Below are 72,089 nucleotides of genomic sequence, written 5' to 3' on the forward strand. Positions count from 1 at the left end.
TTTACTCTTCCCTGGCGACCTTCGAAGAACAAGATTTCCCCAGTTGTGTTGACCAGGTCGGCAACCTCACCAACGTTATCCTTAATGCTGCAGAACATTCGGTTCCTCGGACTTCCTCTTTACCACGTTGTGTCCCAGTCCCTTGGTGGACTGACGCATGCCGCGATTCAATTTGTGCAAAGAGACGTGCTCTCCGCGTTTTTAACCGTTCTTTTACGATGGCAAATTGCATTCATTATAAACAGATGTGTGCAAAGTGTCATCGTGTTCTTCGGGATGGCAAACGAGCTAGTTGGATTTCATTCACTTGTTCTTTTAACAGTTCCACCTCTTCCTCTGTCGTGTGGCCAACGTCCGACGGCTCTCTTGGGCCAAGATCCATTCCCCCATTTCCAGTCTCACAGTAGCAGACGATGTTACTGTGGACCCTACTGCTATCTCCAACACAGTGGACCTCCATTATGCGGGAGTTTCGAGCTCTTCCCATTATCACTCTGCCTCTCTCCATCGGACACGTGCGGAGGAGGCTCGGTCGATACCCTTCTCTTCTTCGAATCGTGAGTGCTACAATGCCGCCTTTACTATGAGAGGGCTCGATCATGCTCTCAATTCATCCCGATCCTCCAACCCAGGGCCGGACGCCATCCACATTCAGATGTTGGAGCATCTTTCTCTTGCGGACAAGTACTTTCCGCTTAACACGTACAAGTGCATCTGGGCAGAAGGCAAATTTCCCGGATGCTGGCGTGAAACCACCATCGTACCCATACCTAACGCCGGTAAGGACAAAAACCTTCCTTCTAGCTTCCACCTCATCTCTATTACAAGCTGCGTTTGCAAGGTGATGGAACGTATCATTCATGCGCGGCTGGTATGCTGGCACGAGTCTCGCAATTTACTGACGAATCCACAGTGTGGATTTCGAGCGCGGCCTTCTGCAGTTGATGATCTCGTTACTTTGTCCACCCACGTCACGAATGGTTTTCTGTGGTAATCCCAGACTGTGGCCGTGTTTTTCGATTTGGAGAAATCCTACGTCACCTGCTGGAGAACTAGTGTCCTCCGTACTCTTTACACGTGGGGCTTCCGTGACCACCTGCCTTGTTTCTTTAAGGTATTTTTAAAAGATCAGGTTTTCAAGGTGCGTATGGGTTCTATCTTGACGAACATCTTTATCCAGGAAAATGGTGTGCCTCAGGGTTCCGTCCTGAGTGTCGTCCTCTTTGCTAAGACCATTATTCATATCATGGCCTGCCTCCCAACAGCCATCTCCGGCTCCCTTTTTGTTGACGATTTTGCCATCTACTGCATTGTTCACAGATCTGTCTCACTGAGCGGCGTCTTCAGCGGTGTCTTGATCGTCTTTACTCCTGGAGCATCGTCAATGGCTTTCGCTTTTCCGCTGACAAAAGCGTCTATATGAATTTCTGGCTATGCAAGTGGTTTCTCCCACCATCTTTAAATCTTGGGCCTGTTGACCTTCCGTTCGTTGAAACTTTGAAATTCCAGGGTCTCATGCCCGGTATGGAACACTCTTGATTCTCCCATGTATCTTACCTGGCAGCCTGCTGTACCCGGTTCCTCAATGGCCTACGTGTCCTTAATGGTACTTCCTGGGGTGCCGATCGAACCACCCTCCTCCGTTTGTACCGGTCCCTTGTCCTTTCGAAACGAAACTATGGTTGCTTTATTTATGCGTTTGCACGCCCATCCCTCTTCCGATGTCTCAACACTATCCACCATCGTGGCATCTGTTTGACCACAGGCGCCTTTTACACCAGCCCGGTTGAGAGTCTGTGTGCTGAAACTTCTGAACGAACACTGTCCCACCACCGTGACTTTCTCCTCAGCAGGTATGCATGCTATTTGTCTGCCATGCGTGGCCACCCATCCTATGCCTCCTTCTTTGATGATTCCTTTGATCGTCAGTATGGAGCTCGTCCCTCTTCTCTGTTACTTCCTGGAGTCCGCTTTCGCCACTTGCTACGGTGGCTTACTTCACGCTACCTGAAACTTTCCCAGTGGGTGTGAACCCTTCACCACCTTGGCTTTGTGAAGCGGACCTTGTTAACCTTGCCCTTCATTCGCTTCCTAAGGACAGTACTCTATCCTCGGTCTATCGCCAATCCATGGAACTCCGCGATAGTACCTTTGTATACACTGATGGCTCTCGGACTGACCGTGGGGTCAGCTGTGCCTTCGTCATGTGCACCTGTGTCTTTCGATATCGGCTTCCGGCACCCTCCTCAGTATTTACAGCCAAGCTCTTCGCCTTGTATCTGGCTACGGAGTACATCCGATGACGCAGCCTTTTCAATTGTGTCCTCTGCTCAGACTCACCCAGTGCCGCTCAAAATCTGTGTGTGCTACACACCGACCATCCCTTAGTGCAGCGGGGCCAGGAAAACTGTAAACTGCTCGCTCTTGGTGGAACCAGTGAGATGTTTCTGTGGGTTCCTGGTAGTGTCGGTCTGCCAGGAAACGAGGCTGCTGACGCAGCTGTCAAAGCTGCAGTCCTCGTACCTCAGCCCGTGAGTACCTATATTCCCTCCGATGATCTCTGTGTTGTCGTCTGTCAGGAGGTGATGCCCCTTTGGCATCGCCAATGGTCCTCCCTCCACGGGACTAAGCTCAGGCTTATTAAGCCTCTCCCAGCGGCTTGGCCGACCTCCTATCGGCCCTCTTGCCGGGAGGAGGTTATTCAAACTCGGCTGCGGATTGGGCACTGCCTATTTAGCCATCGTCATTTGCTAAGTGGCGCTACCCCGCACTTCGTACACATTGCACCTAAATTTTAACTGTCCACCACTTCCTGATGGAATGTCCATGTTTTAACCTTTTACGTTCCGGTTTGCTTTTGCATTCTGAGTTATCGGCCGTTTTAGCAAAATGACGCGTGGGCTGTCGGCCGCGTCTTACTTTTTATCCACCAAAGCAATATGGTGAAGGTCATTTAATTTTTGATTTTGGACCTCCGTTTCTGTATGGTGTCTTTCTTTAGCCATTTTTCCACGTGCCTGTTTTTAGCTGTCTTCCTTTACGTCAATTGGGACTGACGTACAGTCGTTTATTAACTCCGCTGTCTTCGTGTTCTATAGTTTTGACTTGGGCGCATATGACCTCAGTTGTTTTGGCACCCTAAAGCAAAACAAAACAAAAAAAAATCTCATTCATTGGAGCTGGCACCTGTTGATAAACTTAATTTCTTAAGGTCCCCCGTAGGCAGAAGTCAAAAGGTGTAAGGTCTGGAGACCGTGGTGGGTACTCAATAGCTCCTCTTGGAATTATCTGTCGTCCAGGTAGATTTTCATCCAAGTAGGCCCTGACATCTCTGTGCTAGTGAGGCGGAGCGCCATCTTGTTGTAGGTAAAATCTTTCATTTCCAAACACCTCTCGGATGGCGGGTATAGTCGATGTTTTCAGTGTACAAAGATATACGTCACCAGTTACTGTGCTTTCAAAGAAGAATGGGCCAATCAGACCGTGTTTGCCTACGTGAACGTGACGAATGTCAGGACCTCAGTGCACGCAGCTGTGGCTGTTTACGATGCCGTCAAGTTTGAAATGCGCCTCGTCATACCAGATAACCGTCACTGCAAACCGTTCATCCTTGCGAAGCATGCCTTCAAATCGCATGCAGTACTTCATCCTTCGTTCCGGGTCTTTCTCGTTCATAGCGTGCAGAGATCTTGGAATGTACACTGTCCATTTTGCAGCTTTCAGAATTCGTCGTACGAGTGATCGGCTTAAACCTACAGTACTACCAGTACTGTATTCGAATGTCGTGGGTTACGTTTTCCTACTCATCTGCATTCACTTACATGTTTCTACATGTAGAGGAAGCTGCCATTCATCACACCAATTAGAAATTTTGTCTACAAGACCATACGGTCATCAGATTTTTCTATGTTTTCATATTTATAGTATGTGAATTTCAGATCTCAAACATCAGTCCCCAAAACAGTTCCATGCAACTCTCAAAAATTCTCGAGAAAGTCGACTTTGAAGTTTCTCGACCATCTGCGTTATGCTAAAGTAAAAATTTTTGAAATTTGTGGTAAGGACTTATGGTACCAAACTGCTGAGGTCATCGGTTCCTAAGCTTACACCCTATTTAATCTAACTTAAACTAACTTACGTCAAGGACGACACACACACCCATGCCCGAGGAAGGACTCGAACCTCCGACGGGGAAGCCGTGCGGACCGTGACGAGATGCCTCAGACCAAGCGGCTCCTAAAATAAGGTAGAGTTTTCGACAAACTGAATGGCTATGTGGTAAAGTGCTGAGTTGCCATGTGCGAGCCGAGGTTCGATTTTTGTTGGAATCAAAGTTTTAAAAATAGGTGCATGTTCTACGAGTATTTCAGTGAAACGTAAGGTACATAAAGCAGGAAAAAATTAAGTTGTAAATTTTTTAAGTCCAAACAATCTTCTATAGGAAGTCGGAAATTTTAAAAATTTGTTTGTAATAGAAATTGGATTTTTGTGTGCGATAAGTAATTAGAAATAAGAGAACGTGCATTTTTCATAATAATGTCAATTAGATATATTAATTAGCGAATATTTGATGAATTTTATATTTAATTGACTTAGGTATTCGATCTGATGGAAAAAAGCGAACATAATAATGACCGAAATGAGAATCGATCCAGCGATTAGCAGTGTCGAGCACTACCGACTTTTTTCCCATCTTTATGTGTTCTACGATTCAAAGAAATGCTCGTAGAACAAGCATCTCTCTTTAAAAATTTGATTCGGCCAGGAATCGAGCCCATGCCTCTCACTTGGCAAGGACACACTGTACGACACAGCCACATTGTTTGTCGAAAACTCTACTTTATTTTAGAATATTAAAGACGCTCGGAAAAGTTCTAAGTCGGGTTTCTCGAGAATTTTTGAGAGTTGCATGGAACTGCTTCCGTCGATTCATATTTGAGTTCTGATTATCAGGTCCCACAAACTTAAAAAAATACAAAAATCCAATAGCTATTTGGTCCACTTGTAAGTCGTCTTGTATCCTCCTACAGTCACTCAATGGCGACACCTTCCCACACACCATAGCGCCCGTCCGTCAGATCATTTACATATAGATAGAGAGAGAGTGAGTGTAAGAGTGGTCCTATCACACATCCCTGGCCACACCTTCTATCTGAATAAACTCGCCATCGAGGATAACGTACTGGGTTCTATTACACAAAGAGTCTTCGAACCACTCACATATCTGGGAACCTAATACGTATCCTCGGACCTTCCTTAACCGTTTGCAGTTGTGCCCCGTGTCAAACAGTTTCCGGGAATAGAGGAAGCTAGAATATTCCTGTTCATCTTCAACCGTGGTTCGCAGGACATCATGTGAGAAAAGAGCAGGCTGAGTTTCGCACTTGCGATGCTTTCAAATTACGTGCTGATTTGTGAACAGAAGCTCTCCTGTCTCACGCAAATTTATTATATTCGAATTCAGAGTATGTTCAAGAATTCTGTAGCAAATCGATGTAAGGGTTTTAGTCTGTAACTCTGCGGGTTCTTTCTTTGACTCTTTTTATACACAGGAGTCACCAACGGCTTTTTTCTCCAGTTGCTTTGGACTTTGCGCTGGTCGAGAGATTCGCGATAAATGCAAGCTAAGTAAGGGGCCAATGCCGTACACTATGCTCTGGAAGAGCGTATTGGGATTCTATTCTTATTGTGATTCTTCAGTTTCTCCCTGCGTATTTTTTGCTCGAACAGTCCACGGGTAGACTGCCGATCCATAGTGTCCAACGGGCACAATATTTCGGCGATCAGACATGTCGCCATCGTCAGGTGCGCTGACGAACTGTTCTCCTGGTGGCGGGCGGTCGTCTTAAATCCCCTCCCCTCGCGAGGCGTTCTCTCCGCGGTCCGCGCCCACGCGACAGCGGTCGGTGAGGCGCTGGCGTCGGCGTCTGTGGTGGTGTCGGTGTAATTGCCTCGTCCGCCCTAGTCGCACGTTTGGTACCTTTGCTGATCGTCTTTTTAATTACACTCAATGCTGGTTCCCGTGCCCTGCTGAAGTTGTAGCCTCAATCTCTGTTGATGAGTCCGTTCCTGGTACGAATTTCGATAGCCTCTGTAACGACGCTGTCCCAGTATTTAAATATCAGTGTCAAGACCCTGGTATGCTGGTAGTCCATTTCGCGATTTTCGGACAAACGGTGCTCTGCGATCACCGACTTGTTGGGGAACCCAAGTCGAGTGTGCCTTTGATGTTCTCGGCAACGATCTTCGATGGTGCGCACTGTCTGTCCAATATTAGTCTTCCCACATTGACACGGAATCTGGTATATGCCGGCCTTCCGCAAACCGAGATAGTCTCTGACAGTTCCCAATAACGTTCGAGTTTTATTTGGTGCGCAAAAGACAACTCCTACTTGGTATTTCCTCAATATTCGTCCTATTTTCCCCGGTAGTGCACCAGTATACGGTATATATTCAGTGGTTATCTCTTTCTCCGTGACTTCTTCCGTCTCAACAAGCTGTACTGTAGAGGTGGGGCGGAGCGCGCGTTTGACCTGCCGTTCCGAGTACCCGTTTTACCAGAATACAGTCCTGAGGTGTACCAGCTCTTGGGGCAGACTCTCTGCGTCAGAGATGGCACGCGCCCTGTGCACCAGTGTTTTTAGCACCCCATTCCTCTGCGCAGAGTGGTGGTAGCTACTGGCTTGCAAATACAGGCCGGTGTGCGTTTTCTACTTGTATACCCCGTGGCCCAGGATGCCATCCACTCTTCTTTTGACCATGACGTCCAAGAATGCTAATCTTCCTTCTGCTTCGGTCTCCATAGTGAAATTGATGTTCGGATGTATGGAGTTCAGGTGTGTAAGGAAGTCTAGGAGCTTGTCCCTTCCACGGGGCCAGATAACGAACGTCTCACCCACATAACGTAAAAAAGAAGTAGGTTTCCATTTGGATTACGCCAAAGCTTCCTCCTCCAAGTACTCCATATAGAAATTCGCGACCACAGGTGAGAGTGGGCTCCCCATTGCTACTCCTTCTGTTTGTTCATAGTATTCACCATTAAAGAGAAAATACGTGGAGGTCAGAACGTGCTTGAAAAGGTCGGCCGTCTTCTCGTCAAATTTCAGTGCAATAAGCTCAACTGACTCGAAGAGGCATCCTGGTGAATAATGAAACAACGTAAAAACTCCCCAGGATATCTCAGTCTTTCAGCTTAAGGTTGTCGAGATGTTTTACGAAATCCACAGAATTACAGACGTGATGAGGGCATTTACCCACATAAGGGGTTAGTAATTCTACCAGGTATTTGGCCAGCAAATATGTAGTTTCCCTAATGTTGCTGACAGTTGGGCGTAACGACACCCCTTCTTTGTGGACTTTAGGGGGTCCATAAAGTCTTGGCGGTACAGATCCTTGAGGTGTCAATTTCTTGGCAACACCCTCTGCTGAATCTGCGTCCTCAAGGAAAGCTGTAGTCTTGTTCTCCACCTTCTTCGTGGGGTCAGCGTTGATCTTCCTGTAAGATTCGTCATTTAGTAGGCCATGCATCTTCTCAATGTAGTCCTTATGGGAAAGAACAATTGTAGCATTGCCTTTGTCAGCCGGTAAAGACAACAATCTCAGGGCCCTGTCTCAGGTCTCGAATGGCTGCCCTCTCCCTGCTACTGATATTAGACTTGATCGGTTTAGTTCTCGTCAGAGCACGGCAGGTTTCCCGAGGTACTTCTTCAGCTGCTTCAGGTGGTAGTCGCGCAGCAACCTGTTCAACTGCAGTGACGATGTCCGCTACTGGAGTGAACCTAGGTGTGGGAGCAAAATTAAGTCCCTTCTCCAAACCAGAAACTGCATCCCCAGTCATCTCAATGTCCGTGAGATTGATGACCGTCTTGCGTGGAGCCTACAGCGATGGTTTGTCAGAGAGACGAGAGAATTTAGATATCTGACGTCCCGAGGTCTTCTTATGTGCAGAATCGGCGGTCACCGAGGTAACACCATTAATCCAGTCCCAGGTCCCGGAATTAAAATGATTGGCTAGTTGTAGATGTAGTTTAAGTAGTTGCTGGTAGTTGTACTCAAGGCTGCGTCTGGTAAAGAGCACCCTCTCACGAACCAAGACGAGGCTACCGCGCTTCATAATTCGCTTAGCTGCTGCAGAGTGGATGTGATGCGTGACCTTAGCAAAGTTTGGCACAACCTGATCGGCACGACATCTCTTCAGAAAAGCAAGAGAACTCAGAAAACGGCTCATCCGGTGGCGCAGCTTGTCGAATTTCTTCATGCCGCGACACATCTCCTCCTGCTAGAGGTATGTGATGTTATTCTTCAGTTTCTCCCGGCGTATTTCTTGCTCGAACAGTCCACGGGTGTACTGCCGGTCCATAGTGTCCAACAGACACGGTATTTCGGCGATCAGACATGTCGCCATCGTGAGGTGCGCTGACGAATTGAGCTCCTGGGGGCGGGCGGCCGTCCTAAATCGCCTCCCCTCGCGAGGATTTAAGACGCTGCCCGCCCCCAGGAGCTCAAAAAAATGGCTCTGAGCACTGTGGGACTTAGCTTCTGAGGTCATCAGTCCCCTAGAACTTAGAACTACTTAAACCTAACTAACCTAAGGACATCACACACATCCATGCCCGAGGCAGGATTCGAACCTGCGATCGTAGCGGTCGCGCGATTCCAGACTGTAGCGCCTAGAACCGCTCGGCCACTCCGCCCGGCCCCAGGAGCTCAGTTCGTCAGCGAATCTGACTATGGCGACGTGTCTGATCGCCGAAATATCGTGCCCGTTGGACACTATGAACCGGCAGTACACCCGCGGACTGTTCAATCTATTCCTGTTGTTGCTCACTGAGTCATCGACTCATTTGCTGCTCTGTGTCTCGGCTGTCTACTGTTACATTTCACTAATGTAGGCGGTGACTCTCATCATTTACATAGTGTTGCCACTGTACCTTGCTCTGGCGGCTGTTGTTTGCCACTATTCGAGGCACAAGCAGTACACCACTGACACGATTCTTTATAAACTTAGTATCTGTACTATGTCGGAAATGGAGTGTTCCATGCGTGACACACTTACGATCTCACTGACATTTCACGTCTTGCGTTCGCTGCCACTGTCATGATTAGTACAGGGTCTTGCGACATCTAAGTTATGGAGTGACAGAACTAAAGTTTCTGCAACAGTTTACGTATTTATAGCGGACATGCTCGCAAATGTAAATTATTACTTGAAGCAGGAAATATTACTATGACTCTTCAACAACGTATGGGCTGAAACCTACTATCCGGTTTCGTGGAGGGAGGAGGCTGTGATACCTCTTCTGGAACCAGGGAAGGACATGTTATCTCCAGATAGCTACAGGAGTGTTGTGATCGCATGGCGTATAGGACAGACCCTTGATTAGATGATAAACCGACGCCTAGTGTGGAATCTCGAAATCCAGGGATTAATCAGCCGTTTCTAGTTTGGGTTTTGGAAATACCGGTTCACCCTTCACATTCTCCTCCAACTACAACTGGCGGTGCAAGAGTTGTTCGTAAGCAAACAGCAGTATTTTGGTATCTTTTTCTGTCCGAATATCGCATATGATACCACTTGGAGACATAATGTAGTCCGTCAAAATGCGGATTTCGTGGTCGCATCATCTGATGTAAAATTTTAGGGACTTTCATCCCGCAATACTGCTTCTAGTACAGCATTGACTTTTTAACTTCTCTCTCTAGAAAACTTGCGTGAGCAGTAGCGGCAGCTATTTTTTCTGCTGACGACGTGTATAGAAATTTCGAATAGAAACTTAAAACTGCAGCTCGACGTAGCTAGAGCACCGATCACCTTTTATATATTTAGGTAACAAATTTTTATTAATACTCGTAGCTTAGTTACGTTGCCGACGACAAAGTTATCGCTAAGGGTAAAGAAGATACTCATAATGATGCCAAAAATTATAGATTGCTTTACTTTTTAATGACGATTCTGATATTACCTTACCACTGGGACTCATGGCAAATTTAGAAGTCGTATTCGGTCAGTCGGACAAGTGAAACAGCTTCCAGATAGAACGTCATGTTGTCAGAGCAAACTCGAGACGTTCGCCCCAGGATTGTGTTTTGTTACAAATCCCCGTGGTGGATGAAGTGGTCCGGGCGTAATGTGGCACCATAAATCGAATGAGAAAGAAACGGTTTGTGGTTGTTCGGCGCGGTGTAACGACCCGCAGCACGGCACGCAGGAGTGCTGGCGCCAGAGGCCACGCCCAGACGCGAAAAAAGGAAAGGCGCCGCCGACACGATCGATGCTCCGGCGCCAGCCGGCCTCACGCTTTTGAAACAACTCCAGATATGACGCCGGTCGACTCGATTAATCGCTGACATTGTAATGCGCGAGACGCGTCGAGACGGGCGGCCGCGAGGCGTCGCGGAAGGGCTGCGGAGTGCGCCGCCTCTTACCACAGCTCTCCAGCCGAGATCAGTTTCCGTCAGTCGCTAAGTGCTTATTTGTTCGGAGATGTACGAGGTAGTAACAAGGTTTTAATTATCATCTTGGAAAGATCGATCAGTGATCATGGAACTTGGGACAGTGTTAGACCTTCTCTCTACATTCACCCTTCAGGGCGACCCATATTTTCCGACAGTGGATAACTTACAATTAAGTTCCATTATAGAAGTCTGCATTTTGCTGTCCAGGGAAACGAACCACTTCGAAAAGCACCTCCCCTGGGAATTTTTGGAATGAAACAGTTTCTTCATCTGAAGAATGAGGAACAAGTCACTGGATGCCTGGCGAGGAGTGTACGAGCGACGGGACAAAATTTTATAGCCCAAAGAGACAACAGGTGATAAGAACTGACAGCTATTTCTTCTGAAGACGATTTGAATATAAATTCTGCATAAAAAAACTAAAAATTGCACTTTGTCCTGTACAGAATGAATTGTGGTGTTTTTATGGAGCACAAACATTCTTCTGGGCATTTTCCAAGAAGGTGATAGGGTCTTCGTCTTTTTCGGCGGTGATCTTTTCCGCTGCCTGGGTTGCTCCTTTCTCACGGGGACATAGTGACACAGTGCCATCGTGAATAGGCCTGACGTAGCTGTAACATTCCCACTGCTGCCTTCGTTCGGCTGGCTGTTTGAATATGTGTTCGCAGTCGCGGATCTGAGCTTTTGGTGACCTTTGTGATATTGAAAATGTCGTGGAAGAAGTTGCGTCTCGCGCATTACAATGTCAGCGATTAAATGTGTCGACCGGCGTCATATCTGGATCTGATTTGCGACTTTTCCACTGCGGCCATGATTTCCCTACACAGGGCTTATACTACCGAGTCATTAACTTCTCTCGGGATACCTGGTTCTTCACAGAAGGATGGTGTAACACTTCGTTCTCAGCTATCCATACATGTTTAACCACATTGTATGACGCACTGTAACCCTAAAGTTTCATACAATCAGCATGGATTGTCCTTGTGTTTACTTTTCTCTGAATACAGGAAACGAATTACTGCACGTGGTACAGTACTGTGGAGCGGGGACTTTGGTGTATACCAGAAATGTAGATATACAGGGTGGTCCATTGATAGTGACCGGGCCAAATATCTCACGAAATAAGCATCAAACGAAAAAAACTACGAAGAACGAGACATGAATGTTTTAGTTGGACCACTTTTTTTCGCTTTGTGATAGATCGCGCTGCAATAGCCACAAACGTATAAGTACGTGGTATCGCGTAACATTCCGCCAGTGCGGACGGTATTTGCTTCGTGATACATTGCCCGTGTTAAAATGGACAGTTTAGCAATTACGGAAAAGATCGATATCGTGTTGATGTATGGCTATTATGATCAAAATGCCCAACGGGGGTGTGTTATGTATGCTGCTCGGTATCCTGGACGACATCATCCAAGTGTCCGGACCGTTCGCCGGATAGATACGTTATTTAAAGAAACGGGAAGTGTTCAGTCACATGTGAAACGTCAACCACAACCTGCAACAAACGATGATGCCCAAGTAGGTGTTTTAGCTACTGTCGCGGCTAATCCACACATCAGAAGCAGACAAATTACGTGAGAATCGGGAATCTCAAATTGCACCCGTACCATATTTATATGCACCAAGAATTGCGTGGCGACGAATTTGAACGTCGTGTACAGTTCTGCCACTGGGCACAGGAGAAATTACGGGACAATGACTGATTGTTTGCACGCGTTCTATTTAGCGACGAAGCGTCATTCACCAACAGCGGTAACGTAAACCGGCATAATATGCACTATTGGGCAATGGAAAATCCACGATGGCTGCGACAAGTGGAACATCAGCGACGTTGGCGGGTTAATGTATGGTGAGTCATTATGGGAGGAAGGATAATAGGCCCCCACTTTATCGATGCCAATCTAAATGGTGAAATGTATGCTGATTTACTACGTAATGTTCTACCGATGTTACTATGTTTCACTGCATGACAGAATGGCGATGTACTTCCAACATGATGGATGCCCGGCACATAGCTCGCGTGCGGTTGAAGCGGTATTGAATAGCATATTTCATGACAGGTGGATTGGCCGTCGAAGCACTATACCATGGCCCTCCCGCTCACCGGATCTGACGTCCCCGGATTTCTTTCTGTGGGGAAAGTTGAAGGATGTTTACTATCGTGATCCACCGACAACACCGGACAACATGCGTCAGCGCATTGTCAATGCATGTTCGAACATTACGGAAGGCGTACTACTCGCTGTTGAGAGGAATGTTGTTACACATATTGCCAAATGCATTGAGGTTGACGGACATCATTTTGAGCATTTATTGCATTAATGTGGCATTTACAGGTAATCACGCTGTAACAGCATGCGTTCTCAGAGATGATAAGTTCACAAACATATCACACTGGAATAACCTAAATAAAATGTTCAAATGTACCTGCGTTTTGTATTTTAAGTTAAAAAACCTACCTGTTACCAACTGTCCGTTTAAAATTGTGAGCCATATGTTTGTGGCTATTACAGCGCCATCTATCACAAAGCGAAAAAAGTGGTCCAACTAAAACATTCATATTTCTTTACGTACTACACGAATATTTAATAAAAAATGTGGGTTCCTGTTTTTAAAAACGCAGTTGATATCCGTTTGATCTATGGCAGCGCCATCTTGCGGGCCAACCACAGCGCCGTCTGGTTCCCCCTACAAGCTAGACAAGTTTCGTTCTTTGTAGTTTTTTCGTTTGACGCTTATTTCGTGAGATATTTGGCCCGGTCACGATCAATGGACCACCCCGTATACCTCAAAAGATTAATTACCTAACTCCATTTTCTCGAGGTTATATTTAAAATTCTACGACTATCTGTTGTAGTTGGTTTAAAGATCCACCAAGTGTTGTCTCACACCTCCTGCGTCTCTTCCCCCATTGATACGGCTCAATAATGAGTGAACATCCTGTAGGAGAGCGTCACATTGTTCAGCTCTGACACCCATACAGGTCTCATCTCGCTCGTTTCCCTGTATTCACACGTGACAGGTACGAAAGAGAACGTCAACTACTTGCTGCGCCGCTGTAGAAACAGAGTACTGTTCTGTATAATCTGCAAGGTTTTCTTCTGTTGGGAACATCTGCTGGAGAGCTTGAAGAGCAGATGACAGCGTAATTTCTCGTTCTTTTCTCACCAGCTGCAGTACCTCGTAACTTAGTGTTTCAGGGAAACTAATTTTCAGTTTTCTCAGCTATGACAGCCATGTAAGCTTCTGATAAAATGTGAAGCCAAGAAACCTTACCACTTGTTCACAATTTAAAATTACCTCCCTCAATTTGTGTTCAGAAAAATTAAAAGTACTGGGGTAAAGGTTCTAAACACCACCTACACAAATATTTGGTTGGAAATGTAAAGTCAGATTTTAGTGTTCATTCCTCTGGTCTTCTGACAGTCGTCTACGACTGATGTGTACTTACTGAAAGACTGGAAGGTGAAGTCAGAATCGAAAAGTAGTCCTCAAATAAAGAGTATCTGATAGAACTCCTTACTGTAAACGTAACGCTATTGATAGATATGAAAGGCAGCATAACTTTAAACGCTACCTTGAAAGACACAGTTCTCTTTTATAAAAAGAAATCTAACAGGATATTTCCGAAACCGATATCGAAAATAGATCATAAAAAATAAAGGATGATGAGGCTGTAAGCTTCATGCTTGGAGGTTTACCTGAATATTGTGCCAGCGTTTTATTCCCTCTCAGGACCTAAAATAATAAGCATTAGTTTTTGCTTGTGTAAGAAAATCTGTTGCGTAGCTATCTAAAGCAACTTGCTTTCCCTTCGATATAAGTTTTGTGGTATTATACGTGAACACTGAGAAGGAAGATAGTAAGAAAGTTTGGGTGTAACGTCAATTCACCATTAAGGTCATTAGAGACGGAGCTCTAGTGCTAGTTGGACAGGGATGGGTAAATAAATCATCTGTGTCGTTTCCTTTACAGCGCTCAATGCCATTTGCCATAAACAGTTCAGGGTAACCATGGAAAACCTTCAGCTGATTTGTCCGACGGCGTATGAACCCTGACCCTCCGGAGTGCGAGTACTGCGTTTTAACCATTACGTCACCTAAATTGTGTTCATTCTGCATAGGCTTCTTAACGTTTTTTATACGCTTTTTTGGCCACTTCCAGTCACCGCAATGGAAACCGCCGTGATCATGATTCACATCAGCCTAACGACGTTAATGCCATTTATTCACAGTCTTCTGCCTCATGTGCTTCTACAGCTCGTCGTGTGAATCAAATTTTGCCAAACACTTCCTCTCGCATTCAGCGCAATGCGGGGAAACTTTTTGTGACTTTGAACATTAGTGAACGTTCTGTTCGCATGCAGCTGGACACTGGTGCATCTGTTTCTTGACTGAACAGATCAACGTATGACTTGCTTGGTTGCCCCCGCTTCGTCGTTCACATTCCACGCTGACTGCATGTGTATTTTCATGTGCTCGACTCTAGTGATGCTCCGAACATTTTTGACATGGACGCATTTGAACTTTTTGGCCTCGAAATTCAGTAAAATGTACTTTGCATCAATGCTAGCGAACATGCAGACAGTGTTGCCGCACTAAGTGATGACTTTGCTGAACTCTTTTCTGATGGCCTGGGTTGCGCCACAGACTTCGCAGCGCATGTTGTAGTTAAAGACAATGCCATGCCTATATTCCAGCGCGCACGCCCGGTACCGCACGCATTGCTTGACACCGTAGCTGCTGAACTTACGCATTTCCAAGGCAGTGGGGTCATTGAACCTGTTTCTGCTTCGCCATGGGCTTCGCCTATAGTGTGTGTGAAAAAACCAAACGATCGTCTCCGTATTTGTGCTGACTTTAAGTCTACAGTAAATCCCCAGACAGTGGTCGCTACGATTCCCCTACCGCGTCCTGAAGACATTTTTGATAAGCTTGGTGCGGGAAGATTCTTTTCCACGATTGACTTGCGAGATACATAGTTTCAAATTTCGCTCTACGAACAATCGCAGCGCTATTTTGTGATCAACACCCACCTTGGCTTGTTCAAGTTTCGCTGCCTTCCGTTCGGTGGTGCTTCGGCTCCTGCTATTTTTCAGTATTACTTGCAGCACTTGTGTGCCACTGCCCCTAGTTGCTCAAATTATCTGGACGATATAGATGTGTCGGGTCGAACCCCTGACGAACATTTGCAGAATTTACTTGCCTTATTTACCGTACTTTTGCAGGCAAGACTGAAGTGCAATAGAGAAAAGTCCATTTTTTTTTCAAACTGAGATTCAGTATCGAGGACATATGATTAACGGACAAGGTATCCACACCTCACAATCACATCTCCGTGCGATTACAGACATGCTAGCGCCCAGGAACTTGAAAGACCTTCAGTCTGTGTTCGGCAAAATTACATATTATGTTTGGTTTATACCAAATGCTGTGCAGACTGCAGCACCTTTGCATCGCCTTTGGCGTAAGAACGTTCCTTTTGTTTGGTCTTAGGAATGTGACGCTGCTTTCCACAAGTTCAAAACTGCTGTGTGGAATGATCGCTGTTTGATTCCGTTCGATCTCTCCAAACCATTTGTTTTGGCTGTCGATGCATCTTCCCACGCCCCGCATTAATTCTGTCGATCGCCCGATTGCTTTTGCGTCTAAATTGCTCAATTCTGCCAAACAAAACTATTCTCAAGTCGAGAAAGAAGCTTTAGCTATTGTATATGGAGTGACAAAGTTTCATTATTTTTTGTACGGTCGCAAATTCTATTTGATCACCGACCATAAGCCTTTGACGTCGTTGTTTCACCCGTCAAAGCCGGTGCCAGCCCATACTGCACAAAAGTTGCAACGGTGGTCTTTGTTTTTGTCCAACTACAATTATGAAATTTTGTTTCGGCCTACGGCCCAGCATGCGAATGCCAATGCTTTGTCTCGTCTACCTATCGGTCCTGACGACGAGTTTGATTCTTCCGAATTGTCATGCATGTTTATTGATTCGCAAGATAAAGTTCAAAATGGCTCTGACCACTATGGGACTTAACTTCTGAGGTAATCAGTCCCCTAGAATTTAGAGCTACTTAAACGTAACTAACATAAGGACACCACATACCTCCATGCCCGAGGCAGGATTCGAACCTGCGACCGTAGCAGCAGCGCGGTTCCAGACTGTGGCGCCTAGAACCGCTCGGCCACCCCGACCGGCCGCAAGATAAGGAATTAGCTGATGGTTTTCTGGTGGATTTTCGTCGCATTGCTTCCGCTTCTTTGCAGTTTGTTTTGCGGTATATTCTTACTCAATGGCCTCCATCTGCTACCCAGGTTAGTGATCCCCTTGTTCGGCGTTACTTTGCGCAACGTCGCAACTTGTCTGTACACCACGGTGTTATTTTGTTACGAACTGATAATGGTCAGTCTCATGTGGTTGTACCTCGTTCGTTGCAGTCGGAAATCCGTCTATTACTGCACTCTGGTCATTGGGGTATTATGTGGACGAAGCAATTAGCGCGTCGTCACTGCACTTGGGTCGGCATTGGTAAACAAATTGAGAATGTGCTTGCTAATTGTCGCTCTTGGGCGGAGCATCAATCTGCTCCCCACCAGCGCTTCTTTGCGTGGCCGACTCCTACTGCGCCTTGGCAAGCGCGTTCATATTAATTTTGCGGGTCCTTTCTGGGACACCCGTTGGTTGATAGCTATTGATGCGTACAGCAACTTTCCTTTTGTTGTAGTTATGTTTCCTTCTACATCTACCAGTACTACGCGGACTTCGACGTCTATTTTTTGCATTGAGGGCCTTCCTGAAGTTATTGTCTCCGACAATGGCCCCCAATTTGTGTCCTCCGAGTTTGAAGCGTTCTGTGCTGCTAATGGCATTCGCCACCTGACCTCAGCCCCGTTCCAACACCAGTCGAATGTCGAGGATGAACGCTTTGTGCGTACATTTAAACCGCAGATGAGCAAGCTGCGCGCCACGCGCCGGCCGGTGTGGCCGTGCGGTTCTAGGCGCTTCAGTCTGGAACCGCGTGACCGCTACGGTCGCAGGTTCGAATCCTGCCTCGGGCATGGATGTGTGTGATGTCGTTAGGTTAGTTAGGTTTAAGTAGTTCTAAGTCCTAGGGGACTGATGACCATAGATGTTAAGTCCCATAGTGCTCAGAGCCATTTGAACCATTTTTTTGCGCGCCACGCACTTTCGCGACTGCGCGCCATGGACTTTCCTTGCTTCACATCGCTCCCAGCCGCACGGCACCCGTTCCTACCACTGCTACATGGCCGCGCCCATCGGTCGCTCTTGCAGCTATTGCACACGCCGCCGCGCGCTCCCGCTGCTTCGCCTCGTTCTGGCTTGGCGCCGTATGATTTGGTGTTCTATTGCGTTTTCTCTGGCAGACAGCGCTGGGAGCAGGGGTGCATTCTTCGCCAGCTTGGCCGCGCCTTATTTGTCATTTCTGGTCCCTCCGGCACTGCCAAGCGACACCGGAAGCAGATCCGTTTGTGCCGTCCTCGGTTTTGTGCCGCTGGTTGTTTTCTGGTAGAATTGGAGGCTTCGCGGCTTCCACCGCCTCAGCCCACTACTCCTTCGACGGCGCCTCCGCCGCTAGTGCCTCCGTCGCGGTAGCTCCTGCCGCTGCCACCGTGTTCCTCCTCGGTGCCGGAGCCGATGGACGCTGAGGCTGTCGTCACGCCACCGCCGCCGACCCCACCGCCGCCGCCGCCGTCACCCATGGAGGTTGTTGCTCCGCCTTCTCATCCGAGCACACCCAGTGGCGGCGCTCGTCCTGGGCTGGTTTTGAATGGGCCTTTTCCTCGCCCCTCGCGAGCAATTCGTGGACGCGGGTGGGCAACACACCCAGGTATTTCCGCTGTCCGCCCCCTCAGTTGCGCCGCACCTGGTCCCTCCACCCGCCGTCTGAAGCCCAACTCTACGACGGTGCGCCGTTTCAGGGGGGAGGGAAGTGGTATCGACAGCTACGATGCCACAACGTAGGTGCGCTCTCGTAGGTTGGCACTAGGAGAGCGGACAAACAACGCCGACCACAGCGCCCTCGAGCCAATGCTGTGGAATTCGACGAGCGCCGCTCCACATTCAGCCCATTTGATCACGAGTAGACGACCAACCAACATTGTTTCTATTTCATAGTGGGCGACCCACTACAGATTTTTCCATTGTAACTTCTAGTAGCTGTTAGCTTTGATTCCTGTACGGCTTCGCACCTACCTGCTCATCTTGGCCAAAGCTAAATAACCATTTATGTACTCATATTTTTTTTTAGTAAACTTGTAAAATCTACAGGCAGTACCGAAGTACTTCACCTTTTCCTGCTCGTACTCACGTCCTTCATTCTCGGCCTGTTTTGCAGAAGCAGTTCACAGGAGCAGATTCAGGCACCGCCTATCCAGGAGGCATACAAAAATTGGCACCTTAATATTTACATCGCTACATTGATATTTTTCAAAAAAAATATTTTCTTACGTCTGTAAATACTGAGTCTTGTTAACAGTATATACTACTTGCCATGCAGCTTTATAACAAATACTGCTACTTGCCATGCAACTAACAGTAATTTTCATCCATTCAGATCATCTTTAAAACGCTGGCCAATGAGGTTTCTTTAATTATTGTGGACTCCCAGCTTCCTGACGTGTGCTGAGCGGAAGCTAGCTGAAAATCTTCATACCAAAATTTCGATAACTCTATTTCGGGCCCTAGACAGGAAGGTAAAAACAATGCAGTGGCCGACGGCTTTCACTTAATGACAGAGAGAAACAGCTTTTATGTAGTTCTCAATGCTAATAGACGAGAGATACTGCATGATATTAACCACAGAAACCAATGTGGGATATTTGACAAGCATATGTTACAACGGTGTGGCAAAATGTGCCGTTAATGGGCTATGGCAGAAGAAACCAATGCGGGTTGTTCTGCTAATAGCACAACATCGACTACAGTGCTCTCCTGTGCTTTTGATCACATCAGTTGGACCCTAGATAGCTGGAAATCTTTGGCATGGTCAGAGGAGTCCCAATTTCAGTTGCTAAGAGCTAATGGTAGGGTTAGAGAGCAGCACAGACTCTACAAAGCCATGGACAGAAGTTGTCAACAAGATGTTGCGCAAGCTGGTATTGGTTCCATAATGGTGATTCTGGACCAGATGAACTTATCATTGACTGGAGGTGGCTACTTTCAACTACTTGGAAACCATTTGCAGGCATTCATGGACTTAATGCTTCCCAACAACGATGTCATGTCGCTGGGTGAAAGTTATTCGCGATTGCATTCTGGACAGTTCAAAAATGGTTCAAATGGCTCTGAGCACTATGGGACTTAACATCCGAGGTCATCAGTCCCCTAGAACGTAGAACTACTTAAAACTAACGTAAGGACATCACACACATCGCTGCCAGAGGCAGGATTCGAACCTGCGACCGGAGCGGTTGTGAGGTTCCAGACTGAAGCGCCTAGAACCGCTCGACCACACCGGCCGGCCTGGACAGTTCAACTGAATGATTTGGCCACCCAGACCGGCCGACATGAATCTCATCAAAGGTTCATGGGACATAATCGAGAGGCCAGTTCATGTACAACATCTGCAAGGGCAACCCTTTCACAATTATGGTTGGCTATAAAGGCAGTATGGCTCAGTATTTCTGCAGGGGACTTCCAGTGACTTGTTGTATCCATGCCACATCGAGTTGCCATACTGTTCTGGGCAAAAGGAGGTATCACACAATATAATGGGTATCCATGTTTTGTCACCTCAGCGTAAATCTATAAGGAAATGAGTGTATAAGATGTACAGTTATCAACCTTACACAATATTCTTACTAATCATTTATGCTGCATAAACACTTTATTGCACTGCCCCAGTAGAAAAAAGCCATAAGACAATGGAGTGAAAAAAGGAAAAACAAGCCAACACTCTTGCCTTCAGGTAGATACAGTGAGAGATGTTTCTAAGTGCGTAACATACTGAACTGAACTTCTTAGTTAATTTATCTATGTGTTTGCTCCATTTTAACTAAGTTCCAAGGAATGTTACACAGTTAGTTTGTAACACTACCGCCCTACTCGGACGTAGGTTAGCTATATAAAGCCTGTACTGTAATAAGTTCACGGGCTTCACCTTATGAACAAGGATTTTAGTACAAAAGTTGACCGCGTGTACCTAATAGAAGCAAGATCGGACTTATACTCAGTCAATAACTACAGTGATGCATCAAGCAAATGTACAGTATAATTATTCTTTCGCATGGACAAGAAGTACACACAGTAGATGCTACCTATAACTAACAATTCGGTCGCCAGCCTACTTAGGCAATTAGTGAGTTTTTCCTTGTACAAGTGGGTGCATGTACAAGCATAGTAACACGTAGTAATGATGCGTTATATGGCAAAGTTTGGAACCCTAAAAATCCACTGAACTAAAGTTTTTCTCTTTTTGATACTAATTTGGACGAGCTACATTTTCACAACACCACACAGTAATGATTACTACGAACTGCATTTTGTATGTTGAGCAGACTGAAATCGGGCATAGATTGCCCTAGCGTCGACACTCTTAAAAGTACACACACAATATCACTTTGAATAATGGAAAAACACTAATATATTTAGGATTAATATAGAATTTAGCTTTACTGGTCAAATTTGATCAGTACACATCAAGGTTTGAACGAATGAACAAGAGAAAAAGGGGGAGGCCCTGAAACTGTTATAGTCGTTATTCTGAAACTATCTAGTACTGAAGGCAAATTAACACACAAAATTATCAATCTCTGGATAACTACTCTTTTGTTCTTTACTTCTGAATAATTTAACTGTCATTATTTCTGTCTCAAATTAATTAAATAACATCACTAACTCAATTAAAAAAAAACTCTTTTGTTCTTTACCCACATTTGTAACAACACACAGAAATTTTAGGCTCCTTTATGGCATAGATTAATCTGCTAATAATTTTCATTAACACAAACATTAAACTTTCAGCTTAGGATACTCGGATTGCACAATACGAGGTAAGGATCCTGTCTAGGTCAGTGATCAGGATAAGTCATGGTTAATGCAATTCTGGTGAAAGTCACGTTATTATTGAACCATTAGAAACAGTTTCGACACTGGTCCACACAGATACACTTCTAAGGATGAAATAAATGTTTGACCTGTGCAAGTCGGTGCGGCGGTTGGCGGGCAGCGAGATAGCGGGCAGCACGGCACACATGCAAGCACGGCTAAGGCTCACACAATATCGGCGCTTTCCATCTTCTTAGCGTCGTAATCTTTCCAATTTTGTGCCTCAGAATATAGCCATGCCAAGTAGTCGTCGGAATCGGTTCATCCGAGGCTCAATGGAATCCACTTTTCCTAGGTAGCCTCCTCGGTACAGTACGTGTACTTCCGACTGTTGCTCGCCTCCGACTGTAATACTGTGCCCGTCGTGTCGAACCGCGCCCAGTGTGCGTTTTCCCGCCTCGCCTGCCTCCACCTTTTCCCGCTCCCCTACAGGTAGGGTATTCACCACAGGTTTTCTACTACACATATCCTAATGCATTACCTACGTATGGACCAAGTGTATAAATTACAATTTTCACATCTTACAATAGTTCTAACATTAAATACACTTTCCTTTGATTACCACATTATTTGAAATCTAACATAAATAATATTCGTTTCAAAAGTTACTCACAGTTTCTTTAACATGACACGAAAAGAATCGAAAAAGAAATTCAACACATTGCTATTATTAATTTATCTAAATTCATAAAGAAAAAAATTCTTATACGTATAATTCTCGTTACACATGCCCCTGTTTCCAGAAAATTTTCTTAAGTCCAAATTTTATGGGAACACTAAATCTTACAATTATACAGTGGTTCTGAATTTTTTACTTAACTGTCCAAAAAGATTTACACTACATATTTCCTTTTGCTCACTGTATATAGGTTTACACTTTTTTAATACTTCAAGAATACTGACTTGTCATTTACTCAAGTGCCTTTCGCACAGTCCAACTTCCCATCACAATCTCACTCAAATAGCAATTTACTTATTTTCTCTAAATTTCTCAAAGAAATAATTTAAAATTCTGGAATACAAACATTTAACTACAAAAACAATTTCATATTTTGTGTACACTATAAGAAAATTTATCGCTGCTTGCTTTGAATAGCAGTCCATTTTCTTACTTACTAAACAAAACACACACACATATATTCAAAAAATTAATTACACATATTTGCTGCCTATTATGTGGATTTGGGCAGTCCTTTTTACTTCATATTGTCACATCTCCTGGATCACATTTACAAGTTTCCATCGATTATTTATCTGCCCTCATTGGTATTTGGCAGTCCTTCATATTATAGTTCATACACTGCCCATTTTCATTTCTGACAGTCCCATCTTTTATCTGGCTGATAGCATTTATCCTTTCTTTCAGCACTTTTCTCCATACATTTTTACAGTTACAGTACAATTGGTAATCTGAAACTCACATAACTACATTAGCACACTTTCAAGGGTATACAGACATTTACAAAGATTAGATACATTTTGGATAACTTGGGTTCAGCATAAGATACAACACATTTACTCGTTCCTAGGTACATATAGTTTCAGGTCCACAATATTTCTTACGCCTAAAGGTCTTTTGGATTTTGGGTAGATCAGGTAGTAAGCATTGTCGTGTGGAATATTCTGTATTAGATATGGTCCATTATAAATATATTTAAATTTTGAAATTTCATGGTTTAGTTCACTAGACTTTTCGTGGGTTTTTAGAAGAACATAATCTCCAATTTTAAATTTTGAAACTTTTAAATTTTTATTGTGTCTTTTAGATCTAGATTCAGCCTTTTGCTTTGCCCTTTTTATCACCAACTCTTTCTTTTGATCCAATCCCAAACTTGTACAAGGTGGAAACTCTAGTTTTTCTTCAATTAAACTTTTACTACTTCTGCCTAACAAAATTTCTTCCGGTGGAAATCCTGTAGTTTCATGATGCAGTGTGTTCATGACATTCTCAAAATCCGATATAAACCTGCCCCAGGCTCTATGATTGTGACTGCAGTATGTTCTACACAATCTCCCTATTTCTCGCATGTACCTTTCAACCGGGTTGCTAGCAGGATGATAAGCTGAGATATATTTAAACTCGACACCATTTCTCTCCATTCCTTCTTTCCAAATTTTGGATATGAACTGGGGTCCATTGTCAGATAGTACTGCTTTGGGTTTCCCGATGGTCCTAAAGTATTCGACCATCCTATTAAATACAGCTTTTGCTTTTGCTTTTTTCAAGGGGTATAATTTCACAAATTTTGAAAATACTTCCAATATCACCAAAATATACGCACAATTTCCCGAAGTCTTCGGGAGGGGACCATATAAATCTACCGATAATAAGTCTAGGGTGTCTTCAGGCAACGTACTTTGCATCGGTCCCTTACTAGTTTTGTTCGGCACTTTGGCTTTTTGACAGACATCACATGACTTAATTCGTTCCTTTACCTTCTTACTGACACTACCAACAATCACTACTACATTATTCAATTTATCCAAACATTTCTTCGGCCCACTATGCCCCAATGCTAAATGAAAATAATCTATGACCTCGGTATCAAACTGGTGTGGCCAACACACTCTCCATTCCTCAGTGGCTAAATCTTTCCTCCTATATAAAATGCCTTTAAATATTTTGTAATATTTCTTAATTTGAGGATGCTGTACACTGTCAAAATTTACCTTCACTGATTTCCAGGTTGAATCCTCATTCTGATGGTATCTCATATTTTTACATATCTGCTCAATTTTCCTCTTTCCTGAAACCTCTTTCATATACCTTATCTGAAAAGTACCCTCTTCACCATTTTCATTTGGCACTTCACTCATACCATTAGGCAATCGAGATAAAGCATCTGCCACATAATTCTCAGTACCTTTAACATAGTAAATATCGTAATCAAATTGTTGTAGGTACAAAGCCCAACGAGTCAGCCTACCATTAAGTAAACGGCAATCTTTAAGAAAAGTTAAAGCTTTGTGGTCAGTATGTATAATGAGCTTATGGCCCCACAGATAATTTCTAAATTTCTTTAGCCCCCATATAATGGCTAAAGCTTCCTTTTCCGAAATAGTGTAGTTCCTCTCGTATTTTGTTAGAGTTCTACTTGCAAATGCGATAGTCCTGTGTTCGATTTCTTTCCCTTCACAGATTTCTTGGAAAACTTCTATACCAATTCCATAAGCACTGCTGTCAGTACTCATATGGAAAGGTTCTGATAGTATGGGGTGATGCAAAACATTGTCATTCAAAAGTTCGTTCTTCAATTTTTCAAAATCTCTCATGCACCCTTCAGTCCACACAAAAGCACTATTTTTCTTAAGTAAATTATTCAGATGAGGACTATTAAAAACTTGCCCCATGACGAACTTTCTATAGAACCCACATAAACCTAAAAAGGCTTTCAACTGTTTTCTATTTCTAGGAGCTGGACATCCTGATATTGCACTTAACTTTTCCGGATCCTTGCCAATGCCATTTGTAGTAATAATGTGCCCCAGAAACTTTATTTCTGATTTCACAAATTCACATTTCTTCCACTTAAGTGTCATGCCCCCTGCTTGTAGAGCAACAAAAACTTTCCGCAACAACTCGCAATGCTCTTGCCATGCTTCTGTAGCAATCAGTAAATCATCTACATAAATGGTTAGCCGGGAACTCAGTTCTCTCCCTAACACAAAGTCCAGTGCCCTAATAAATACTGCCACAGAAGTGCTAAGCCCAAACGGCACTACTTTATACTGATAGCATTTCCCGGCGAATAGAAAAGCGGTGTATTTACGGGATTCTTTACTTAATGGGATTTGCCAGTATCCGGCTGTCATATCCAGACTGGTTAAATACTTTACGTTATAAAATTTTTGGAGCATTTCGTCCAGATTTTCAGGTCTGTCTATTTCCTTCTTTACAATTTTGTTCAAAGCTCTAGCGTCGATAACTACTCTCACTCCCCCATCCCTTTTGTTCACTATGATAAGGGGACTGTTATACTCGCTGCTACTTCGTTCGATTACCCCCCACTCTATCATTTTATCTATTTCCACTTGAACAGCCTGCCTCTTTGATATGGGTATCGAAAACGGTCTTACGAAGAAAGGTTTATGCTCTATGGTCTCAATCTGGTATTCAAAATTCTTAACTAGGCCAGGTTTGTCCGAAAATACGGGGTGGTTACTATCTAAAATTTCAAGTAATTCTGCTTTCTGTTCGGGAGATATTCCCTCTAAATCTTCCACCATTACCTTAAATTCCTGCCCCTGCTTGTCACTCTCACTTAATATTCTCTGGACATGGTACACCTCGTACTTGCTTGTCAACCCATCATTCCCTTGGTCGACCTCCAACAACAAAGAATCGATTTCTGAATCAAACACTTTCCCACGTTCCTCCAAAATTAATTCCAAATTCCTAAATGTACTATTTATTTTGATCACTCCCTGGCTACAGTCAATAATAACCTTTTCTTTATCCAACCAATCTATCCCCAAAATCATTTCAGTACTCAAGTCTGGCACAACCAAAAAATCATGTTCAAAATTTTGTCCTTTTATACTAAATTCAACCAAAATCTGGTTCTTTACCGGCTTGCTAGCCTTACCAGTTGCACCAACAATTTTTACACCTGTCACTGACATAATTACTAGCCCAGGCTTATCACAAATATGTTCGAAAAATGACTGAGAAACTGCACTTATCTGAGACCCAGTATCAAGAAGTACTTGCAATTCCACGTTATAAATTTCAATTGGTATTATAGTTTGTTTAACCGTCGAATGTTTTTCATTACCGTGGTCTTCCTTGAGCAAATCCGGGTCGACAATAACATCGTCCCAAGATATGCTTTTAATATTCACTTCACATATATCTGGCGGTTTCTTGGGTTCCGGGAGTTCAAAGTCATTAACTACCTGAACTCTTCGCGAAATAAACCCTGAGTCGTCCGGTGGCTCTTTCTTTCTTTGTTCGGTCTCAACGTCTGGATTTTGCTTTGAAGTTTCTTCCTCATTAGGTACAATACCACAATTAACTGCATCCCTATTATTTTCACTGATTTTCTCATACCCTCTTTCAGTAAAAGTATATTCACTTTCTTTTACACCTGAAAATTCATCTTCACTAGAGTCATCACTACACTCTTCCTCAACATCAGATTCACTTAAGCACGCTACTTTTGCACAATAGGGAGCGTTAGTACATTCATTTTCGTCTATATTTATATATCTTTCATCATCCGAACTATCGTCGGAATCCGACCATTCCGGATCGCTTTCAGGTTCTAACATAAAAGCTTTCCTGAGACAGGCACTAAGTTCTTCCTCTGTATTGTCGTCAGGCTTGGATTTCAATTCAATCTCCTCTTTTGGCAAAACGGCCTCATCATCAGCTTTATTTACTTCTACTGTGACTTCATATTCGGTGTAATTCTCGTGGACTTTAATTACTTTCAGGTAATCATCTACCCCTTCTACACGGTGCCTCTCGGTAGCAGCTTGTACTATTGGCGGACTGTTAGCAGGAGTTATTTCTTCGTCAATGCTGAGGATTTCATCCTCCAAATCCTTCCTATCATTAACCTTCATCCTATTGGCGGCACGCGTACTTTGCGCGGCGCTATTTATTCTCCCCTCTTCAATTTTGGGCCACGTCACTTTATGGACGTCCCTACTATCTCTCTTTCCACCAACCAATCTCTTCGCCTCATACTCCCTTTTAAAATCCTCCCACTCACATTGCTTTAGGCCCTTGTACAGATCGTCGATCTGCACACGCCAATCAGTAACTTCTGCTAATTCATTATCGCCTTTTACCTCATTGCAAACACTCCTAACCGCACCTCTCTGTGTATTCACAGTTTCATTTATTGTTTCCTTTGCCACGGAATTTCCACTCGTAACATTTTCCTCAGCTCGTACGGCTACGTTCGTACCTACTGCTGCCGTATTGCTAGCGGCTTCTTTCCGAACAGATGTTCGGCTAGGCTGGGCCGTTGCCCTCTGATGCTCCACTCGCCTGTTAACATGTAGCGCTCTGTGCGGTAGAGATGACTCATTCTGGCTCGCACCTGACGCTTGATTCGCCACAACACGTCGCGGCGTTCCATGACTGTCCCTATCCTGTCTCATTACATTACGGTCGGTCCGGTATCTTTTCTTGAATCGGGGCCGGTATGTATTGTCCGCTTCCGTTTGGCCCGCAACGTTCGCGGAAATTAGTTTCCCGCGTCGTTATTGTTTTGCGCGGTATACCCTCTACCGCGACCTGGATTATTTCCTCTGCCTCTTCCTCTGCCTCTTCCTCTCTGTATTACATTGACGCGAAATCCATCGCCGTCGTTTCGTTCGTCATTGTGTCGGTTATTACGGTTACCAAAATTTTGATAATTGGCACGACTTTCGCGCCAATGGTCTTCATCTTCGACCCTTTCTAGAAATGCTTGGAAGCTACGATGATTGCTTCCTACGTACCTCTTGGAATCCTCCGGGAGCTTTTTATATAGCTCCCAGATAATTTCTGAATCTGATCTTCTACCTCTTAAGTGTGTCAATTTTCGGTACCAATGCTCGCAGAAATCTTTCAAAGAATTCCTGCCCCGGTTATCATGCTGTTTGGCCATGATAAACTCGCGCCATAAATGGTCCTGCTTTTGTTCAGACCAATATTCTTCCGTAAATCTCTGCCTAAATTCCTCGAACGTCATCCGTTCGGTATTTAAATTTATCCCCCAGCGCTTAGCATCACCCGCTAAGGCGCTAATTACAACGTTTATCTTTTCCTGATCAGATAAGTGCTCAGGAAATACTCTCTCGCAATTTTTGATAAAATCTAACGGATGCCACCCGTTATGTTTCTTGGCTGGATCGAAGCGTTCCTCGCCTTCTAACAGCTTCGTAATTGGTGTGCCATTACAGACAACACCAGGCCTATCTTTAATTTTGCTCTCCAGATCGAAAATTCTGCCTTGAATTTTCGTAGTATTTTGTTCACAATTTTGAACACATCCGGTTACTTTTTTACTTAAATCCCTTTCAGTGTCTAAAACTACCTTTTTCAATTGTGATATCCCGTGTTGACATTCGTTTACGATCTCAGTTTTGAGACCGAAAACTTTTTCGTCTACCTTAGTTTCAACCAGAGGTTCTACTTTCTCTTGGATGTTGAGAATTTCAACATCGAATCTACTATTAATGTTTCCAATTTCCTCCTGCATAGTATCCATATTTTTGTTAATGGTATCAATTTCAAGTTTCAGAGTATTTACCACAGAACTTAAATTACCCACTTTTTGTTCTACCTGTTCTATTTGTTTACTAATTTTAATTCCCTGTCCTTCGACCTGTGCTTTAATCTGATCACTCTGTGTTTTGAGCTGCTCTGCAACGTGTGTTTTGAGCTGCTCATTCTGTGTTTTAAGATGCTCATTCTGTGTTGTAAGCTGCTCATTCTGTGTTGTGAGCTGCTGATCAACATGTGTTTTGATCTGCTCACTCTGTCTTGAAATTTGTTTGGTTAATTGTTCAAATAAATCGTTTATGCTTAAAATTTTCACACTGTTTTGTTCTACGGAATCGGTGTTTTCCGATCCTACTTCAAAAGTTTCTTTCGGTTCTTTCTTTATCCGTGGAGAATCAAACATGTCAGTGGATTCATTCACATAACCACTATCATCTACAAAGTCACCTTCTACTTCCTGTTTTATTCCTTGCTGTGTCCGAGGCGATCTCAACCTTTCAATCTGTTCATTGACATGTTCGTGGTATTGTATGTACGCCAACTGTCTTTCGCTAACGCCATCTGTTATCTGGCTGCGTAAACTCCGGCTACCGCCAGCCGCATTCTCCATTTCGCTCGGCGCATCTACCCTGCCTACGTTCCTGTCCATATTGAATGTCAATTACACCACACTATTATACTTGACTCCCACTGCAGTTTATTTTACTGAACTTTATTGCTATTCGTGCCACTGAACATCCACTGTTCGATCTTTACATTAATTTGTAACCGACAACAGCTGGATGTCCTGTCACCGGGAAGCCACTTGTAACACTACCGCCCTACTCGGACGTAGGTTAGCTATATAAAGCCTGTACTGTAATAAGTTCACGGGCTTCACCTTATGAACAAGGATTTTAGTACAAAAGTTGACCGCGTGTACCTAATAGAAGCAAGATCGGACTTATACTCAGTCAATAACTACAGTGATGCATCAAGCAAATGTACAGTATAATTATTCTTTCGCATGGACAAGAAGTACACACAGTAGATGCTACCTATAACTAACAATTCGGTCGCCAGCCTACTTAGGCAATTAGTGAGTTTTTCCTTGTACAAGTGGGTGCATGTACAAGCATAGTAACACGTAGTAATGATGCGTTATATGGCAAAGTTTGGAACCCTAAAAATCCACTGAACTAAAGTTTTTCTCTTTTTGATACTAATTTGGACGAGCTACATTTTCACAACACCACACAGTAATGATTACTACGAACTGCATTTTGTATGTTGAGCAGACTGAAATCGGGCATAGATTGCCCTAGCGTCGACACTCTTAAAAGTACACACACAATATCACTTTGAATAATGGAAAAACACTAATATATTTAGGATTAATATAGAATTTAGCTTTACTGGTCAAATTTGATCAGTACACATCAAGGTTTGAACGAATGAACAAGAGAAAAAGGGGGAGGCCCTGAAACTGTTATAGTCGTTATTCTGAAACTATCTAGTACTGAAGGCAAATTAACACACAAAATTATCAATCTCTGGATAACTACTCTTTTGTTCTTTACTTCTGAATAATTTAACTGTCATTATTTCTGTCTCAAATTAATTAAATAACATCACTAACTCAATTAAAAAAAAACTCTTTTGTTCTTTACCCACATTTGTAACAACACACAGAAATTTTAGGCTCCTTTATGGCATAGATTAATCTGCTAATAATTTTCATTAACACAAACATTAAACTTTCAGCTTAGGATACTCGGATTGCACAATACGAGGTAAGGATCCTGTCTAGGTCAGTGATCAGGATAAGTCATGGTTAATGCAATTCTGGTGAAAGTCACGTTATTATTGAACCATTAGAAACAGTTTCGACACTGGTCCACACAGATACACTTCTAAGGATGAAATAAATGTTTGACCTGTGCAAGTCGGTGCGGCGGTTGGCGGGCAGCGAGATAGCGGGCAGCACGGCACACATGCAAGCACGGCTAAGGCTCACACAATATCGGCGCTTTCCATCTTCTTAGCGTCGTAATCTTTCCAATTTTGTGCCTCAGAATATAGCCATGCCAAGTAGTCGTCGGAATCGGTTCATCCGAGGCTCAATGGAATCCACTTTTCCTAGGTAGCCTCCTCGGTACAGTACGTGTACTTCCGACTGTTGCTCGCCTCCGACTGTAATACTGTGCCCGTCGTGTCGAACCGCGCCCAGTGTGCGTTTTCCCGCCTCGCCTGCCTCCACCTTTTCCCGCTCCCCTACAGGTAGGGTATTCACCACAGGTTTTCTACTACACATATCCTAATGCATTACCTACGTATGGACCAAGTGTATAAATTACAATTTTCACATCTTACAATAGTTCTAACATTAAATACACTTTCCTTTGATTACCACATTATTTGAAATCTAACATAAATAATATTCGTTTCAAAAGTTACTCACAGTTTCTTTAACATGACACGAAAAGAATCGAAAAAGAAATTCAACACATTGCTATTATTAATTTATCTAAATTCATAAAGAAAAAAATTCTTATACGTATAATTCTCGTTACAAGTTTCATACAGTATATGAAAATTAATCTCTATTTCTGGTGCTAACAGATTTCTTGAAATTGTATGATATGAGTCTTTGGGAGATAAAGACTTAAACAGTTAGCTGTGAACCACTTATATGCATCTTCAGCTAAATCTGGTGTACTGCCTTCTGTAGCTCTATCACCACTCATTATTGTTAATCTTCCTGTTGTGAAGTTATCTTACTGGCATTTGTCAAATATTGTACACCACATTGCAGTAGTTAATTTTTCAATTCTGTATGTTTATTTTATCACAAATTTCATAGTCAGATGATCAGTTTTCTGACAAGAAATACTGCAACAGTCTAAGCATGTGAACAATTACATCTATAGACCCTACATCAAACAGTTATTTAGTGCAGATTAACATAATTAGTCTCACTATTCACTACCAATATGTGTAAACTCATGGCTCAATACAGAACGTTCCAAACACAGTTGTAACTGTATAATTTTCAAACTTACTACATGATGATGATGTAATGGGTGCGATGTAGCAACTCATAAGTTTAAAAATCAAAATGTAGTATGAAATTTTAAGTATTAACATAAAATGTAGCAAAATCATATGACACAAAGTTACAGTAGGCAACATTTGACTATGAGCTGTATAACAAGAAAAAGGGCAAAACTATAGGTACTGTTTCGTGAAAATGGTTTATGTTTACATGGGGATTCAAAAGCCCACCAAAAAGTTTCTTGAAGTTCAAATTTTCCAAATTGAATAATTAACAAACTACAGGGTGGCGCACGAAATGTGTTACCAATTGTTTCTTTCACAATTTACGATGCACATTATATATCACGCTGGGATCTCTACAGTAGCATCAGTAGAGCTAGGAAAAACAAATGTGTTAAGAAATGACGTGTAATTCACGATACTGCCGATAGGAAACTAGTAAGTAGCAATGGCTGACAATGGAAGACTGAGGACACAGCAACGATCGGCAATTGTGTTACTTTTTCATGAAACGAAAAGCATTGTTGTGACTCAGAGGCGTTTTCGACAATAGTTTAACACACGATGGGTCCCTTGCAAGATGACCATCCACAGGTTGTACGATAAATTTTTACAGGAATGAACAGTATTGGAAGCGAAGCGACCTCGGCCTAAGCCTGTTTGTTCGCCGGAGAATATTGAAGCGGTACGAGTTGCTGTACAGAGAAGTCCCGGGAAATCGTGTAGAAAGGCAGCAGTGCAACTGGGAATATCCAGACGCTCCGTTCTACGCATTCTTAAAAGTGACCTCTGTATGTACCCATACAAGATGACCTGTGCACAGAGGCTCAATGAAGAACACAAGCAGCAGAGACTACTGTTTGCTCAGTGGGCGGAGGATAGGGAATAAACTCTCAACAAAGTTTAGTTTTCAGACGATGCGCATTTTCATTTAGACGGTGTGGTTAACAAACAAAATGTACGCTTTTGGGCTACTGAAAACCCACAAGTGTTTCATGAACGACAACATTATGCTCCGAGGATTACAGCGTGGGCAGCAATTTCTAGTCACGGACTAATTGGTCCCTTTTTCTTTGAAATACTGTGAACAGCAAGCGTTATTTGAGCATGCTTCGCAGTAGCTTCATTCCACAGCTTCTTGCTACTACCTTGCCCTTCAACACGCAGTGGTTCATGCAAGATGGAGCAAGGCCACATACTGCAAACACTGTGTTGGAGATTTTTCACAAGCATTTCGACATGCGGATCATTTCACTCAGGTTTCCAGGTCGCTTCAATGACAGGCAAAATTGCCCCCTCCCCCGCCCCCCCCCCCCCCCCTGCCAATACTCCAGACCTCAACCATGTGACTTTTTTCTTTGGGAGTACCTAAAGTAAAAAATTTTCCCGAAACATGCACGTGATTTAATGGAGCTCAGAAGACTTAATCTTCAAGCTTGCAGTGAAATTACGGAAGACATGTGCTGTAGGGTAATCACTAACTTCAGTGTTCGTTTGAAGGAAGTTATGAAACGAAATGGTGGACATATTGCGCATGTGCTGAGTTAGAACAAATCTCCATGGACGGCTCTTCATTGTAGTATATGTTCGTTTCAGATTGTATTGACAATAAAGTTTATATTCAAAAACAAAATAGTAACACATTTCGTGCGCCACCCTGTACATTTACTTTACTAAAGAAAAATACTTCTAGAAACAGAAAAATCTGGGCAGTAAATCTATAAGGTACTGAATTTTGGAAATAGTCAATATTTAAGATTTATACTCCCAAACACACAGATTTTGGATACAAATAACTTTTGAAATAGGAAATTTTGGAAGTAGTAAAATGTTTCTGGAGAAAATGAGAACGAGAGCATTTAAATGCACTAGCCCAATTTATAAACACAGTTATTTGCTCCCTGATAATGGGTGACGCTCCTCGGTAGGGGAGCTGCAATGGAACTAGAACGAGATTTTCACTCTGCAGCGGAGTGTGCGCGAGTCGTGCTTGGGTAACTGAGTTGGTAGAGCACTTGCCCGCGAAAGGCAAAGGTCCCGAGTTCGAGTCTCGGTCCGGCACACAGTTTTAATCTGCCAGGAAGTTGCAATGGAACTGCTGAGCTCGATGGAAGTGGAACTGCCTTTAAGCCACCATACGCTGCTTATATGTGTTTTGTGCAGTGGTATGAAACTGCGCCGTGCTTGTTCCAAGTGACTGCTGACCTGAGGCATGATTCGTGTTACGTTGGCGACCTGTGTTGCAGACTGTTCGAATGGCTAGCGGTGCTCCTCCGCCTGGAGATTAGGCTGCCCAGTGCAACCTGCATTGTTTGAGGGGAGGCTATTTTGCAGGTATTTTGCGACCACCCGACTCGGAGTCACTATATCAGCAAACGCCGAAAACTGGGCCGAGGACAAAGAATCAAAAAGTCGTTTCAGGTTTGCATTGGAGCAGAGATAGTTAACAAGGCGCAACAAAACATAAGCAGCACTTCCAATAGTGCTGAAGGGTGTGCATTTTCATGTCTCCCTTTTTGTATGGAAAGTGTGGAGATCAAACAACCTTCGAGTCTATGGGATTCTGACAACTGTTGCGGACAAGAGATTCAGCAATCAGATAGAGAAATTACGCAGGGATCTCAAATGATGACAACGTTATGAGAAAGTGCAAGGAATTGAACAACTTAGGTGGGAGTCTCGGGATGTTTAATTCAGATGTGGGTAGTATCAATCTGAGGCAAGTACGAGGGCTATACGAAAAGTAAGGTCCGATCGGTCGTGAAACAAATACAACTATGAAAATCAAAAATGTTTTATTTGAAATAGTTGGCTATACCTTTCAGCTACTTCTCTGCACAGACGCCGCTCCGACTTAGAAATTCCTCGCACCGTTGTAACAGCTTTCCAGTGCCGTCGTTATAGAAGTCAGCCGACTGTGCTTTCCGCCAATTCTCTACGCTAGTCTACACCTCGTTGTATGTGCCAAAATGTTGTTTTCATAGCCAGTGGTTCGTGTGGACAGAAATGATTGTCAAGGGGAGCCAATTACGCCGTGTATTGTGGGTGATCAAACATTTACCTTCGAAAACGCCGCAGGAGCGTCTTCATTGCCCCTGCACTGTGCGGCCGAGACTCGTCATAAAGAAGGAAGCGCATGGCAGTTATTTTATGTGCGCTGCATGACATCAGGCAAAATCACTCACAAGGCCCTCAAACTTGGCGGGAGACATTATTGTTCTAGTCGTCTTTATGTACTCACTGTGCGCTCAGAACTGAAAAGAGCGAAGTGTAATATGAAAACTTATGTAGTTAATATGAATACTGACACGAGGAAAATGAAAACTGATGTAATAAGTGATACGGGTAAACTGAAAACAGTAATCGAGAGGATAACAAACAAAAAGTTCATGCATATTAAATCAGAAATTAAGACCATCAATAAATTTATTGGGCCAAACTGTGCGAAATTTAACAAGATAGAAAAAAATGGGTCAAAATATCAGACACTTAGAGCAGTATCTCATTGGCAGGACTGAGAAGTGCGAATTATGGCAAACTACGAGGCCTGTTCAGAAAGTAAGCTCCGATTGATTGCCAAATTGAAACCACAGTGAACATCAGAAATGTTTTACTTGTAACAATTAGCTACACCTTTCAGCTACTTCTCTACGTAGTCGCCGTTCTGACTTAGACTTTTGTCATAGCGTTGTACCAACTTTTCAATAGCCTCATCATAGAAGGCAGCCGCCAGTGCTTTCCGCCAATTCTCCACGCTGGCCTACACCTCGTTGTCTATGTCAAAATGTTGTCTTCAAAGACAGCGGTTCATGTGACCAGAGATGAAACTCAGGGGGAGACAATTGCGGACTGTATTGTGGGTAATCTCACATTTCCATTTGAAAACGATGCAAGAGCATCTTCATTGCCCCTGCAGAATGCGGCTGAGAATTGTCTTGAAGAAGAAACAGCACGACAGTTATGTAATGTTAGCTGCATAGCTTCAGGCGAAATTTCTCACCAGGCCCTCGTACTTGGCGGCAGACACTATTTTCTATACATCTTTACGCACTCACTGCGAGCTCAGAAATGAGAAGAGCGACGTGATGCTAACTGGGGTTATACTAGAGACACTACCCAACACATCTGTGCAAAGCTTTATCGGATTTTCATAGTCGTTTCCATTTCGCGACCGATCGGAGCTTACTTTCTGAACGCCCCTCGTACGTATGCGAAAGACACAGATGCTAGATTCAGGACTTTCATCATGTCTGCTACAGAGTACGGAAGCGAAATTAAACATTACACACTTGCGTTTGGGAAGGACCTAGGCTTGTGGACAACAGATTCGTGAAGTCTTCGATACAATCAGTAACATTACTTCTGAACAGGAGTAAGTGTTCTGGGTGCAGCTCTGTAAATATCTCTTTCGATATGTAAAGTATCGTCCGGTCGATATCAGTACTATTTTTAAGGGCAGCTTCGTGTTCGGCATGAGTAAGGACGCTGAAATTAATTTCCCTGGAAGTCATTTAGAATGGATCGCACCATCGTGAGATAATCAAATGATTCAGTCCGTTATCGATATTAATAGTTTTGAGAAGTGTTTTCTTAAAAGTTTGAGCCAAGCCAACCTAACCAGGCTTCAGAAGCAGTTTCTGAAAGAGCCAGAGTAGAAAGGGTGCTCCATTGATCGTGACAGGTCCAAATATCTCACGAAATAAGCGTCAAACGAAAAAAACCTACAAAGGACGAAACTTGTCTACTTTGAAGGGGGAAACCAGATGGCGCTATGGTTTGCCCGCTAGGTCAAACGGATATCAACCGCGTTTCTTTTAAATAAGAACCTCCATTTTTTATTACATATTCGTCTAGTACATAAAGAAATAAGAATGTTTTAGTTGGATCACTTTTTTCGCTTTGTGATAGATGGCGCTGTAATAGTCACAAACATATGGCTTACAATTTTAGACGAACAGTTGGTAACAGGTAGGTTTTTTAAATTAAAATGAAGAACGTAGGTACAATTGAACATCTTATTTCCGTTGTTCCAATGTGATACATGTACCTTTGTGAACTCATCATCTCAGAGAACGCATGCTGTTAGAGCGTGGTTACCTGTAAATGCCACATTAATGCAATAAACGCTCAAAATGATGTCCATCAACCTCAATGCATTTGGCAATACGTGTAACGACATTCCTCTCAACAGCGAGTAGTTCGCCTTCCGTAATGTTCGAACATGCATTGACAATGCGCTGATGCATGTTGTCCGGTGTTGTCGGTGGATCACGATAGTAAATATCCTTCAACTTTCCCCACAGAAAGAAATCCGGGGACGTCAGATCCAGAGAACGTGCGGGCCATGGTATGGTGCTTCGACGATCAATCCATCTGTCATGAAATATGTGTCGGATATCCATCATGTTGGAAGTACATCGCCATTCTGTCATGCAGTGAAACATTTTGTAGTAACATCGGTAGAACATTATGTAAGAAATCGGCATACAGTGCACCATTTAGATTGCCATCGATAAAATGGGGGCCAATTATCCTTCCTACCATAATGCCTCACCATACATTAAACTTCCATGGTCCCTGATGTTCCATTTGCCACAGCCATCGTGGATTTTCCGTTGCCCAGTAGTGCATATTACGCCGATTTACGTTACCGTCCCCCCCCCCCCCCCCCTCCCTTAACCATGGACCTTGACGTTGGTGGGGAGGCTTGCGTGCCTCAGCGATACAGATAGCCGTACCGTAGGTTCAACCACAACGGAGGGGTATCTGTTGAGAAGCCAGACAAACGTGTGGTTCCTGAAGATGGGCAGCAGCCTTTCCAGTTGTTGCAGGGGCAACAGTATAGATGATTGACTGATCTGGCCTTGTAACACTAACCAAAACGGCCTTGCTGTGCTGGTACTGCGAACGGCTGAAAGCAAGAGGAAACTACAGCCGTAATTTTTTTGCGAGGGCATTCAACTTTACTGTATGGTTAAATGATGATGGCATCCTCTTGGGTAAAATATTCCGGAGGTAAAATAGTCCCCCATTCGGATCTCCCGGCGGGGACTGCTCAAGAGGACGCCATTTCCAGGAGAAAGAAAACTGGCGTTCTACGGATTGGAGCGTGGAATGTCAGATCCCTTAATCGGGCTGGTAGGTTAGAAAATTTAAAACAGGAAATGGATAGGTTAAAGTCAGATATAGTGGGAATTGGTGAAATTCAGTGGCAGGAGGAATAAGACTTCTGGTCAGGTGAATACAGGGTTATAAATACAAAATCAAATAGGGATAATGAAGGAGTAGGTTCAATAATGAATAAAAAAATATGAGTGCGGCTAAGTTACTACAAACAGCATAGTGAACGCATTATTGTTGCCAAGATAGACACGAATCCCATGCCTACTACAGAAGTACAAGTTTATATGCCAACTAGCTCTGCAGGTGATGAAGAAATTGATTAAATGTATAATGAGATAAAAGAAATTATTCAGGTAGTGAAGGGAGACGAACCTTTAATAGTCTTGGGTGACTGGAATTCGAGAGTAGGAAAAGGTAGAGAAGGAAACATAGTAGTTGAATATGGATTGGGGGTAAGAAATGAAAGAGGAAGCCGTCTGGTAGAATTTTTCACAGATCATAACTTAATTACAGCTAACACTTGGTTCAAAAATCATAAGAGAAGGTTGTATACATGGAAGAATCCTGGAGATACTAGAAGGTATCAGATAGATTATATAATGGTAAGGCAGAGATTTAGGAACCAGGTTTTAAATTGTAAGACATTTCCAGGTTCAGATGTTGCCTCTGACCACAATCTATTGGTTATGAACTGTAGATTAAAACTGCAAAAAGGTGGGAATTTAAGGAGATAAAACCTGGATAAACTGGCTAAACCAGAGGTTGTACAGAATTTCAGGGAGAGCATAAGGGAACAATTGACAGGAATGTGGGAAAGAAGTACAGTAGAAGAAGAATGGGTAGCTCTGAGGGATGAAGTAGTGAAGGCAGCAGAGGATCAAGTAGGTAAAAAGACGAGGACTAGTAGAAATCCTTGGGTAACAGAAGAAATATTGAATTTAATTGATGAAAGGAGAAAATATAAAAATGCAGTAAATGAAGCAGGCAAAAAGGAATACAAACGTCTCAAAAATGAGATCGACAGGAAGTGCAAAATGGCTAAGCAGGGATGGTTAGAGGACAAATGTAAGGATGTAGAGGCTTATCTCACTAGGTGTAATACAGATACTGCCTACAGGAAAATCAAAGAGATCTTTGGAGAAAAGTGAACCACTTGTATAAATATCAAGAGCTTTGATGGAAAACCAGTTCTAAGCAAAGAAGGGAAAGCAGAAAGGTGGAAGATGTATATAGAGGAGTATATAGAGGGTCTATACAAAGGCGATATACTTGAAGACAATATTATGGAAATGGACGAGGATGTAGATGAAGATGAAATGGGAGATACGATACTGCGTGAAGAGTTTGACAGATCACTGAAAGACCTAAGTCGAAACAAGGCCCCGGGAGCAGATATCATTCCATTAGCACTACTGACGGCCTTGGGAGAGCCAGTCCTGACAAAAATCTACCGTCTGGTGAGCAAGATGTATAAGACAGGCGAAATACCCTCAGACTTCAAGAGGAATATAATAATTCCAATCCCAAAGAATGCAGGTGTTGAAAATGTGAAAATTACCGAACTATCAGTTTAATAAGTTAAAGCTGCAAAATAGTAATGTGAATTCTTTACAGACGAATGGAAAAACAGGTAGAAGATGACCTCGGGGAAGATCAGTTTGGATTCCGTAGAAATTTTGGAACACGTGAGGCAATACTGACCCTACGACTTATCTTAGAAGCTAGATTAAGAAAAGGCAAACCTACGTTTCTAGCATTTGTAGACTTGGAGAAAGCTTTTGACAATGTTGACTGGAATACTCTCTTTCAAATTCTAAAGGTGGCAGGGGTAAAATACAGGGAGCGAAAGGCTATTTACAATTTGTACAGAAACCAGATGGCAGTTTTAAGAGTCGAGGGACATGAAAGGGAAGCAGTGGTTGGGAAAGGAGTGAAACAGGGTTGTAGACTCTCCCCGATGTTATTCAACCTGTACATTGAGCAAGCAGTAAAGGAAACAAAAGAAAAATTCGGAGTAGGTATTAAAATCCATGGAGAAGAAATAAAAACTTTGAGGTTCGACGATGTCATTGTACTTCTGTCAGAGACAGCAAAGGACTTGGAAGAGCAGTTGAACGGAATGGACAGTGTCTTGAAAGGAGGATATAAGATGAACATCAACAAAAGCAAAACGAGGATAATGGAATGTAGTCGAATTAAGTCGGGTGATGCTGAGGGTATTAGATTACGAAATGAGACACTTAAAGTAGTAAAAGAGTTTTGCCATTTGGGGAGCAAAATAACTGATGATGGTCGAAGTAGAGAGGATATAAAATGTAGACTGGCAATGGCAAGGAAAGCGTTTCTGAAGAAGGGAAATTTGCTAATATCGAGTGTAGATTAAGTATCAGGAAGTCGTTTCTGAAAGTATTTGTATGGAGTGAAGCCATGTATGGAAGTGAAACATGGACGATAAATAGTTTAGACAAGAAGAGAATAGAAGCTTTCGAAATGTGGTGCTACAGAAGAATGCTGAAGATTAGATGGGTAGATCACCTAACTAATGAGAAGGTATTGAATAGAATTGGGGAGAAGAGGAGTTTGTGGCACAACTTGACAAGAAGAAGGGACCAGTTGGTAGGACATGTTCTGAAGCATCAAGAGATCACAAATTTAGCATTGGAGGGCAGCATGGAGTGTAAAAATCGTAGAGAGAGACCAAGAGATGAACACACTAAGCAGATTCAGAAGGATGTAGGTTGCAGTAAGTACTGGGAGATTAAGAAGCTTGCACAGGGTAGAGTAGCATGGAGAGCTGCATCAAACCAGTCTCAGGACAACAACAACAACAACGTTACCGTTGTTCGTGAATGACGCTTCGTCGCTAAATACAACGAGTGCAAAGAATCTGTCATCGTCCCGTAATTTCTCTTGTGCCCCGTGGCAGAACTGCACACGATGTTCAAAGTCGTCGCCATGCAATTCCTGGTGCATAGAAATATGGTACGGGTGCAATCGATGTTGATGTAGCATTCTCAACACCGACGATTTTGAGATTCCCGAGTCTCGCGCTATTTGTCTGCTACTGATTTCCGGATTAGCCGCGACAGCAGCTAAAACACCCTACTTCGGCATCATCATTTGTTGCAGGTCGTGGTTGACTTTTCACATGTGGCTGAACTCTTCCTGTTTCCTTAAATAAGGTAACTATCCGGCGAACGGTCCGGACACTAGGATGATGTCCAGGATACCGAGCAGCATACATAGCACACGCCCGTTGGGCATTTTGATCACAATAGTCGTACATCAACACGATATCGACCTTTTCCGCAATTGGTAAACGGTCCATTTTAACATAGGTAATGTATCACGAAGTAAATACCGTCTGCACTGGCGGAATGTTACGTGATACCACGTACTTACACGTTTGTAACTATTACAGCGCCATCTATCACAAAGCTAAAAATGTGGTCCAACTAAAACATTCATATTTCTTTACGTAGTACACGAATATGCGATAAAAAATGGAGGTTCCTATTTTAGAAAAACGCAGTTGATATCCGTTTGACCTATGGAAGCGCCATCTAGCGGGCAAACCATAGTGCCATCTGATTTCCCCCTTCAAGCTAGACGAGTTTCGTTCTTTGCTGTTTTTTCGTTTGATGCTTATTTCGTGAGATACTTGGCCTGGTCGCTATCAATGGACCACCCTGTAGAAGTGGGCTTCAATCCATGGCAACATTTTGTGTAGAAGAGTTAGAGTGAACAGCACAGATCAGAAGGGCGCTGGGTAAGTTAACCGTACTTTACACATTGGAACGAAGGTTAATACTTACTGTGGGATATAGTCCTCAACTCATTAATTCGGTAGATGAACTGCTCGATTTAAATGAGAAACAAGATTACGCAATATGACACAGGCCACGTGGTTCACGCTACAATCATTCTGCATCTACATCTAGATGATAACTCTGCAATTCACAGACAAATGTATGGCAGAGTGTTTTTCTAACCATCTTCTAGCTGTTTCTCTACCGTTCCACTCTCTAAGCGCATGCGGGAAAAACGAACACTTAGCTATTTCCTTCCGAGGTCTGATTTTTCTTCTTTTGTCATAATTATCGTTCCTCCCCATGGAGACGGGCGCCAAAATTATTTTCATACTCGGAGGAGAAAGTTCGTGACTGAAATTTCATGAGATAATCCTGCCGCAACAAAAACACCTTTATTTTAATGATTGCCAAGTAAATTCGAATATCATATCCGCGTCACTTTCTTCCCTATTTAGTGATAATACAAAACGAGTTGCCCTTCTTTGAACTATTTCAATGTCCTCCGTCAATCCTTTCTAATGCGGATCCCACACCGTCGAGAAATACTCCAGCAGATGTAGGACAAGAGTAGTACAAGCAATCTCTTTATTAGATCTATGGCATTTTCAAAATCTTCTGCCAATAAACCGCAGTCTTTGATTTTCTTTCCCTGTGACATTATCTATGTGTTCGTTTCAATTTATATTATTCGTAATTGTAATTGCTAAGTACTTAGTTGGATTCAGAGCCACTAAATTTGTGTAATTTATCGTGTGATCGTATTTTTGGGGATTCCTTTTAGTACTGATGTGGATGACTTCACATTTGTCTTTACATAGAGTCAAGTGTCACTTTTCACACCATACAGATATCTTGTATAATTCATTTTGCAATTGGTTTTGATAGTCTGATGACTTTACGAGACGGTACATGAGAGCGTCATCTGCAAAGAATGTGAGAGGGCTGCTCATACTGTCTCCTAAATCGTTTACACAGATTAGGAACGGCAGAGGGCCTGTAATACTTCCTTTGGCAACACCAGATATTGCTTCTGTTTTACTCGATGACTTTTCGTCAGTTACTACGAACTGTGACCTTTCTGACCGGAAATCACCAATCCAGTCCCACAACTGGAATGATACTCCACATTTAAGCAATTTGCTTAGAAGTCGCTTGTCATAAATCGTGTGAAACTCCTTCTGGAAATCTAAAAATGTGGAATCAGTTTGACATACCACATCGATTGCATTCATTACTTGATGAGGGTAAAGAGCTAGTAGTGTCTAACAAGAACGATATTTTCTGAGTCCGGGTCGGCTGTTTGTCAATAAATCGTTTCCTTCGAGGTAATTTATAATGTTTGAAAACAGTATATGATCCAAAAGCTTTCTGCAAATCGTCGTTAGTGATAGGACTGTGTAGTTCAGCGGATTACTCCTGTTTTATTTTTGAATACTGGTGTGACCTGTGCAAACTTTCCACTATTTAGGTACGGATTTTTCGACGAGCGATCGGTTTTATATGATCACTAATTATGTAGTTACTTTGTGAGCATACTCTAATAGGACCCTAAGTGATATACAAGCTGGACTGGAAGCATCGCCTTTATTAAGTGATTTAAGCCACTTCCGTATAGGTGGTGGTGGTGGTTAGTGTTTAACGTCCCGTCAACAACGAGGTCATTAGAGACGGAACGCAAGCTCGGGTTAGGGAAGGATTGGGAAGGAAATCGGCCGTGCCCTTTCAAAGGAACCATCCCGGCATTTGCCTGAAACGATTTAGGGAAATCACGGAAAGCCTAAATCAGGATGGCCGGAGACGGGATTGAACCGTCGTCCTTCCGAATGCGAGTCCAGTGTGCTAACCACTGCGCCACCTCGCTTGGTACTCTTCGGTATGGCAACGATATCTACGTCTAAGTCGCTCATGTTGGTAGTTGTTCTTAATTCGAGTTCCGGGACATTTACTTCGTCTTGTTTTGCTGAAGGAATTTCGGAAAACCTTGATGAGTAACTCTTCCTTAGTGGCACTGTCATCAGTAGCATCACCATTGCTACAGTGCAATGAAAGTATTGATTGCGTCTTGCCACTAGTGTACTTAACTTATGATAGGAATCTCTTTAGGTTTTCCGGATTTCGAGACAGAGCTCCGTTGTAATAACTATTAAAAGTACCTCGAATTGAAGTTTGTTCTAGATTCCAACTCCTGAAAAATTTCGAGAATCTTAGGGATTTTGTGTTTTTTAAATTTGACAAGATTTTATCGTTGTTCTGCAACAGTGCTCTGACCGGTTATTTGTACCATGGGGGTTCAGTAACATTTCCTATACTGCTGTCGATACTATTTCACCGCGTGGGAATAGCCGAGCGGTCTAGGGCGCTGCAGTCATGGACTATGCGGCTGGTCCCGGCGGAGGTTCGAGTCCTCCCTCGGGCATGTGTGTGTGTGTGTTTGTCCTTAGGATAATTTAGGTTAACTAGTGTGTAAGCTTCATGACTGATGACCTTAGCAGTTAAGTCCCATACGATTTCACACACATTTGAACATTTTTGATACTATTTCCTTGAATATAATCCACATCTGGCCTGCGCTTACAAAGTCGTAATGGAAGAATTGGAGACTGTCTCTTAGGAATTCATGAAGCGGATAATTATCTGCATTTTTAAATAGATATATTTTGCATTTGTTTCCCGTTGGTATGGATGTTACGGTATTCAGTCTTGCTTGGTGACTAATCCCTGCATGCGTCATGATGCTCCCTATGAGCATAGGATTATTTGTTGTTAAGATGTCAAGTATGTATTCACAACCATTAACACTTCGAATGGGCCTCTGAAGTAATTGTTCATAGTAATTTTCTAAGAAGGTATTCCGTACAATTTCGGGAGATGTTTTATGTCTCCCAACGACTTCAAACATGATACTCTTCAAGCTTTCCCGGCGGATATGTTGTAAATAGTCTTCACGGGGCCGGCCGGTGTGGCCGTGCGCTTCTAGGCGCTACAGTCTGGAACCGCGTGACCGCTACGGTCGCAGGTTCGAATCCTGCCACGGGCATGGATGTGTGTGATGTCCTTAGGTTAGTTAGGTTTAAGTAGTTCTAAGTTCTAGGGGACTGATGACCTCAGCTGTTAAGTCCCATAGTGCTCAGAGCCATTTGAACCATCTTCACGGGCCTGCCGTTGGATGACGTTGTGCAAATTCCATAATATTTCCTCGTATGAACTGTCCGATATCTTCAGGTGGTTCAACCTTGCTGGTGACTAGGTACGACTGACGGTATCGGCACGTTTACACCCTGTATATAGAACACGCGCGCGAAGACTGCGCAGGCATGGAAATCAGGCATGCTCAATGGTTTGCAGATCGATGGTGCCATACTAAAACGCCCTCTGCCGAAAATCGCAGAGTGGCCCTCCTGCGCGTGCGCTGTACACTATGTTTACTAACTTCGCGGCCAGACGTCACTCACTATAAAACTATACTAGACCAATGTTATGACGAGTCTGTTACCGAAAGAAACTTAATTTTCTCTTTGTGAGATTTTCTCAACCAGGGTTCCAGGGTGTGCTCAGTTGAAATCACGCACCGCTGTTGACGAGATAATAAGCTGTACGGATATATATTGCTTCCTAAATGACGCAATACAATAAAGATGATGCAAGGGATAAAACATACGTCTATTCATAAACCGTGCGATGTCCTGTATTCCGCAATTTCCAACTTTTCCGGTTGACGTAAGCCTGTATAACGCTGATGTTCATCGCAGAGTTATTGTACTGTGCGATATGTCTGGCCTATACATGCTGACTCACACTGACAAGAAATTTTGTACACACCACGTATCCTCAGGCCAAGATCATCCTTAACCGAACCCAACAGGTTCCTCAGTTTTTCAGATGGTCGAAAAACACAATGTCATATCATCCGAGGACTCTTCCGATTCTTGACGACATGGCACCAAAATGCGCAAAAGGGCCACAGTGGTGGGTGTCTTCGTATCTTCATTCAGCTACGTAGGTTGAACTCACTTGGGGCCTGAATGCATTACGTATATGTCTCTCAAAATAACAGTTTTGTCGGATCACTGTCTTCAAACGTTGTATTTCACTCGACAGACTTTCAGGATCAGATGCCACATGCGCCCTATGAACTAACGTACGTAACGCACTACCGCATTGTGTAGGATGATGGCTTGCTGTAGACGCTGTGTCCAAAGGTTCCATCTACTTTTCTTCGTACCAAAACATCAAGAAAAAGTAAAGTACGATCATTTCCCACATTAGTTCTGAATTTTATATTCGGATGAAGTGAATTTAAATGCTGAAGAAAATATAAACTTCAGAATGGAAGTGGAAGAAGATGGTACTTTACCTTTTCTTGATGTTCTGGTATGAAGGAAAGCAGATGGAACCTTGTGTCACATGCCGTATTTTGGTGCCATGTCGTCAAGACTCGGAAGAGTCCTCGGAAGATATGACATTGTGTTTTTCGACCATCTGCAAAACTAAGGAACATGTTGGGTTCGGTTAAGGATGATCTTGGTCTGAGGAGATGTGGTGTGTACAAGATTCCTTGTCAATGTGAGTCAGCGTATATAGGCCAGACATGTCACACTGTACAAGAAATCTGTTATTAACATCAGCGTCACACACGCCTACGTCAAGTGGAAAAGTCGGAAATTACGGAACACTGTCTGAATACAGGGCATCGAATGATTTATGAAAAGACGTAAGTTTTATCCCCTGCATCATTTTTCTGGGATTACGTGTGGCATGGACCCCTGACCTATTAAGCCGAACACGCAAGCCCATCACCGAATGGCGTAAGTGGAGGAATCTGCAGCCTACACATCACTGGGCTTACTATGTATAGCAGGATGGCTCTTATAGCTTAGTGTGGGCTACGATTCTCTGCTGAGGAAGGATGTTTGGCAGCTGAAGAAGGCCCGATGATGGTTACAATAACTCCTTTATTGAGGCCTGACTCCAATCGCTAATAGGCGTAGTGGAGAGTGCAACGGTGTTTCCTCTAAGGCGATGGTCTCTGGCTGTTCATGACGCATATTCTTGCAGGCGGCACGACTCTTCAGTGGCAAGCGTCGTCTGTCGTCACCGTAGTGTTGCGAAGTCGCTGACCGTGCAGCCCCTTCGCTAGCTGCGGCCGACTTGGAAGTGCCCAGGTTTCGTCATGATCGTCTTCTGCTGGTTTCAAGACTCACTTATAACTTTTATTCCTGTACGTACGCTACAGATTTTAAGATCCACATTCATCTCGCTAGCAAGACCGGCAGTTCTTACTATTTCATCTAGCCGCCAGCTGCCGGAAACTAGAGAGATTCTCGTCCAATCCAGAGCGACACACATCGTCATTGTCGACATGAGCCACCAACAGCTGTTGCCTGCGCCTTGTGCTCTTCATGGTATCTGGAATCATCCATTTCACATCTGTAATGACCCACCTAGGTATCCACATAGACTTCACACCAGATTTCTTCCGGTCATATCGGTAAGAGGCCCCATTACTCGCCTGATGCTGGAGCTCCCAATTCTCAGTAATCCTACCCTATCGGACTGCTCAGATCTTGAAGGCCAAGGAGGCTTCCACTGAAACAATGGAAGCGACTGCATCTCTCTCAGAATGTTTATAGACAGAGACAGTGCCTGCTACCTGTTCGGCAGACGAACCGAGCAGGCTTTCCGATCGCCCCATTGGCGAGTCTTCCACCAGCTGCACCTTGGAACGACGTCCCACTCGACCACGGGTGATTGGTCAAACTCAGTGCGGCAGTATCCCCGGCGGCCACTCTGTTGAACTGATCGGGAGACAAGCGGTAGGTGGATCTCCACAAGCCAGTACTTCCTGGAGTTGTCAGCGAAGGGTCACCAATTCAGCTCGTACCTGAACACTGCAATCAAAACTCGTATTCATACTAAAAAAGATGGAAATATACCATGGACAGTTATGAAAAGTCGGAAATGTGCCGGTAAATACACAAACGTGAAAGAAATTTACGAATTTAAACTAAAGAGCGCAGGGGAAATTCAAAACAAGTCGCAGCTAATGAGAAGCTATGCTAGCTCTCAAACGAAACTGTGTACTCCGATGTGCTGCTGCGGTAACGGAAATTACCATTCAGCTGAGGAGACTAACAATTGTAAGTAGCTCTTCAAACAAAAACAAATGCCTGCCGCGATGCCAAACACGGGAGAATGCACTTCACAGTTAATACGACGTGGAACTGTGCCTAATAAATACACAAACACAACGAAATTTAGAAGTTTTAACTATAGAGTGCAGAGGAAATTCAGAATTAGTCCCTTCTTATGGAAAGTTGCGTCAGGTCACAATCGAAGAGGTGTTCTTCAATGCGCTGCAGCAGAAATGAAAGCTACCACTCTACTCAGTGACTCTTGAAATTACGTCTCAAAGAAATTGCGCAATGATAATGGGGCAAAAGAAGGGCAAAACTGTCACCACAGTAAGCCACATAGTTTATCACAATGATGTCCAACATGGCCAAAGTAATACCTACAACAGAAACTGAAACAGCAGGTTGCATAATCATAATTCACAAAATAGGAATTATGACGGTCAGAACAGTAGATCTGAGAGACCTGTTAGCAAAGTACCTCAAAACGGCAGCAGAATTTCGGAAATCTAGGATGCGCCGTGTCCAGGGTTCAAGGACTGAAAGACCAGTGAATGAAAGACAGACAAATATTGATAGAAAATGGGACGTCAGGTGTGTCAAGGGTGCGGAAGGAAAATAATTACCGGCCATGGATGCAATTATAGATGAGAACTTATGCACAGGACGAGGTGAACATTGTAACAGTGTTGAATTACGTGGGAGAAAGTGCAGAATTCTGCGGTTAACAAGGAAGCTAGGAATCTGAATGACGTGGGTTTCTAGTGAGACGAATCATAGGAAAAAATAGGCTGGGGCTCCTCACAAATAACGTCCCTCTGTAGGAGTTGGAGGGGAAACCAATAAAGTCGCAAAGCGACTATGCCAGGTTGTCTATCTAGTAGATGTACAGTATTAAGTGAGGGTATACAAGGAGAAACAGGAGAAATTTTAGCTCTTAATGACAGAGTGGCTGCTGGCACATCTACTCGAGGCGAGATAGTTGTCAAAATGAGGGAGATGTGTGAATTACGTGGGGACGAAAGTAGCCCGTCATTTGATGTGGCTCGTACCACGAGCGGCACTAATTGTCAAGAGTCGCTGTTACGGATTGAAGTCGCTTTTGAAGTAAATGATGCATGTACTATATTGGTGACGTGGTTACTTCTGTCACTGAAAGTAACAGGGGTGGAATATATACTTTTGTTTTATAGAGGGAGGCAAAACATCAACTTTTGACAAGCATGTCAGTACGGCGTGGATGTCGTAAGATGAACAACATTCAGTGTGGCAGGCTGGAGGTCTTGTGTCTTAATGAATAGGGCTTTCGTAATTGATGGGAAAAGAATAAACATTGATTCGCTAGAATGCTTGAAAAATGCAGCGATAATAGTGGTATTAAAGTGGTGCTCAATGAGTAGTTTAAAGGATATGCTGGGTTACACTATGTAACTTTTGATAAAACGTGAGCAATGGAAGCAGATAAACAAGGTCGCGATGTATAAAACGAATCATTGGACGAGTGATGACTGATGAGAGAGACGGTTGACGGTGTTTGGATTGTTATTGACATTTTTCAAAAAAATGGTTCTAATGGCTCTAAACACTATGGGACTTAACATCTGAGGTCATCAGTCCCCTAGACTTAGAACTACTTAAACCTAACTAACCTATGGACACCACACACATCCATGCCCAAGGCAGGATTCGAACCTGCGACTGTAGCAGCAGCGCGGTTCCGGACTGAAGCTCCTAGAACCGCTCGGCCACAGTGGTCAGCTTTGACATTTTTGTCTATTGAGTTCGAGCAGAGGTGATTCTGGATTCTGGGAGCGACCTATCGAAGATATTGCAGTCTGTTTTGAACAAAACAAGAATCGAGATTAAGTCATTCTTCAGGTTACAAGTATGGAAATAAAGAAGACTACAACGGAACGAAGTAAGACTCTTAAACAAGAAAATTTTTTGGTGTTTACATGTAATAAATTAGAATATAGTATAAGCTGTTTTGCAGTGAGTGATCCAGTTCGAGGAATAAGTCTAGGCAGAGATTTCTAGACTAAATACAAAACTTCTATGTACTGTGTGGAGAGATGCCTAGAGTTCAAGAAGGAAAAGAACTGGAGCTATATAAAGTTTAAAGGCATCCTTTTACGCGGAAAGTATATCACACACATGGAAAAGATCGATGGCAGGTGTGGGGTGAAGAATTTGAAGAAACGTATCAGGAGCAATCTCGACTCTGTTGACAATTTAACGGGGACGCAAAAGGAAGTAGTTTGGGCTACTTAGTAGTTATGAGGATGTTTTCTTGAAAAACCTGATGGAGTGGAGGATATTGAGTACAAACTGGAGGTAGTGCCAGACAGTCTGATCTAGATATCCAGTCGCAATGACAACAGGGTGGCTGAGCGTGCCAGGTTAAATCAAATTCTGGAGTGAGATGTCATGGAGCTCTGTAAGTGTGACTGTTGTAATCCCATAGTGATGGTAAAGAAAAGGGATGTGAGTGAGAACCGTTTTGTACGCATATAAACTGCACAGAATCGTAGTTAGACAAAATGATCAACTTGAAAACGTGGAAGAACTCATACAGAACTTCAAAAATGTAAAACTCATGTCCAGTGAAGAACTCATGTCAGGTTTTTGGCAAGTATGGTTGGCGGATGAAAGCATGTGGTTCACTGCATTCCTGTTTGGGGGTTGAATTTATAGTTTCGAAGTCGTCCCTATTCATCTCTTATTTTCTATTGACTACGACTATGGCTGCCCTCACGTTTCCATGCAGTCCAACATCTGGCCACTGGCAGTACAAATGCTCCATGTATGTCCCACGTATATGAATATTGCATGATTCTATCAACCAGCCTCAAGAAAACACACGGTGGGGCACCTTTTAACTGACAGGTGCTGATAACCCTGTCTCACGTGAGTAAGAAGCATTTCTGTGTCCTTCACACTGATCACACAACATCTGACGCTGTTTACGCCCCTTACATAGCCTACCAGGACAGGTAACCACATAATAATAATGACGTGTGACGAGGGCCTCCCGTCGGGTAGACCGCTCGCCTGGTGCAAGTCTTTCGATTTGACGCCACTTCGGCGACTTGCGCGTCGATGGGGATGAAATGATGATGATTAGGACAACACAACACCCAGTCCCTGAGCGAAGAAAATCTCCGGCCCACCCGGGAATCGAACCCGGGCCCTTAGGACTGACAGTCCGTCGCGCTGACCACTTTTTTTTTTTTTTAATCTTATCTTGTTCGTTTTCGTTCGTTGTATCTGCTCTGGGCGGACGTCGAAAGACACCCGTTTCAGTTCGTTGTTGATCTATTAACTCAGTTTTTTTTTATTACAGAGGGCAGCTAGCCCTATGACCGAAGACGCTGAGCTACCGTGCCGGCACCACTCAGCTACCGGGGGCGGACGGTAACCACATGAATAATATTAATGCACTCTGGCGGCAGTTCTATCAATCACAGAGAATTGTAACTTTAATAATTTGCAATAATTATATTCCAATTTGCAAATATGGTAAAACTCCAGCTGTGCTATTTATTGTTGCCAATGAGAATTTGTCTATGTCCTGTAGTTGCACAGATATCACGAATCCTGTACAGCGAGAGACGTGTTATTAAAATCGCAGCGTAGTTTTTAGGCATGACATACTATATTGCAGCGCCTGAGTTGGTTCGATGTACTCTACAAAGTCCTTCAGAGACCCATGTAGAATAAACGGTGACCTTACGGAAGCTTGTGTCTGTCCGGAGAGCGTGCTCGGATAGCCGAAGCTTCCATTTTGACTTCGGTGTACAAGCGGTGCGGACGGAGCTGTTTATGTCGTCGCCGTGGCGTGTGCTCGCGGTTGTTTACTTCACAGTCCGGAACCGCACGACTGCTACGGTCGCAGGTTCGAATCCTGCCTCGGGCATGGATGTGTGTGATGTCCTTAGGTTAGTTAGGTTTAAGTAGTTCTAAGTTCTAGGGGACTGATGACCTCAGACGTTAAGTCCCATAGTGCTCAGAGCCATTTGAACCATTTTTTGAGCTAAAGAAACATGTCCCTTTCTACCTCTTCATTGCCAGTTACCGGGCCATAGTCATATAAGAAGAACAGCCTAATACCTGTTCTGGATATGGTAAAGAAGGACACGTGTGTAATGAATGCCTCCAACGCAGAATTACGCATTAACAGACCGTCGAAACGTTTCCCCTTCCGACTATAACATCCCTTGCATACACCTACGCGACGGCACTGAGACCCGACGCCCTCCAGACGCCTGCACAGTAACTTCCACACCATCTTTCAGAACCTGCAGAGACCGAACGAGACGCCGGCCGTTGTGGCCGTGCGGTTCTAGGCGCTTCAGTCTGGAACCGCGTGACCGCTACGGTCGCAGGTTCGAATCCTGACTCGGGCATGGATGTGTGTGATGTCCTTAGGTTAGTTAGGTTTAAGTAGTTCTAAGTTCTATGGGACTGATAACAACAGATGTTAAGTCCCATAGTGCTCAGAGCCATTTGAACCATTTTGAACCGAACGAGAAGAGGCCGACCGTCTACAATAGCGACCAACAGCGGCCCCAGAGATCCCGATGCCGGATGAAGATATTGACAAACGTAAAGGTGATATGGCTCTCGATGCTATGGTTGTGCCTACTGCCACCTTTGTTCCTGAACGTCGCTACTCCATCCAGTCGTCCAACTCTGAAACATATCCGTGCAAAACGATGCAAGAAGAGGAAGATAACATAGATGGCAGAGTTGGAGTTGTGCTTCCGGCCTGAAACCGCTACACCCCCATCAGATGATTGCTAGATGGAGGTTACATGCGCAGTTGCCAGTACCAATCCCCATCAAGGGCAGGGCAACTTACTGAGTGACTCTGGAACACAGCAACGCCCTGAAGATCCCAAGGACGATATTTCCCACGCCGACAGCTCTTCCTGCATCCGTGCTGACCAGATCTGCTGCCCCTTTCTGTGGACTGACGACGTTGTTCCTGAATCCCTACCAGACGAAGAAATACCACAGGCCACCCCAATGAACCCGGTGCAGGTGTACAGAACTGCCACCATCAATTTAAATATCATCGGTTCCTATGTTAAACTTCAACTGTTACGTGCCACGTTACAAGCAGCGGACATTGACATTGCACTGTTCCTAGAGCTACGGACGGAGACTTGGCCCAATTTTTACGGTTGGTGCTGCAAACGTCACCCTCTGCACCAACGGAGAGAATGTTGCAGCGATTATCACGCTCAACAGCATTGCAGTAGAAGATGTCACTTACTTATAGCCAGCACTAGGCTTAGCACTAACAGTAAACGGGATCAGAATAGTGAATGCGTATGCGCCATTCGGCACAGACAAATGACAAGCGTGCTGACAACTTTATTCCGAAATAATCAAACCGCATTTTCTGGGACGATATGAGCACATAATAATCAGGGCATATTTCAACTGTGTTCTCGCGAGGATAGATCGATATCCAAATTTTACCACTTGTTCCGTACTGCGTTATTCAGCACGTCGATTCAATCTCGTAGACACCTTGGAGGCGATACATGGTGTTCGCCTCTGATATACATACGTCGAGAGTCACTCAGCCAGTCGCTTTGATCACGTCTACGTGACTTCATCTCTCGCTTCGGACGTCCTGAACGAGGAAATATGGCCTTCGACTTTCGCAGACCATAGAGTTTATGTGAGCACTATCAGCCCCCGATCACAAAAAATGTGACGCAGTTGGGGTCTATGGAAAATTAACGTTGGCTACTGACAGGAACTGGAATGTCGCCGAATGGTCACGACTACATGGGAATCCTGCAAAAATGCGCATCACACAATACTCGTCCATACTACTGTGGTGGGTGCAATATGTAAAAGCCAGACCTACACCACGTGCTGTTCTAGTAAGGCAAGGAACGAATGCCGTGGCACCGAGACACGACATAATTTTATTACATGATCCTCTGAGGCCTTATGGAGCACCCAACATCCCCGGGACGTCATATCGAGGTTCATCGTGTCAAGACTACGATATTTCTCGTTATGTGGCACCGCTTGGAAGACGTAGTTGTTCGAAAGCGATGCCGAGACAGCATCACCAAAGAAACGCCCTCAGTGCGTCATGTCGTCGCACAGCTCAGACACAGTCAAAAAACGGTAGTCTCTTCTTTAAATTTTCGTGACAGTCGAGGGTCGGTATCATAGACAGACATCGAAATAGCCTTCGAAGCTCACTATCGTCTCTTCTATCGTTAAGAAGACCCTAACGTTTTCAGTGGAACCGCGCGACCGCTACGGTCGCAGGTTCGAATCCTGCCTCGGGCATGGATGTGTGTGATGTCCTTAGGTTAGTTAGGTTTAAGTAGTTCTAAGTTATAGGGGGCTGATGACCTCAGATGTTAAGTCTCATAGTGCTCAGAGCCATTTGAACCATTTTTGAACCTTAACGTCGAGGAACTTACAGACGTACTACAGACGGTCAGTCGTACCCTCTTTAGTAAAAATCTCTAAAATATCACTGACGGGCGCGCCAAGGGGGCTCTCAGCCGATTCCCAGGACCAGTTGCAATTTTGTACGACCTTTATGGACTTAATGTCGCCGCGATGGAGGGAAATGTACCAGGAACTAGGCCTACTGTCCCTATCGACGGCGCCACTACCGGAATTTCTGGAACGTCTAATTAGTCCGATACCCAAACTCTCTAGAGACATGCGATCTGACAGCTATTGGCCAATAACATTACTCAACTCAGATTTAAAGATTTTTACGCTCCTACTCGCGATACGTTTCAGACGCACCAGGCTGTGTTACCTGTGCAGACGTCCTTAGGCGGATATACTAGTATACAATCAATGCTATATGATTACAGAGACGTCACTGCCATTGCAACAGTCTGTTGACTGCAGGGAGCTATGATTTCAGTCGATTTCAATCAGTCATTCGATCGCGTGCAGCACACCTTCCTGGCGGGGGCTGATGGAATGGGTGACCATCTCATCTGACTTCGTCTTTTTAAAGACGCCTACGTCGCGACGCTTCGTCGAGAGTGATGGTCAATAGACGGATGACGACACCAGAATCGATCGCACGGACAGTCCGATGGGATTGCCCCCTTTCAAAGATCATGTACGCCATCGTACTAGAACCGCTTCTCTGTGGCCTGCAATAACGTTTCTCGGGGACCACCCTGAGAGGATATACATTCAAATTTGGTGCCTATGCAGACGACCTCGTCTCTATCATACGCATTAATGAGGAGGTTCAGGAGGCAACACGGTGATCGTACAATACGGGAGCAGTGAGAGAAGCCATATGAACGTCGCCAAATCCTGCGTGATGACCACTGGAAGGAGATTCCCCGATGAAAGTGTGGCTCAGTTCAGAACAAGCTAAGTTACAACGTTATTATTTAGCTGATTGTATTGATGTTGGCTTCATTGTCTTCTTTAGAGGCACGATACCACCCACAGGTTGGTCTGGTACCTAGAAAATTGGAAGATGAAAGGACTGTGAAAATCTGATAACTCTCCAATTGAAGTAAAGTATTTGAACTTTTAAGCATCAGAACTATGAAACATTTCACACACTGTTATGACACAATTTGCACTAACAATTCGATTAATACGTCTGCTTTCTGCAGCCTGAAACAAAGGTTTCACTACCATTCACAACAACTTCCCATCTACTCTGTACACTATGAAGAAAAAACAGCGAAGAGCTTTCATCTTTGTTAGAGACAATTGCTGGTACATATTAGTGGCAAAATTTAATAGAATTGAACTTACAGATGTTATGTTACAAATTTCAACATTTTTCTAAACACGTGGAATATAAATCATATCATAGCCATTTACTCATCGACGAGTATGAAATGTCTTTAGGTAGCATTATCTGTGGATTCTTTCGTGGCTAAATAGTCCTATTCTAGAGCCACCGATTCTCCCACAGTAATGGCATACACAGTTGCTGTTGACTGAATGGTGTAACAGGTTTGTTCCTCTCAAGAGCACTTCTTGTCTTCTGCCATCTCTCTCCCTATTCTCCTGCGACTGTCTGCTTTGTAAAATTAAGTGTTCCTTGTTGAACAATTTGTCACCGTTTGGATCTATCTAGGGCTGCAGTTTCCCAATCATTTGTGTTTATTTTACGTTCTGTCATATTTGACTTGAGGACATGTTTATATCTTTTTTTTTTTTTTTGCCCTCCCTAATTACGTTGGTCATTCGGCAATTTGGAGAACATGATTTGCTTAGAGAGATGGGGTTTGCGATGCAGATGATATGGCCAGCCCACCGAAGTTGGTGTATGACAATTTTTGATTCAATGCTGGTGGAGTTGATTTCTTCGAAAATGCTGTTGTTTGTTCGCCGATCCTGCCACTTTAGTTTCAGTATTCTCCATAAGCAGTGTTGGTGGTATTTTTCTGAGGACTTTAAGTGACGTCTATGTGTGGTCCAGGTTTCACCTCCATAAAGAAGTGTAGGCACGATAAATACATTGTAGACTGTAAGCTTAGTTTCAACACTCAAATCATGTTATCAAACACTCTTTACAAAAGACGACCATATGCAGTACTTACAGACTTTAGTTGGTGTTGAGTTTCTGCGTCTATGTTTGAATTAGCAGAAAAATGGCTTCAGAGGTATGAAAAATACAATCTCTACAGGTGTTCCATCAACTGTGATATAGAAGCGGAAGCATTTTGATGTATTTTCCAGGACATCCATTTGATGCCAGAATTATCCAGAGTGCTTCTCGATTAAAAGAGTCAAAGGCTTTTACAATGTCTATGAATACAATGTACGGGGGTTGGTACTGTTCTTTAGATTTTTCTTTCATTTGCCTTGCACTGAAAATCATATCCTCCGTGTCTCGATCAGGTCTAAAGCTGCACTTGCGCAAAATTCAGTCAGAAAAGACTCCCACAGGAATATTTAACTATCGCTTTACGTTTGTCGCCACGATACGTGAAGCGTATCGCCCCCACTTCGCAAACGTAGACTCAGAATCGCGCCTTTACCACACGCAGGTGTGTGGACCGCCGCTAGACGTGAGCGCCCGCTCTCTCTGTCTCTGTGTCTTAATTGAGTTCCCAAAGTGCTTTTATATGACGTTATCATCCCCACCTTGATTCTACTACGTCACACGTCTGGCTTTAGCCGACCGCTCCCACGTTAAAGGTAAATTCTTATTTTTCTTGCCGGGTCTCCACTCGTTAATGTACTGCCGCCACTTACTTGCGTCTCGGCCGTGTTTATTCTGACAGGTATTATATTGATTTTCCCTTATTTCTTTCTGCAGTACACCTGCGCTTTCGTCTCGGCCGTGTTTATTCTGATACGTATTATATTGATTTTCCCTTATTTCTTTCTGCATTGCACCTGGGCTTTCTTTTATTAAAGCTAACTGAGCCGTTCCAATGTCATTAGCCGCCTGCCCTGTCCGTCTGCAAGCTGCGTTCGCTTTATTACATTACTCATGCCCTTGTCGTTAAAGGGGTAAATCGTTTGTTATTCCGTACATGATATGGCTCTAATTATTTCCTGTTGTCAATAATATGTTTATTTGCTGGGGATTTTATTCGGTATCGTCGTTATATAGTTTATGTAAGGCCTGAAAATGTGGACACCTTACAATATTTCATCCGGGATTCCATCCAGTCCAGGATTTTTGTCATTCCTCAGTTCGTGGATAGCTTCTTCAGCCTCTTGAAGGGAAGGAGCATCACCCATATTGTATTGAAGGGATTTTTGTAAAAACGTCCTTATGCACCTCTGACTCTCTGCTCAGAAGTTCTTGAAAGTGCCCCTTCCTCCGAGAGCCGGTAGGTGTCGAGTCTTTAAAAAGTTGTGCACCATCTTTACATCGAAGGGGGTTTAGGCCTTTTTTGGAGGGGCCATACAGCGCTTTTGTGGCAGTGAAGAAGGTTGTGGAGTTGTTGGTTGCTGTTAAATTTTTCATTTCGGTTGATTTTGTAGTCCACCGGTTTCTGAGAGCTGTAGTTTTCCATAGAACAACAGGATTGGCATGGAGATAAGCTTGGTTTTTGTGAACTGAGTTTGGATCATTTTACCAGGCGTCGTAGGCATTTCTTTTCTTTTTTCTAACATGCTTTGAATTTCATCATAATTTTCGTCAAACCATTCTCGATGGTTTTTTTACGAGAATCCAGTTGATTCTTGGCGAGCCGAAAGCATGATGGTTTTCAGTATTGACCAGTGTTCTTCAACATTGTCAGAATACTCAGCATGCCACTTTTGCTTCACAGTATTCTGGACCTCTTTATCTTTTAGTCGTTCAATATTTAGCAGATGTTTTGCTTATTTCTTTTGCTTCCAGCGTTTGCGTGGTACTTGTAGTGTCATTACTGAATGGACCATTCGATAATCTGTCCAGCAGTCATCAGCCTGAGCTACATTTCTTGTGATCCTCATATCATGTCGATCTCCTGGCCGCACAGTCACATAATCTATGAGATGTCAGTGTTTTGATCTTGGGTGTTGCCATTTGGTTATAAACTTATTTTTCTGTCCAGAGAGAGTGTTTGTAATGACGAGATCGTGTTCTGAGCACTTAGTCAGAAGAAGGGCTGCATTGGAGTTACCATTGCCTATACCCTCCTTACCAATGATACCTTTCCATAGGGCATTCTCTCTGCCAAATCTTGCGTTGAAATCACATAGTAGAATAATTTTATCTCATCGTGGTATGATTATAAGAATCGGTCTAGTTGGATGCAGAGCTTATCCTTTTTATCATACTTTGTGTCAAGAGATGGTGCATATGCACTAATTATAGTAGCTTTTTGGTTAAAGTATGTGAGACAAAACTCTGTATGACTTGTTAATAACAGTTTCGGACATCAAGCTTTTTGGTTGTTCATGACTTTGAGATGGAGGGTCGTAAGTCTTCCATTTATTCCAGAGAGTAGTTCCTCTAGATCATCGAAAAGCTGATTCCTCTCAGCAAACCCAACTCCATGGATACAAGGCTATTTTCATCTTTCCCTTTCCAGTAGAAAATGCAACGACCTTGCCACAGTGGATACACCGGTTCCCGTCAGATCACCAAAGTTAAGCGCTGTAGGGCGTGGCCGGCACTTGAATGGGTGACCATTCGGGCCGCCATACGCTGTTGCCATTTTTCGGAGTGCACTCAGCCTCGTGATACCACCTGAGGAGCTACTCAACCGAACAGTAACAGCTCCGGTCAAAGTAAACCATTGTAACGCCCCTCCTAAACGCATCCGCAGCTCAGGATGATAAGGTGGTCGGATGGTCCCGACGGGCCACTTGAGGCCTGAAGACGGAGTGCAGTGACTGCTTTCCAGTAGAAAATGTAGCCTCCACATTGTTCTCTAGTTGACTCTCGCCCCGAAGTCTTGTTGCTCTGAGGGCAGCATTATCGATGTTATATCTTTTTAGTTCACGTGCCGCAGTAGCTGTTCTTCGTTTTGGTCGGTTGCTTTTGTCTAATTCAATGAGAGTTCGAACATTCCAGGCAGCAATATTTAAGTTTTGTTTCTTCTTTTTGTTTCGATTGCATATGGTGTGCTCTTTAGATGAGACCTTCCAGTCAAGTAGTTGGTTGGTTAGGCTGATTATGTTTAGGGCACACTTTCCAGCCCCACTCCCCATGCGGGGTGAGCAGAGTGGGTCCAGAGTAGGCCTGCTCAGCCACAGGTGCAGCACACGAGTTACTCTACAGCCTCCTCGAGTAAAACGGAGATCACACACCTGACGCCTACGTGCCGGTTTGTCACTAAGAGCTTCCAGATTGCACAGTCCTGCTCCCGTCGTAACTTGCCTATTGCCGCAGGACTTTCTATATTGGACTGGTGGTATAGTCCTCTAATAGACGCCTGTACATGTGTTTTTTAATGTGTAAATGTTCCTGCACAACAACATCAACCACACGGTCCTGACAGCTTTATAATCTTGACCCAGTGGCATAGTGACTACGACGACTGGAGACACAAAAATTGCTGAGGCTTTTCTGGCCCCTGGGACAGGGTGTGGTGGAAGGCAGGAGGGATGGGTAAGGAAAAGAAAGAAAGTCAGGTCGTTATAAGAAACACTTGGTCTGGCTCCTCTGCTGAGATCTGTCTGGCTAGGTTGGACCTGCCAGTAGTTACGCTACCGCCGACATAGCTCCCAGCTTCACCGGAGCACACAAATCCTCCAGCCTGCATGGACCTTGCTACGGTAAGGCGGGGCCTCCTGTGAGAGAGGAATAACTAATTCAGGTTACCATCCATTCAGAAAGCTGTTGAACTCAGCGACTGTCATATTGACTTGTAAATTATAGATTGCAGCGATCAGTCGTCCTTTTTAAATTTTATTGTGCAGATCTAGATTTCGGCTAGAAGCTAGCCATTCTCAATGCACTATTATTTTCGCTCAATGCATGTAATGCCTGTTGGTCGGGCTTCATCCACAGTTCTTTGAGAATGGCTAGCTCCTATCCGAAATCTAGATCTGCGCAATAAAATTTAAAAAGGATGACTGATCGCTGCAATCTATGATCTACAAGAGAATAACTAATTTTTATGGAAACAGTTTTTCCTTTTATAAACGAAGACATCGGCACCCGCTGGTATCGTAGTATTGCTAAAGGATCACGGATTTGATTATTTTACATATATTATCTGGTCCAGATGCCTCCCCACTATTAAGCGATTGTAGTTGCTTTTCCATTCCGCGATCAGTTACCTCAATATATAATATTTGGCGTTGGTGCAATGACTGAAACGTGGGGCCGTATGAGGATCTTTTGCAGTGAAGCAGTTTCGGAAGATTAAATTCAGTATTTCGGCCTTCTCACTACCATCTTTCGTTTCGATGTCAGTTTGTCAACGGAGTGACTGAACAGATGATTTCAATCCACTTACTGATTTTACGTAAGACTACAACTTTTTAGAATTTTTAGTGATATCGGACGGCAAAATTTTCTTTTCAAAGTAATTGAATGTTTCTCTCATTGCTTTCCTTAGGCTCATTTTTGCTCTGTTCAGCTTTTATTTGATAGCTAGACTTTGACCTCTCTTAAATCTGTGATGAAGCTCTCTTTGTTAACGTAACAACTTCCTAATAGCTGTTCAATTATTCATTTGTGCTCCAGAGCGTTGTCCTCGCCACTGAATATTTGATGTCGACTACTCATGTACTCTGTCACCCTTGCGAACCAAAGATATTTTCCTACCGTTCTTGACAGCTCTTACAATACCCGCTGTCAATGATGCTACCACAGCCTTATGATTACCGATGCCTTACTCTAAGTTAACTGACTTCAAACGTTTCGGTTTTGTTTATTGCGAGGCGCCTTAAGACGTTGCCCTCACGAGTTGGCTCTCTCACTATCTCCTCGAACTAGTTTTCAGTCATTCAGAATAATGTCACACGAATCCTTGTCTCTTGCACCACTTTTGGTCGCATGATTCTCCCATTCAGGTTGAAGCCTCCAACTATAAGAATAACATGTACTGGAAACTTAATCACGAAATTCTGCAAGTTCACTCTGAATCACTCTGCCACTCCTGGCCTAGCTGGTGTATAAAAGCATCCGATTATCATGTTTCACCCACCTATGATGCTGAACTTTACACATTATTGCACATTTTTAATCCGTAATTACCTTGAGAGATATTATCGAATTCTTTACGGCAATAAATTCGGCGCCACCATTAGCGTGTAGCCTGTGCTTACGATAAATATTCCAATCGGCATTTGGGATTTCGTTGTTATTTATTTACTTCTGTTCCAACTAACTTTCTATTCCTAATACTTTCTGGGCATTATTACCTTTAATAAGCGATACAAATCTTAGGATTTTACCGCGGATGCTACAGCAGTTTACTGAAGTCATTTTAACGTTTTAGTTTCCAAACTGTGAGGATGACCGATCTCTGAGAATAATGTGGCTGTTCTATGTTCGATTTCGGCACGTAGTTCATCACTGTTCACCAGGGGGCGGGGGATTCCTTTAACCTAAAAACCTTCGATGTGAAGGCGCAACGTACTCCTCTACCCTAGTATCCGTTTTCTAAATGTAGTGATCCCCCAGGGGTCCTGCAACCTCCATCCAATTGCGGAAATAGAGGAATTCGTATCCTATATCGTCGCAGAATCCTCTGAGTCTCTGTTTTAAACCTCCCACTCTGTTCCAAATCAGAGGACCCCGATCGACTCTGGATATGATGGTACAAACAGTGGTCTTAGCCTGCATTCCACGTGCAATGCTGTCTGCCTTCATGAAGTCAGTCAGCTCCCGTAAGGAACCGAGATTGGCCTCAGAATCCAAGCAACAGGCGCCGACGTGAGCCAGGATTTGCAGCCGTACGCACCCAGTACGTTCGACAGTCACCGGCAGAGCCTCACCCACGTCTCCTCCTGGCAAACATACAGAGTGAAAACTGGCGTGATTTCCAAACCTGCTTTCTATTTCCCTGAGGGTCTCTCTTCACACTTAATATTGAAATTCCCAGAGATTAGCATGAGCATTCTCTGCTCTTGTCCGGACAGGACAGGAAAATCGGCCACTATCCCATTAAGAGAGGCATCCTGGGTCGACTCAGAGGTGTTAATCAGCGGTGGGTAGCACCTCATACCTGTTGATAAGGCGTAAGTATCGGGCCATGTGGCTACTTGCCACTTTCGTCCGACAACCAGGGCTGCGCGAAGTCACAACTGTCCAACATTCATCCACGATTGGAGACATGAAGTCAGATGTTGCGTATCGAAAGATGCAGCGATAAGGGAGTTACGAGGTGATTCCAACGGCACCAAAGACGTCGCAGGTTTCGTCACTGGAGCCCTGAAGCCTTTGTAGTTTTCATCAGTAGTCTGAAACCTGGTGAGCGTTGCCAGCACAGCTTCCTCCAGTTTACTGACAGCGACCAGTTCCCCTTGTGTCTGCACACTACAAGCAGATTCCCTACCCATGTTGTACTCACTAAAAAAAAATTCAGAAAATATCAAAAATAATAAGAAAGCAGTTCGGACTAACTGAGAAAGAGCAAACCGACCTCACTAAGATATAAAATTACCCGACTGTCGTACTACTGAAGTAAGGGCATACACAAAATATAAAGGAGGAGAGTAAACAAATTCTAAAATCCGCTCCACAGGGTTCACAGTCTACACTAAGGTGCCAAAGTCCGCAAGCTCTTAAGAAAATTACACTAATGAAAACAATGCCTAGTAAGTGGATAAAGGAGGGAAAAATCCACCATGGTTTAATAACGAAATTCGGCAGATGCTGAGGAAGCAGAGTCTGTTGCACTCTCGGTTCAAAAGGGAACACACAAATGACAAACGAAGATTATAAGAGATTCGGGCGTCTGTGAAAAGATCTATGAGCGAAGCATGCAACGACTACCACCGTCACACCTTGGCAAAAGATCTAGCAGAGAATCCGAGGAAATTCTGGTCTTATGTAAGATCTCTAAGTGGTCTGAGCCTTCCATTCAGTCTCTTGTTGGCCAGTCTGGTATGGCAAATGCAAATAGGAAAACGAAAGCCGAATTTTTAAATTTCGTTCACACTGGAGAATCGTACAAACATACCGTCATTTGACCATCGGACAGACTCCCGTATGGACGACATAGTAATAAGCATCCCTAGCGTAGGGAAACAACTGAAAGATTCGAAAGTAAATAAATCACCAGGTCCGGATGGAATCCCAGTTCAGTTTTACAAAGAGTACTCTACGGCATTGGCCCCTTACCCAGCTTGCATTTATCGTGAATCCCTTGCCCAGTAGAAAGTCCCAGTCGATTGGGAGAAGGCGCAGGTGACTCCAGTATATAAGAGGCGTAAAAGAACGGACCCACCGAATTACGGACCAATATCGCTAACTTCTGTTTGCTGCAGAATCCTTGAATATATTCGCAACTCGAATATAACAAATTTTCTTGATAGTGAGAAACTTATGCCCACGATTCAGCATGGTTTTAGAAAGCATCGCTCGCACGAAACTCGGCTTGCCCTTTTCTCGCATAATATACTGCGAACTACGAATGAAGGGCAACAGGCAGATTCCGTATTTCTAGATTTACGGAAAGCATTTGACACGGTGGCCCGTTGTAGGTTGCTAACAAAGGTACGAGGATATGGAATAACTTCACAGATACGTGAGTGCTTCGAAGATTTCTTAAGTAATAGAGCTCCGTATCTTATCGTTAGGAGTGCCCCAGGGAAGGACAACTGTTGTTCTCTACATACATAAATGATTTGGCGGACTGGATGGGAAGCAATCTGCGGTTGTTTGCTGATGATGCTTTGGTATACGGCAAGGTATCGAAGTTGAGTGACTGTAAGAAGATACAAGTGGACTTAGACAAAATTTCCAGTAGATGTGATGAATGTGGCAAAATGTAAGCCAATACGCAGTAGTGGGATGATCAAATCTATAAAGTTCGGATACAATATTACTAGTGTCGTGCTTGACACAGTCAAATCGTTTAAATATCTGGGCGTAACTTTGAAAAGCGATATGAGATACAACGAGGATGTGAGAACTGTGGTAGGGAAGGCGAAGGGTCGACTTCGGTTTTTTGAGAGAATTTTAGGAAATAATGGTTCACCTATAAAGGAAACCGCATTTAGGACGCTGGTGCCACCTACTCTTGAGTACTTCTCGAGTGTTTTGGTTCCATATCGGGTCGGATTGAAAGAAGACATGGAAGCAATTAAGATGCGGGCTGCTATATTTGTTACTGGTAGGTTCGAACAACACGTAAGTGTTCCGGAGATGCTTCAGGAATTCAAATGGGAAGCTCTGGAGGTAAGGCGACGTTCTTATCGAGAAACACTAGAGAAACAATTTAGAGAACTGGCATTTGGCGCTGACTGCCGAACCATTCTACTGCCGCCAACATACACTGTGCGTAAGGACCACGAAGATAAGATGCGAGAAATTAGTGCTCGTGCGGAGGCATATAGACAGTCGTTTTCCCGTCGCTCCATTTGCGAGTGGAACAGGGAGGGAAATGACTAGTTGCGGTATAGGGTACCCTCTGCCACGCACCGTAAGGTGGTTTGCGGAGTATCTATATAGATGTAGATGTATCAGCTCTTCATTGGGAATTCAGCTCACACGAAAGTTAAAACACAATATTAATACGCAGGGTCTTAGAAAGCGTAACTAAGTACTAGCCAGTCAGATAAAAACATAGGTAATATTCACTTCTGACAGAATCTTCTGAGAAAAATATTATAGTAAACGTTTTATATTAACTCAAATTGCTGTTGCTGCTGGCCGGCTCCCCTGTTGAGTCATGATGTGGGCAGCCATCGGGTATGGTTTAGGGTCACCGCTGTTAGCGGTTGAGGGAACTCTGGCGGCACAACGGTACGTCGATGACATTCTGAGGCCTCGTGCACCACCTTTGCAGTTACGCTACCAAAAATACGGTTCGGTAGTTTTGGTACACTACAGTACTGATGTAGTAAATGTTAGGTTTGCCGATAGGATTGGTAACGTTGGTAAGGAATGAATCATAAAGGAATGTGTGACAGAGAAACAGGGTGCCGAAAGTTTCTCTTCATTTTCTTTCGCACATAATTAGAACTCCATATCTTTCAGTGTTAGTCCTTTGAGTACTATATCCTTGCAAAACATAAACTGAATTTTATAAGTCATAAAATTTAGTTGATCATGCAAATTTCGCAGTTGTATGTAACCAAAGCAGTCACTTTTGATGCAAGCACAAACATTAATAAAATCTGCATTTCATTCTTGTTATTTGTACTCAATAGAACATTCCCCATCATGATGACAGGCAAAAGTTTGCCGTTATTACTGACAAGTGAGAAAGTTATTTACGAATAACAAAAGAATGTTTTATATAAGCTTGACGAAGTGATGTTTGATATTTTTCTGTTTTACCTTTTCTTTAGTTTTGCCTTTTTTTGTTTGTGAATTACGTTTTCTAGAATTGTATGATAAATGTGTATAGCTTTTTTATTTTTACCACAAGAACCCTGTGTTTCACGTTACAAATCAACAATTTTCGAATGCAACCTGACTTAAATATTGATAATTTCAATTTTGCTATAAATACTGATAATTTTTAAGTGACAGACAGGAGGATAAGTATGTAGAACGAAAATGTTCTCTAGGTCATGTGGCCCTTTATATATCCTCACTCAGCATCTAGAAGATTTACCGCTTCTGGTTTCTATGGGAATCTAGTAAGACACTGATAGCATACGACAAATGCGATCGAAATGAGGCGACACCCGATAGGTATGCAACACCTATAACACCTATATGATATCAGCTGACCAAAGCTGCTAGGAAAACTACTGTAGTCTCCACTTACTTATGATAGAGTTCAGTAACCTGCAATAGTTATACAACTCTAGTTAACTCTTATAGAACAGTATCGTGGTCCCATTATATCAGCAGGCAAATGCTCTTCCACAGATGAGACGTGTCTTTATCAACCTCCTACATTCTGGCCAGCGAAGTCCCCTCACCTACCCCAGCAGGACATATGTATTTGAATCTACATTAATACCTGACGGCGTGAAGCAGAGTGTGCTTCTGGTACCACTACCTGATATCCCCGTCCTTGTTCCACTCGCGAATGGTGCGTGGGAAGAGTGATTATCGGTAACCCCTACAATACTTTTAGTTTTTCTAATTTTTTCACCGTGGTCGTTTAGTGTGATGTATGATGGAGGATCTAATACGCTGTCCGACTCTTTCCGAAAAGTAATCCCTCGAACTTTCAGTTGTAAACCTCTCTGTGATACACTGTGCATCTCTTGCAGCGTCTGCCACTGTAATTTGTTGAGAATCTCGGCAACGCTCTTGCGTCAACCAAACGATCCCGTGACGAAACGGACCACTTTTTGTTGGGTCTTCTCTGTCTTCTATCAGTGCTACTTAAGAAGGGTCCCAGATTGATGACAGTAGTCAAGAACTGGTCGAACAAGCATCTTGTAAGCAACTTCTTTCTTGAATGAGTTACATTTCCTTAACATTCTCCCTATGAATCTGAGTCTGGCGTCTGCTTTTCCTACTGTTTCTTTTATCCGCTCATTCCATTTAAGGTCACTCTGGATGCCTACTCCTAGACATTTAATTGTATATATTGCTTTACGCAATTTGTCATCAATGGTGTAGGTGTACAGTAGTGGATATCTTTTTCTATATGTCCGCAATATATTACATTTATTAACGTTGAGGGTCAACTGCCAGGAACTGCACCATTCATCAATCTTCTGTAGATCATTCTTCAAATCGATACTATCTTTTGCGTTGCTACTTTCTCATAGAATACTGCATCATCTGTGAAAGTCTTAAGTAGCTTCCGACGCTTTCTACTAGATCATTTGTATAGATTGTAAACAGTAACGGCCACATCTCACTTCCTTGGGGTATGGGGAAATTACCTTTATACCTGTGGATTTTGTTCCGTTAAGAGCGACGTGTTGAGTTCTATATACAAGGAATTCTTGAATACAGTAATCTGGTCTGATAATCGCTATGTGGCAGTGCGGGGCAGTGTCAAGAGCCTTCCTGAAATCAAGAAATACGGTATCAGCCTGAGCGCTGTTGTCTACAGTTTTATGGATCTCAGGAATGAAGACAGCAAGCTGAGTGTCGCAAGGTCTCTGTTAGTGGAACCCGTGAATTTTTGTAGAGGAGAAATCATCATAATTCTTGAGCATAAAACATGTCCCAAAATTCTGCAATAGATTGACTTCAACGCTAGAGGTCTACAATTTTGTTCTTCTGTGCAACGGCCTACAATTTTGTTCTTCTGTGCAACGACCCTTCCTCGAAAACAGGAATGTCCTGAGGTTTTATTCCAGTTCCTAGGTTCCCCTTCCTTACTCCACAGAAGTACAATAAACTTCCGGTAGGAGAGAAGCAAGTTCTTGCGCATATTTTAAGTTTTGACTTCCCATGAATGTGTTATGAAACTCTTTGTATATGTAGCGATTTTCTAACATGGCTATTAAAAGATGGTAGATCTTTCCCATCCATTAAGAACTTACTCCGAACATAATTTACTAAGGCACATTGAATAATTCCTTCAATTTTTTTTTCATTTGTACTCCACATCTTCGTTCTTAGCAGTGAATACTTGTTGCTGACTACTCCGGTACTCTGCAATTTGTATCCTGTTATTCTTGCTAAGCAAAAATATTTTCCCACCTTTCTTAACATTACTTATAGTACCCGTAGCCATAGCTTCTATCACGACCTTACGATTACTTAAACCTTCCTCTACGTTAAATGATTCGTTAAGTTCAGAGTCTTTTCCTAGCTAGGAGGGCTAAGAAGTTTGGATCTGGAGGTGATCCTCTAATTATCTGCTCGAAGTAATTTTCGGACAAGACATTCAGAGTAATTTCACTCGAATTCCTGTGTCTGGCACCAATTTTTAAAGCATGACTCTTCCAGTCTATACCTGGAAAGTTGGAGTCGCTCCATATTACAATGACCAGGAAAGTTATTAACAATATTCGGCAAGTTCTCTCTGGAGCACTCCACCACTACAGTTCGTGACGCAGGCGACCTGCAGAAGCATCTGATTACCATTTTGGCCTATTTTGATGCTTAGCTTGACACAGATTAATTCACATTCGGAATCCGTAATAACCTCGATAGATATTACGGAATTATTTGCTGCAATAAATACGCCACCACCATTGGCAACTAAGGACCAACTCGGTGCCAGCACCAATATCATCCTATTAAGGCTACGTGACAACAGTTGTGGACCAACTTACCTCAGAGGATCGTACAGCGACTTTGACTCCCTTCCCAACCGAATCAGCGCATGCATCCAGGCCAGAGGGCGTGCTCCGTCAGACTGACAGGTGGGCTCAGACTGCTAAGTTCTTTTTAAATTTCACTCTGTTTTGTGATACATGAAATAGCATCACACACCCTCTCAACCAGTAGTGTTTCTTTTTGTTTTATCCTTCTGTCTGCTTAAATCTTTTGGTTAGGCAGCGTACTTATAGCAGTAGATTTGTCTTAGACATTTATAAAACTGTACACCAAGCGCAGGAGTGATCGGCAGAATTCCTATCTTGAAACTGGAGAACGTTTAGGGCAGAGCATTGGACCTAGAGGATTGTGTGTCTAGGAACACATAATGTTTTTTGATCGGTACTTCAGTCCAATGTCAGATTTCAGAATCACGAGAAGGAATGCTCACTAGAAACGGCCATAAGCAGGTTCCGCCATTTCCTGCAGTTGTTGTTTTTGCTAGATATGAGGTTGTGTTCTGTGCAGCATTAGTAAATATTTCGAGTCCTACGTACTTAAGTGCTGTATAATATATAAAAGCTATCTGGAATATTTGGTTAACTCTTCCGTTACAGAATTTTATGGCAAGTAAAATTCTATATATTTCTGACACTAGTTATATAACGTGTGGACGGTTAAGCCATAATTCGTCGGTCATGCACAATCTTGTACCTTCAAGCAGAAGAAGATCTTTTGGCATGGAACATGTGATACTTGTGAATTATCTGAGTTTTGGTAGAGTGTTAACAATTCTACCTCGCTTGAAAATGGGAATTTGTGTAAGATTCCAATAGCTTGAATTTCAAGACGTATTTAACCTGTAACTGGTGTCGGATAACACTTCTTAATTTGACTTCTCTTACTAATTGTTTGTGTTTAGTAGAGTAGTAATGTAAGAGACAGACGGCCAAATAGAAACCTGGCAATATTTTCGTGAATGCGATCCTTTTAAATTTCAGTAGAATATTTGTTGCTGCGGACATGAACATTTCTACCATGGCACGTGCTTTCGCATTTCGAAAAAGGTCCATTTTCTGGAGTAATTTCAGAAAAGACTGCTGTACATAAAAAGTGAATATCATAATTTAAAAATGGAATAAGAAAATATATTAAACTTCTATGACAGGGCTGGCTATAGGTGAATGTTTGAGAAACTTTACAACGTACAACACTCTCCAGAGAGACTGTTGTCAGATAACGGATCACAGCAGATCTCAAGCGTGTGGAAAAATTGCATGCTACGTAACAGCGTAAATACACATTCAAATATTCGTTTACCACCCAGTTCACAACCATGCCCAGAGATGCAAGTGCAAGATCAGGTGCCTGTACAGAATTTATTTTTTTTTATATGCCAGTTCAAAGCACACAAGATGGGGGGAGTAGTGCACTTACTCGATGACGTACTCAACATGTTAAGAATGGGGTTCGGGTTTCTCCCCATGTGAGGTGACGACTGGAGGTAAGCTCATATTTCTGTTGACACAGATTTTTGAGTTTCTACCAAGCATTACGATGACAACAGCCAAGAGAGAGAGAGAGAATATGACGTAAAGCTACACAAGAAGAAGGAGAACTACTAACACAACAGCGCGGTTTGTATACGAGTATGTGGTAAGCATAGGAAAAGAACTGTTAGACAGCTTATTGTCACCGAGAAACGTGTATCGGCCTAACTGCTTCTCATAAGTGTAATGAAATATTAAAGAGTCTAAGTATTTTGCACAGCTGTATGCTATACAAATATGAAATGTTGATTGCAATAATCTGAATATACAAGAATAGTTACGTTTCATTTTTGTTCTTACCAAAATCCAGTTCTGTTGAATCATTTGTACATTTTCCTTAATTAAATTCCAATGGCGTAATTCTATGAAAGCGCGCTTAATTCTTTCTGTTGAGAAACTTAATAAGAAAGATATCCAACAGAGGTTTATCGTGTATCTGTAATTTAATATGAATTATTTATGAGCGTGCTAAGCCTAAACTCATCGTTCCATTCGTTGTCATTTGTGACCTGCTAATGTCACGTATCCACAGGTGAGGGCAACTCAGCTTTATCCATGGGGATGCGTACTCGTTGCTGCTTGAGGCAGTAAAATATCGTCATATTTTGACAGCCAACTCTATACACATTTGCATCCTGGGCAAGATCTGGGGACACATACGTTTAGAAACATGGTACCTGGATGCTCTGATCGGCAACTGATATTCTCCGCAGCCGAGGTATTGCATGCATTGGTCCCCCCCCCCCCCCCCCCCCCCCACCGTCCCTTAATTTTGAGGAAACACGGAAACACACTATATTCAATTGTGAATAACATATGGAGCCATAGAAACAGTTGATGTACCACATGGGCAGGAGTCAGTAAACATGATGAAATGCTCCAAAATTTGAACTCGAAGAAGCTTATTACTGAGTTTCTCAAAAAATTAAGTCCAGCTTCATTTGTTCTTCGTATAATTGCTAGCTTTCTAAACAAAAGAATCAACCACCTGACGTACGAAGGTGTGCCGAAAAATAATGCCTCTGAATTTTCATGTGAAAAAAACAAATGTTATTAACATTCTACGCCTTTATCCCTCATGTATATTCCGAGCGAGGTGTCGCAGTGGTTAGCACACTGGACTCGCATTCGGGAGGACGTGGGTTCAATCCCGCGTACGAGTATCCTGATTTAGGTTTTCCGCGATTTCCCTAAATCGCTCCAGGAAAATGCCGGGATGGTTCCTTTGAAAGGGCACGGCCGACTTCCTTTCCCGTCCTTCCATAATCCGATGAGACCGATGACCTTGCTGTCTGGCCTCCTCCCCCAAAACAACCCAATCCTCATGTATACACATTTGTCAACCTAGTCCCAGTAGCGGCGAACACATTTCTCCTAACGAGAGACCAGTTTGTTGATACCGTCACTATAGAGTGGTTGACTTTGTCGACGGAGCCAAGATCTCCCTTCTACTTGCATCGCTTCAGCACTATCAAAGTGAAGGCCTCGACGGTTTTCTTTAAGTTCTGGATACAGATGAAAATCGGATGGGGTCTAGTCGGGACTTTATGGAGGGTGACCGAAGAAAGTGAACCCAAGGCGTAGCATTGTTGCAGATGTAGCGCTGATGTATGGTCTGTCGTTGTCATGGTGAATGAGAGAGTGCTTCGAGTGTGGACGAACTCTTCGAATTCGAAAGTTGATTTCAGTACGCCGTTTCTCATGCCCCTGCGTAGTTACGTTACACACTGCCATGATTCATGCTACAATTCGGAGCCCTCTAGCGGTAGAGGGCTGAAAATATGTAGACATGAATAATAAAGATGTAGAATTTTAATAATTTTTGTTTTCTTTAAAAAGCTTTAAGAGGTTTTACATTACAATGTTCGGAGGCATTTCCTTAAAGCACATCCTTGTACTTTACATATTACCACTCAATAACGTTTTATGGAATAATTTTCTGGGATTGCGCTTAAGCGAGCAGTA

This window comes from Schistocerca serialis, chromosome 3 (genome assembly GCF_023864345.2).
Source record: "Schistocerca serialis cubense isolate TAMUIC-IGC-003099 chromosome 3, iqSchSeri2.2, whole genome shotgun sequence".
NCBI classification, from domain to species: domain Eukaryota; kingdom Metazoa; phylum Arthropoda; class Insecta; order Orthoptera; family Acrididae; genus Schistocerca; species Schistocerca serialis.